Source organism: Protopterus annectens, chromosome 1.part1 (genome assembly GCF_019279795.1).
Source record: "Protopterus annectens isolate FY-2018-M chromosome 1.part1, PAN1.0, whole genome shotgun sequence".
In the NCBI taxonomy this organism is placed as follows: domain Eukaryota; kingdom Metazoa; phylum Chordata; order Ceratodontiformes; family Protopteridae; genus Protopterus; species Protopterus annectens.
In genome coordinates, this window is record NC_056726.1 from 1,900,378,134 (window position 1) to 1,900,450,222 (window position 72,089).

The window sequence follows — 72,089 nt, forward strand, 5'->3', positions numbered from 1 at the left end:
ATTACTGATGCCTGGCAACTATGCCCACAATGGCTAACTTAGCAGTACTCTATGTCATACATGCCATCTGTGTACCTCACACACATGAGGAGCAGGCATGACAGTGATGTTTGACACCAGCAAGGTGAATGTACTGTATCTGTGGCCTGATGTGATTGTATGTGTATGTTGTGCAACACATGTATGTATCTGGATACTTTATAAAAGAATGCTTTCATGTTGTGACACACTCAAGATTTTCAAGACGTGTTATGTCATGGTTTCATGTTATGCCTACACAAGCTGTGCACAGGCCTGTATGATGTTTAATGTTTCACATCTGCAATATCACCATTACACAAATGCCATAGTTGTATTGTGTCGAGAAAATGTACAACAAGGTGTACACACATGTACATCACTTCTACTGTGTGTATTGCTTCATGTCTCTGGTCATCCCCCATGGCCATGAGTACACATGTTCTGTCCAATGGTTGTGATGGCCATCTTATTTCACGTCAGTGTTATCCACACACCCACATACACCCATATATGTCATATGCTCCACTGAGGACAGGGTTATGCAGACAAAGGGTTGTATGTATGGGATGTGAGACATGTTTGCAGGATAGTTGAGCAGTGTTGCAGTCAGCCCACTACATGTCATGGACATGTCAGATAGCACATGACATTGTGTGACATTCTTAGCAAGAGTATAATCTACAAGGGTGTATCCTGCAGGCCGGTCATACTCCTGCTCCAACACATTTAGAGTGTGTGCACACATATGCTCTCTGTACAGTACTGTTCATATTCCCAACGTGTAATGCTGATATGTAGTACCTGTCCCTACAGTGGAACACACCTACACCATTGTAATCACTGTTGTATACACATCTGGCAATGACAGTTTGAAAGGTTTAGTGTAGGTGTTTCATATAGTCTTCAATTGTTTCACATGGGTAAACACTGTGATGCATTACAGGTCTGACCAGTGTCCATTAACAGGACCACCATACATTATGTGTGCATGTGTTATGGCAGATAGCATAAAATTAATATGTTCCATGCATTATCAAGCCTGGTAAATAATAACAATCTCACCTGACACAGGCTGCTGTCCCTGAAAAATGCCAGAGGTACCTAAACAGGAGTGTCACAGCAGTAAGATCATTATTCACACTTGTGTGATAGCTACAGGGTGCAATGTCCATGTTAGCAGATAAGCCAGTACAATACATTATACTACTGAGTATGCACATCTGTGCATACATAGAGTAGCAGACTATAGTATGTGGCATGTGTGCACACATGCCTTGCATATGATGTTATATTACATATTGTACAGTAACACATGTAACTATGTGAAATATAGTTGTGTTATATGTGCAGTAGTGACTTACCAGGCAACTCCAGGCTCGGTGGTTGAGAGACACCCACCTCCACAACACCAGCTAAAGCTTGTGGATGGAGGTCTGCAGGTGTCCCCATGTTGGTCAGTAGCTCCTCGGTACATGTGAGTGGGGGCTGGGTGAGTGGCCTCCCCTCCTATTGCACCTTGTTCCTTGGCGATTGCATTAGCATGTTGTTTTGCCCTTCTTAGGAGGTCAGTGCAGTGTCAGCGCACCTGCTGATAGGTGCAATTGTGACCACCAACATCATTTACCCTCCTGCAGAATACCTCCCACAGGGCATCCCACTGCTGTGCATCCTGTGGCACATGGCTGAAGAGTGTTGTGTGGTTGTCGAGGATGTATGGGACGAGGACCTCATCCTCCAAGCGGCTGTACACCGGCAGTCTGCTATGTGGCATACCTGGAAGACATAATGATGGAGACAGGTCACAGTAACTCTCAAAGAAGTACAGCAGTACAGCTGAACATACATGTGTATCACATTTATTAAGATTACAAATACATCTTTGCAGATCTACATGACACTAACACTACTGACATGTATAAGTCACACACATTTGACACTTACTGGTGATGTGATGTTATCGCCATATATGTGTGTGTCATGTGATGACATTGCTCATACACCATGTGGATGTTGACTTGACGTTGGCATGTCTGTTTGCCTGTACTGTTGTCTTTACCTATCAGCACATGCCTGGATGTGTTCACATTAATGCAATTGAACTTAATGTTGTGTATATGTCACATATATAGTCATACATAGCTGTTAGGGACATGACCTGTGACCCAGCAGACTTGCAAGCATGTATGTGTTTTGCCATATACATCTACATGGCATTGTACAGCTGTGTAGCATCCTGCCATGTATTGCCTGGGTTGCACATGTGTAACACATGGGACAATAGCTAGCCTGATGGTATTTGCAGGGTTGGATATCAACTATAGCATGGGTGGTCATAGTGATCTAGTAGGCTATATGCCCTGGGCCATTTATGAGCCTAGGCAGACAGGTTACCTAGCTGCAGGCAACAGACAGGTAAGTTTCAGTGGCCAGTTTAAGCAGTGCCACAGAACTGCTCCGCAGGGTTACTGATATATTTGGCATGCGGTCATCACACCATGTCACAGAGAGGGGCGATGTGCAGCTTAATGGACAGGGATGCATAGTATGGTGAGAGTATGGTAAGTGTATGGGACAGTGATCTGTCAGGCATGTTGTGATCCTTGTACTAGAAAGGTGGATGTCCATGAAGTATGTGTTTATTTGGGATTAGGATGTGTTAAGTGTAGCATGTCAAACACCTCTGGGTTGGACATGGCTTTATTCAGGGTAGGCTGTATGCTACATAGTGCATCTAGGGATTGGGAAGGGCAGTGTAGGCAATCTACACATGGGCAATAACCCTTAAAGAAAATATGTGATCTATTATGGGTCACATGGGTGTTACGTATGGCTGAGCAATTATCTCTATATTCCTGGATGGCACCCTGTCATGATTAGGGGTGCCACATACGACTACCTGTCTGATGTGCTGATGTAACTATCAAAGGAAAGAGTACTGTCCAGCTGCATCCCATACACACAGTTGCCATTATGTTGACCGCTGCCTAGGTGGTAGTTCATGGGTACAGGGTTTGTAACATAGGGGATGACAATGCAATACTTAGCTGTCAGATTGTGACCATACGTCACACACCACACATCTGACACACTAAAGCCCTTCTGTATGTTGAACACAGCACACATTGAGTTGACTATTGCTCCTAGTTCATAGTCATTTGCAAACATCAATAGGCTGATGCCTTCTGTGTTAGTCTGTGTGGTATAGATAACAAAGAGGGGGAGCACCAGGAATGAACCCTGTATTACTGTGGCTGGCACTGGTTTGATATGCATGTATTAGTCAGACACCTTCTGTAGTGTTGGTTCTGCCAGAAGACCAGTTGCCAACCATTCCTGTGACATAGGAATATACACCTAGTTTACTGAGTGTAGCTGGAACACAGTATGGGTGATGGTGTCCTATGACCTGGCAAGGTCATTATATGCAGTGCAAATCAACCCTACTGTCATCTACATCTGTACCGAACACATCAAATACATTGATCATGGTTCATGGCCTTACAGACCAGACTCAGCAGGGTAGTTGTGCACTATTTCCATTTATCAATGGTGTCTCCCCCTTTGTGGGGTGTGATAACTGTTGCTGTGCACCATTTGGTGTGTACACAGCCTGACATGGAGCTATGATTGAACACGATGTGTATGTGGATAGCTGAATGTACTTACATTTGTGTAGGATACACCCTGGGATGTTGACAGGTCCCATGAAAGCTGTATGTATGGCTTTAGAGAGTACAACTTGTACCTGCATAGTCGTTATTACAGGGGCCCTGCAGTGTACATGGATATATTACTAAGTGGAGCTATGGAGCTTTTCTCCCCAGGACTCCATTGAAAATGGGTTCACTTGGCCCAATGGACCATCCTGGCAAACAAACTTCAAATAAATAAATAATAAATAAATAAAGTGTACCTGTTGGGGGGGGGTGTGAGTGGGTTTAGGTTCTCCAAGACCCTATCTGGATGAACAGGTGCTATTTCTGTAGGTGCAGTACTTCCCATGCCATTGTGCTGTGCAGCACGGCAGGTCTTGTCATTGCCATTACGATTAATGACACAGCTATAGAATGCTCTGTGCTTGGCCTCATAATATGTGGCTGATTAGTTTCACAGTAGCTTTGTGTGGTTTTATATGGTATATCTGCATCTTACTGAGGCTGACCAGGGATCACCTACACTCATGTGTGTTCACTCATGCAACAGTTACTATCTCCCGTGGTACAGTTTAAAGCATGGTACCACCTGTTTGCCTTCTTGTTTGTGTTGCATTGAATCCTGGTTCTGTTTCAGTGGCACACCCACTGCACATATGTGACTGCTTAAGGTTCATTTGTTTAGGATTCAGCATTTGCACATGCATTGTCCATCCGCATGGGTGCCATGACAGCACCACTCTGCTCTTAGGAAAGATAACATTGGCATTGGAGACTAACTATGTGTAGCATACTGTTAGCCCTGTTTTTGTGACTACTGTGATCCAGGTCAGTGGGGTGAATGGAATACAACATGCATTGAGCATAGGTGTTGGTACATGAGGAGTCTTCCCAGTTCATAATGGAATAGTTGTGAGTAGCCATTGTTATGGTTCTGTCTCAGACCTTATCTTCCCCATTACAGCACATTATGACAGTTGATAAATCTGCGGCCTGGTGGGTGATCTGTCTCAAGGTGCAATTTGAATTCCACTTTGGCACAAAGGTAATTGCTCAGCATAATGCATCTGAAGTTATGCAAGTGCAACTAGCGTGGGGGTGTACATATCCTTCAGGAATATGGACACACCTGTGGCCCGTGTGTTCCAATAAAGGATAATGGGCAAGAGGTGATCATACCTCTCAACCTGGAAACATCAAAAATCTGGACAAGGCCCATGAAAAATAGGTACAAATCTGTATGCTGATTAACATACAATTTGCATACATAATTATGTAACCCCACCCACTCCAATGGAATTGTGGGATACCAACTTTCAAATGCAAACTGAAGAACAGACAACCAAAATACGGCACCAGAGTCCCCCTGCAGCCATTCCAATGTCCCATTACCTGGCTATTTTGCCCCATTTACCATAAACACTAATGTGTGCATACTGCTTTAGTAATACAATGATTTGGATTTTTTTTTTACATTTTACAGCCTAATGCACAAACACCAATAGAGATCTGCTAAACAAAGCAACACTGTCTCATAACGAAAACAGACTTGGCATTAAAACTTCTCTGCCCTTGAAACTCACATTCATTGAAACAACATTGAAACCCACACCACATTCAAAGAAAATGCATTTGGTCAGTGGTGGATAAAGATTACCTTTGGGCTGTATTCAAATCATTGGCCCCTTACATTTAGATCAGAGATAGTTTTCAGTATTCACAATGGTATAAATTGCATACATGAGGCATTTCACTTCTTTTTTTACTTCAGTGGCAGAGTCAATGCATCTTACTTAGGCGGACACAAAATGCCATACAAATGGAAGCAAAGTGGAAAATGTTCTGTCACTAGATTAGCTGTCAATGATGTAGAAAATATGCTGAAAGAAAACTGTGCATGCAAGCTTGTAAAAGGTGAGAAAAACCTGCAAGAGAAGATGGTGGGGTATGATGGATAAAAAAAAGTAAGTGACAGTTGGAGGCAGGCTGCAATACTTCTAAAGGAAAACTACTTGAGTTTGAAAGTGCAGTGGCGGGAGTCCTGCAGAGATCCTCATGCAAAACTATCTCTCTGTTATTGGCAAATATCTGTTTCCTTAGGTCATATTGTGGTGAAAGATTTATATCAACAGAAAAAAACCCACATTTCATTTTTACATGCTAGATCAGCATCTTTTACACACAAAAACTACAATTCAAATGTTTTTAAAGGTTATCACATCACATGCAAAAGGGTGTTAAAAAACTGAAAGCTGGACCATTTTTCAAAGCTTAATAGAATAGAATGTGCCCCCTAACAACAGAATACTATCAGTGGCTTCTCAAGACAAACTTAAGAGCTTTGCAAGCTTCACCTTAACATATGACATACACATGAAAGAAATGCAAAAATACGCAATGCTGCTTTGTTATAAACTTTCATAATGTTCACATTAAACATCAATATTACCTGGCACCTGAACTCACAGAGGAAAAAAGTGCAATATAAGCAAAGCACAGATTTGGCGGTTGTGTCACCTAAAGGCAGTGCGCTTTATAAACATAAAATCCTGCAACATACAATGTTGATTCTACAGTGAGAATGCATATCATCTACACTTTCCTGATAATATACACCTTACTCATGTTTCTCCAACATCTCAAAATCAGTGTGAATCAACAACTTTCCAGCAAGTGCAAACTGCAATCCCAACCATGTACTATCTGCAGCACCTCAAGCACCCTTGTGAAAGTGCACAAGTGCATCTCGCCTGGTAAACAACACGTCTGTCCCGTAAAGACGAAACTTAAGTTTGGAGAGTCAAGCCCTCTCCTGACCGGTACCACTCATTTCATTCTGGGTCTGGGAAGATTGCAAGGATCCTAGTGACTAAGTTATCACCAGCCACTCAGAAGTCCCTCGTCGATTATGTCATGCCACTACCAATGTCGCACTCCAGGTTAGAGTACAGTCTATAACAAATATCTCACACAGTCACTCCAACTGTGCTATAACCTGATGCCATAGGTCTTAAGCTTGCTTACCCAAAAGAAATGCTGCTTGATTAAGAAAGAGTTTCAATATCCGGGACACCACACCATACATGTAACTGAACAGCTCTAAATGACTAACTTGGCAAGATTTTGTCTGACCTTTGTAATATCCCCTGACTTTTAACAGATGTTTTTAAAGAAAAATGTGGCATTGTCTGCGTTTCAGCCAGAGCATTGCACAGCTAGATTTCTTACCTTCTAAATAAACCAGTGAGCCTTCTAATAAAATCCGAGCGATAATACATATCCTTTCCGCGAGCCTTCTAAATAACTCCTTGCCATTCCCGCTAGCAAAACATTCAAACTAGAGCCGGAAATATGTGCAAGAGCTCAATTCCTACAGGCTGGTAGCCCTGACTGAGCTGACGTCATCGCGCATGTGATGACGTCAGCTCACAAACCGCGAAAAATTTTAAAAAAGTGCGAAAAATAAAAACACAAAGAAAAAAATCGGAAATGAAGGGGTGCCACTCGGGAATCGTGGCACCCCATTATTTGGACCCCAAAACTTTATAAAACCCAAGTAATTTGGGACAGTTGGGAGGTATGGAGGTGATGTGTGTTATAACATGGTCTTGCAAGTGTGCTCTCTGGAGCATTGAAACATGTCTCAACCACTGCACAGATATGTTCTCCATGTTAGGGATTGACATATGTGTGTCTGTATAGTGTTTTTGACATGTATCATTGTGTAGCGAGACCCGCAGTTTATTGCTTGGCTGTCCCTGTAACAGCAGTGGACCTTAACTTGAACTGTGCATGAGCCCTAGGCGGTATCCAGATTCCCAGGGGTGACAGGTGCAGGCCCTGTCTGGCAAAGCATCATGGTCTGTCACCCATGTTATCCCAGGCAGACAGATACTGGATACCCTTTGACTTGCACCACTACACTAAACAATTGTGGAATACATACCTTTTGTCGCTGTACTGCAGTATCATTCTGGCCAATGGCAGAATGCTACCCAGGCCTTGGGACATACCTGCATGGACTACAAGACTTGACAGTTCCTACACATGTTTTCATGCAGTCCAGGTTACTGCATCACAGGTCCTGCACAACATGAAATATGCCAGAGCCATGTGTATAGTTCAAAAGGTGGTCTGAGTGTATGGGTATGTGGCTAATCATGGCAGACAGGCAGCTGACAGTATGTATGCCTTCGTATAGGTTGGTGTGTAACATAGTGCTAGCGTTTGCATTCACAAATGAGTACTGTTGGGCATGTTTCCAGTCATGTATTCTGAGGTGTGGCACAATTATGCAAACTATGTCATACAGTTTGTGTATTTTGGTTGCTGTCTCTTCCTGCTTGGGGGAGTCACTTGTTTGGCCAGATACTTAGAAGCATCTGTGAATGTGTGTGATTTCTGGTAGTGTGTGTGGGTGTCCTTACTGTGTTCTGGTAAGGGTATGTGTTGGTTTTGTTGATGAGCTGCATGTGTTAACCTACATCTCATGACTGTCCAGTCCAGTCATGGCTGTAGACTGGGCTACCTTCCAGCTTATCCCTGTAGCTGCATCCCAAACAATATGTGGGGCATGGTGTTAGGTGGGTTTGGCAGTGTACATAGCATAGAGATTCCATTCCCCCAGGATGGCCACATACACAAAGCTGACATTAATAGACACCAGTAGCTGACTAGTGGACATGCCTGTATGAGCATTCAGTACTACAAGTACCGAGTACTGTATTTAGTTTATGTATTGCTTATGAAGATGTCTTAGACAGTGATGCTCACATGTAAATATTTGTGTTATAGACGTGGCAACACTGGCTATTACAGAAACATTGTAGCTACCTTTAGCAGCAATCCTCCTCTGAGGAGCACATCACATCCTGTTAGTTGATTACAGATGATGCAAGTGTCTACAGGTCTGTTTCCTTCTCTGGGTATATACTCACATATCCACCAGGACCATGAGCTCTGTTGGGCACAGACATGCACTCTCCAAACAGAGTCATGTATCAATAGACTCTGATGCCACTATCAACATGATTTGGATATAATCAGATAGTGTGAGCCATCACAGATGAAGCGGCTATTACACATAGGCAGCTGTCTCCTACATATTACACTCCTACTGCAGATGTTACACTGGAGTTAAAGATGATATGCAACCTATTTCATTACCAGTGCTGTGCACTACCTTACATACAGTATGTGCAAGTGGCTGTTAGGTTTGCAGTGAGAGGTTGGGCTACACAAACCTGGTAGTTCAACCAGTGTGTCTCTACTCTCAAAATCCATTCTATGTAGGTGTGCACATAGCCATTTGGCCCAGCCCTGTAACAAGGGTCACTACACATTTGCATAACATGTACACATGCACAGCTGTTATTGCTTGCAAACAATACTAGAGAGGGCCAGCCCTGTAACAAGGGTCACTACACATTTGTATAACATGTACACATGCACAGCTTTTATTGCTTGCAAACGATACTAGAGAGGACCAGCCCTATAACTAGGGTCACTACACATTTGCATAACATGTACATATGCACAGCTGTTATTGATTGCAAATGATACTAGAGAGGACCAGCCTTGTAACAAGGGTCATTACACATTTGCATAACATGTACACATGCACAGCTGTTATTCCTTGCAAATGATACTAGAGAGGACCAGCCCTGTAACAAGGGTCACTACACATTTACATAACATGTACACATGCACAGCTTTTACTGCTTGCAAATGATACTAGAGAGGACCAGCCCTGTAACAAGGGTCACTGTACATTTGCATAATATGTACACATGCAATGCTGTTATTGCTTGCAAACAATACTAGAGAGGTGGATATTACATGTGTTATGTGCATGGATAGTTACCTGGCTCTTCCAATTATCTTTGCTATCATGCTGCTAAACTGTCAGATGACTACAAATGATATGTATCCTGTTATTGAGTATTGTAATTGCCAAAAGACATAACTACTGTTTGCATAACATAACAGAACTGCTATGTAGAATAGAATACAGATCTGCCTAAAATACTGTACATTAAACTGTTATTGGCACAATATCCCACAATGCACACCATATTTGCATGGTAAGCCCACCTTTAACATGTTCAACTTACTTATACACCCATACATATGTCGACTGTTACAATATATCGACATAATTATAGCACATACTTGTTGGACCAGTCCTGACACTGACAGTGGCTGATAGCGAATTGGTGGGTTCCAATTGCATATCATCCCTTGTGGTGTATGCAGAGTTTGCCATGTGACCTACAGCAGTACACACATAGAATACTACAAGCATTACTACTGCTCAACAATACATCACTACAAGATAGCTATTTCCACTATATGCATTGATTACACTGTAATTCTTACAGTACAGGTACTACATACACAGACATACTGCATGTTATTCATACCTTCTTAGTAATCGGAGGTGTTATTGACTAGTATAGTACTCGTTTTTGGTTCTTCTTTCAGTGTTTTGTACTGTCCTACAGGTAGATACAGATGGTTTGAATGTGTGACAAGGCAAACTTTTATAGTTACAGATGAGTAACATGGGCTATCCCGATAACCAATTGGTGTTCTTAAGTAGCTAATTACATGCACATCAGCTGTGCTGCTACTGCCTTAGCCAATACCATGGCTACAGTGGAGTATAATTGAGTACTTCACTTCGGCATTGTCCCTTTGCCTTACTTGTGAGGAAGACAGCATGGAAGTGTTGTTTGTAATCCACTGCAACAGCTGTATGTAGACGAATGGTAATATATTGTGTGTAATGCCTAGAGGATTTGGTCTAAATGTGAGTACTGCTGTTATATTTCTGAACATTGCTACTTGTGCAGGGTTTGTCTGTACCTAATACATCTGCATATGTTTCAGTCTGGCCAGGTTGTTTGACCAGCTCAAGGCTGCATAGCTATGCATATAATGTTAAGGGTTTACAGTGTGCTTACCAGACATATTTAGATTGGTGTTACTGTGTATCATACTGTGCTGATAATCAGTTCTCGGTAACACATCCTGGTGTATGAACCTTTCAACCCTCTAAAACGGGATTAGTTCATACAAACCCTGTTACATCAGCAGCTGTTCAATTGTATAATGGCAACTATTTCACATAGGACCATGTTAGGTGTCTGTGTCCAGGTATGTTAAGGTTTGAGCAGATGTTGTACAGTAGTTGTATATGTGTGTGTATATATATATATATATATATATATATATATATATATATATATTATTGCATACGTTTATCTGTACCTCCATAGATGTGTAGATGTTTTTAACCTATCTATATATCTCCATATATTTGTAGACCTGTATATATCAACATGTCTCTATGTGTGTGTGTCTCTCTCTCTCTCTCTCTCTCTCTATATATATATATATATATATATATATATATGAGCATACACCTTTAATTGGGTACATGGTGGGTTGTCCTATTTCAACACATTCCTCTCTTTTGTGTTTTAACCTGTCTACATACACAACTGGGATAGGTACATCCCAGGTAGCCTAGTGTTAGGTTACTCTGAGGATGGAGTACATGGTTGCAGGTTCTACTCCTGGAAGGATTAATTATTTTACCTCTCAGAGTAGGCACTGGTAGGGAAAGTGTGAATGACACACATTTACATGGTTATAAGCAGGTTTGCCCGTGGTCTGCGCGACGTTACGCAAAGGTTAAACCTGTGAAGCGCTTCTCCATTTACCGTGTTTCAGTGCCGCTTACAGTCGTGCAAACCCGTGGAAACCCACTTACAACTGCTTAAGAATGCTTTAATCCACCTGTATCCAACAGCCCTTATTCTGGCCCTCAAAATAACCTAAAAGGTCTTGAACCCAGGACCATAAACACCACAGTCACTGACTTCACCACTAAGGCATGTACAAATGTTATGGTGTTTAGAATATACATTGTACTACAAACATTCCTCACTACTGAAAACAAATGTGACAGTCAGTTAGTGCACATATGTCTGATACATGTTAATGTTCATATGTTTGTGAAATTAGGTGTTGCAATGTGACATGACAGGGTGTATTATGAATGAGAAAGTTTCTTGCTTTGTGTCCTTTTTTATATTGGCCCCATGCTCCATGTATACCCCTCCAGTTAATTTATTGGACATCCGACCCAGGCCCTTCTTGATGCATGATTGCATTACCCATCATTCCTCCTCCACCCCACTCTTCACATTATGGTGAATTAGGTTAATATTAATTGTTATAATACCAGAGCTGCATGTGTTTTGTGTACACTCCAATTCCTTTGGAGTGCTTCTGTGTCACGAAATGTGTTCATAGATGTTTATATTTATGGCTATTGATGTAACTGTATAATATATATATATATATATATATATATATATATATATATATATATATATATATATATATATATATATATATATATATATATATATATATATATATATATATATATATATATATATATATATATCTATATATATATATATATATATATATATATATATATATATATATATATATATATATATATATATATATATTTCGTATTAATTTGTAACAGTAATACATATGTAGATTGGAATGTGTTAATTCGCAAACTACAGTACATTAAAATGTACAGCATATATGTACACAAAGTGACTGTCCCATTTGTGATCATTACAGTGAAATGCATATGGTATAAGGTGTAGTCTCAAGACCATGAAACATGTATACACCTCGGATGGCATAGTGGTAAGTCCCATGACTATAGTGTGCATGGTCTTGGGTTCAATACCTGCAATGCTTTATAAATGTTTTTTACTCCAGAATAAGGCTCATTTAAGCAGTTGTAAGCATGTTTAAAAGTGTTTGTGTGACATTATAGCAGCAGTTAAACACAGTTAAACAAACTTTGTAACGTATAACCTGTGCACGCAAACACGGCTACATCTGCTAACTACTCTGGATATATACATGTCAGTGAAGTAACATCTCACTATGTGCTGACATAACATTGCATTCTCTTTTGACTATACTCTCTAGCACACATGGGTTTATATGGGTGTTTCGAATGTTTATTATACAGACGATTACTACCTATATATGCAAGCTGTGGTTAAGGTATACTTTTGAACATGGTAAACATCCCTGCCTTTATTGGGATTGGAACCTCGAATGCACAGATACTATGCAGATGCTGTAACCATTACACTTTGACATTAATGTTGCTTCTGTCTATTTCCTATTTAGATGATTTCTATGTGTAAGCTAGGCTAAGCAAAGGGCAGAGGCCCACAAACATACTGAGCTTCTAGTAGTCTTGAAATAACAACATATAACAAATGTACTGTGAGACAATACATTACATTCCTAACTACATTAGGCATATCCCCTCACTGACACACTTCAAGGGAAACCTTGTGTGAATGGCTAACAGAATATACACCCCTGGGATCATGTGTCCCAGAACCATACAGCCAGGGGTGGGGGACACTGTCCAATTTGATAGCTTCAAGACCTGTTGGGGGAATTGAATGGTGTTGAATTGTCACATTAACATGCCCTCTTTAGATCAATAAGTGCCCCTATCACCCTCCACAACACCAGTCTTCAACAGCTTCCAGCAACTCTGCCTGGAATTGCTTCATTGGCTATGCTTGACATAGGCTCAGTTACTTCATCAATGGTGTGGGGAAAGCCAATACCCTGTAGCTATGCTTCTAATTGCCCTTGGGCAGATAAGTAGTAGGTGATCTGTGAACTTCTAAAGTGCAGGCCATCACAGCCATAATATGTGAATAAACAGACCTTCAGATCACAATATACAGTGAGAAATCACCATGTAGTCAGCAAACAGTTAAGTACAGCAAGAACATACAGAACACTGATACTTAGTCACTCCAAAAGCCTATCTTGGAAGCTAGAAGACTTGTATAAGTTTAAGGCTTTCTATTGCTTACCAGTAGGTTACTTACAGGAGAGATGAAAAACAAGCACAGATGGGGAACATGCATGCAATGATACAATACCAGACTATGTGTCAGCCCTAGGCTTTGGATTACTGGCCAAGGCTATTGGTGCCCTCATGGTGCGTTATTTAGAAGAGTCTCAAAGGTGAATACCAGCTCCATAAACAGCACAATAGCAGATTCAATGAGGGTTATGCTACTCAACACCAGGGCTTGTGATCACAACATGCTTTCACTCACAGCACTCCTCAGGATGGACAACATCAACACCTGTGCAGTAACTGAGATCTGTCTTAAGGTTCCTGAGAACACACCAGCACTACCAAACTACAATCCATACCACACATTTCAACCACAGAACATAGACTGACAGACATGGAGAGGCTATATCGATATTCATCAGGGATACCTACACCTCCAGGTTAGTGAGGCAGCATGATACCTCTGAGGTCATCCATGTGCAGCTAACATCAACCACAACTGCAATGTAAACTATGGCCTGCTACGACTCACCCTCCATGACCCAGGACCACCACTCCACCTACCTGGAGACAGTGGAGAACATGACAGTCCTAATACATACCCTGGCATTGGTTGATGTCAACTATCATACCATTAACTGAGAAACTTACTTCGGTACTCACTTCCAGGCCCAGCGCTTCCTGGAATTTATCACCTCATATGGCCTGTATCAGGGGGTAACCTCCCTAACGTGGGGTGGAAACTACTAGAAGTGGTCCTCACCAACATGGGCAACAGGTGCACCACAGCAGAGGTTAACCAGTCACTGGTTAGATCTGACCACGAACTATACACTGTTTCCACACCCAAGCATCTCCCCCACCCATGGATACCACAGTGTATAACTTTCCTACAGCTAAATTTACACTACTAGTGACAGGGGTGAGGGGGTTCACAGCCCCCACACTAAGGGGAAACACTGCTCAAGATACAGCCAGATTTACAAATGCAGTCTATAAGCACCTACATGGATGTATGGATCGTGCCATCATCGGTAAACCAAGAATCACTCCTCCTAAACAAGGACACTGGTCTGGTGGACCTCTGCAATAAACAGACTATACTACAGAAGTAGGACAGTGTTCCAGACAAACAGCAAATCCAACGAAGGGCAGGCATCCATGACTACTATTAGTATGATACATAGGTCCTTCATGACATCATCCAAGGCAAACATCATCAGGAGAATATGCAAGGATTCGAAAGATAACCACAAAGCCTTCTTTGGCTATGTCAAGGATCTACGTGGTGACACACAGATTTGCACTGTGCCAGTGAAACATAGCACAAAATATGCTGACCCTGCTGATATCGCCAACATCCTTGCGGATACATTCAGTGCATACTTCACCCCCTAAAGAGCCCACAACACTACCAGAAAGGTAAAGAATCCCACACATCAGAGACACACAGGTGGAAATGGCCCTCTCTAACAGCAGAACACAGCTTCAATGGAGGCAAATGTTGTCCCAGACTGCATCTTGCAAACTGTACAAGAAAACTTGCCCCCCACCTAATTAAGCTTTCCTACCTCAGTCTCTCCACAGGCTGCATGCCCATACAATGGCTCATGGCAACCATTATTCCACTCCATCAAGGTAGAATCACAAGTGACCATGGTAACTACCACCCCATAAGCCTGACTAGCCTGGTCTGCAATGGTATGGTTTGCATCCTCATGGCACTCATTAACAAAGACATTGGTAACCTCCGAACATGTGACCCAACCCAGGTCAGCTTGGTTGAGTGCAGTTCATGCCTACTGACCCTGTTTGACATCTTACATACAGTCACCAAGACATTAGATGACGGGAGGAGGTGGTTCACACATACTACCTGGACCTCGCCAAAGCTTTTGACACCATGCCTCACTCAGGTTTTATTGATAAACACACCAGCCTGTACATACACCCAACTATCACAGGTTGGGTTGCCAACAGGCTTACACACAGAACCCACATTATATGACTAGCAGTCTCCAGGTCCAACTTTTGACCAGTCATGACTGGTGTCCCACAGGACTCAGTCCTGGAGCCCTACTGTTTGGCATATACGTCTCAGAGGTACAGGCAAACACAGGTGGACTATGGCAGACCATGTTTGGCAATGACTGTGAACTGGGAGCCATGATTGATAGTCCAGCTGACATAGACATCCTTCAAGGGGCCTCACAGAGAATGTCACAGAGTGTCAACGTCACGGCCTCCAGCCAAGTGCCACTAACTGCATGGTCATTCCATTGTGGAATTGGCACCCACATATTAACACATAAGTGGCACTCACTTTAATATGGACGAGATAATGGGGTATCTGGGGACTAAGGAAGATAGTGATCTCCCCTTTGACAATCATATCTCCACAGTAGTTAGGACATCCTTCTATGTAGGTCATCTGATTACTAAAGGATTCCCATCTAGACATACTGGGGTTGTAGTGACCCTTTACTCATCACTCATCAGTCTCATCATGGGGTATAATAACCCATGTGGAATGTACCTCAGAAGACACTTCCAACAGCTGGGAGGTCCACAAATGTACCTTGTCAAGGCGAATACTGGCCACCAACATATGGCCTATGCAGCCAGACTGAATAAATTCCTGCTTTACTCAGTGGCATCTCATTTACCCAGAGATGATCTCCACTGGCCAACACAGCCATGTCGAACTCAGGCTTGATGGATATGCTCCACTTATGGGAATCCATGTCAGAGTGAGCCACACACTGTAGTGAGCTGAACCTTGCCACAACAATAACTGGAAGATGCTGGAGGGACAGATTCCTGTCACAGACACTCCCCATACTTTGGAACAACATCCCTAACTACATTCTACAGAGCCCCTCACTAACATTCTTCAAGAGAAACCTTGAAGAGTGGATGGGGAATAGTAGATGCACCCAAGGGATCATGCCATTGCTCTGCTCCACAGAGGGACAGTTAATGAATCAATGGGATGTCAAAAGCTGACACATTTTGGCTGGGCTTATGAATGGCCTCTGGCAGTTGGCCAAGTACCTACCTATGAATCGATATATACAGTATCTGCATATGCTGATAGCTTACTGTTCAGGTGTTGACTTATCTTGTGCCAATGGCAGTTGTGTGTGCAATAGCTGAGGGCTGCCTATGTTGGATGCACAAAGTAGACTGCCTATACATAACAATTTACAGGTAGTCTTGTGTGTGTGCCATCCATTTTGACTGTGTGTACAGGTGGAGAAAGGTGTCAGTCCCTAGGTGCCTACACTGTGAGTGTGTGTGCTATAAGTTCCCTCTTTGCCAAGGAATGAGCATACTGGGCATGCCTCCGTCTGCCTACTGTGGCTGGCTCAGGGTGTTCGTGGTCTGAGTACCTCTGTGCCTGGGTGCCCTTGGCAATGGTGGTGGACTGTGAGGGCCTTCACCATTCTGTCCCTGCTGCAGCTGTTTCCGCAGGACCATATTGTTTAGCATCGCACACACTATGAAGATGTGGGCACATGTGCAAGGAGAGTGCTGCAAGGCTCCACCAGATATGTCCAAGCAATGGAACCATGATTTCAGCATCCCAAACACACACTCTGTGATGATTCTGGTTTGTACATTTGCCTCGTTATGGAGTTCCTACATAGGTGTGTGGGCATTTCTGATCTGAGTCATCATCCACTGTTCCAGTGCATAGCCAGCATCCCCCACCAGGTGGCCATTTGGGATGTCCCCCCTGGCAAATAACCAATACAGCTGTGAGGCATGCCAGATGTGGGAGTCATGATAGCTTCCAGGGCTGCCAGCACACACACTGGCAGTTGATGGAGGGGTGTCCCTTGTGGTTTATGTAGAGCTTACCCTGCTCACCGGGTGTTGACTTGATGTGTATGTGTGTGCAGTCTATTGCACCCAGTACCTCTGGGTATTCTGCCACACAGTGGAAGAGATGCATATTGCTGGCCAACTCCTCCTGCATTCGGGGGAGGTATATGTGCTCACTGGCATGTGGTAACATGGCATCCAGGAACTGGTGTAGTACCCTGGATGCTGATGCCTGTGAGATCCCCATGATATCCCCAGTTGGTCTTTGAAAGGTACCTGTAGCTAGTATTCTCAGGCTTACACATACCTTCATATCCACTGGGATGGTTTCACCTCTGTTTGTTCTGGCTCTAAGGCATGGCTGGCACAGCTCCACAAGTTGCTGTAGGATGCCCCTGTCCACCCTGTAATGCTCTACTCTCTCCAGATCATGTAGCCCATGGTAGGTTACCCTGGGTCTGAACACTCTTCTCCTCCTCTGGTGCCTGAGGTGGTCGTGTGCATCATCCTCCACACCACCTTCAGTCTCCAACACATGCTGGTGGATCAAAGCTATGGCAGCCCCTAACATGTACATAATAAAAGTTCCCCATCTGTATACACCACTGGTGCAGAGTGTATGGGAATACACAAATGTGTGTGAGGTGCTTTCACAATTTATAGAATTGTGCTATGGATGCTGCTGATGTCAGTGGGCGTGTACGAGCTATTCCAGCTGCAGCATGTCTTAATTATGGGTTTTGCAATAAGTACTGCAAGTGTGGAGCCTTTACTGTGGAGATCTACTTGCCTGCCTTGATTAATCTGTTGCCCATTAGTTCACTTTTAGACCTGGATCCCCACCCATTATCAGGCATGCATCCACCTGCCGTCTTTCTTGTTTTCTACTTTCCCTAACCAGTCATGGCAAAATGTGCCTTGTAGCTGACATACTGCATATCGGCTTTGTTCTGCTTTGACACTTTACTGTTTTCTTTGCAGTACAGCTCCTCCCCTTTCCTGTTCTGCAGGTAGCTGCTTGCAGCCTTGTTAGCTGTTGTCAATGGCCCACTATAGGTTCCTAGGTGTTAATTAGTCATTTGTACTCCAATTTCACTGCTGTGCCACTCATACCCATTTACCGGGTGTGCGCACATTTTCATCTCTGTTCACATGCATACTCGGTTACCTTGTGTACTCTCAGCTAAGCATAGCTATGGCCAATTCGACACACTCCTATCCTGTAGCTTTGCCTAGCTAGGGGCAAACCAATTTAGCAATGCTCCAATGTGCTTGCATCAATGGTGACACACTCCTCTCTTGATGTCATCTTTATCTCAAGGGCACACCTCAGTGTTATAATGCTATGCTATGAGGTGCATCCTTACACCAACGGGGAATCTGAGATTCACTATTACTCCTCTCATTTGCATAGCATTGCCTACTAATTCCTAGCTACTGTTCATAACACTGTCACTGCCCCTTAGCAACCCTTGTGCCATAAGTATGGTGTAGCATGCCTGCCATTGACTATTATGGGGAAATCGTGATATGTGTTTCATTGTGGTTTTATTCTATATTTTTATATATACCCTGCGATCCCCTTTGCGCACCGCTGCCCATGCGCTTCCACATCGCGATAGTGCGACTATATATATTAAATGTTAATTTTATATTTTGTACATTTTTTTATGCCAATGGCTATATATTTAGCCATTGGCATATATTAACAATATAATACATGTGTTTGGTTGGCTGTCATGGCTCTGATTTTATGTTTTCAAAAATGTAAACCATTTTCTACGGTTTACATTTCTGCATGCTTACACTACGCCTGCACCACTTCCTGAATCACTACATACCTTCATTTGCATGCTACACTGATGCATATGGGGTAATTAGCATGCAAGGCTCGGGAGTTGTGCGGGCATAGTGTACGCAGGTAGTGCACGTGGAAACAGCTTGTACCTGAATCGCTTGGTGGCCATATTTGGTGTTAGAACGCCAACACTATCCCTGCACCTGGCGCAAGCTTCATGATTCCCAGGGATAGACTATAGTTGTCCATACATAAACACAATTAGGCTTGACTGTTAACAATCTGGCTTCATCAAAGGGAGATCCTTCCTATCAAATTTAGTTCTTCAAGAGAGACTTGGGCCATATACAGTGGTCATGCCGTTCACACAATATATCTTGGTCTGGCTAAGGAGTTTGACATTATGGCTTACATGGTCATAGTAAGAAAGCAAAATGCTCTTAAAATAGATACCTGTGTGGTAAGACAGACAACAAATTAGCTAAAATATAGAACCCATATAGTTTGCATGGGAAGTGCTTCATCTGACATAATTGAGGTAACCAGTAGAGTCCCCCAAAACTTTGTAGTGGGACCTGTACTTTTCAGCATTAACCTCTCCTATGTCCAGCCCGGGAACCAGGAATTCTGGTTAACTAAGTCTGCAGATAACTAACTGAGTTTCATTCACAAGACCCCCTCTGACACATGCATTCTTCAGGAGGAGCTTACCCTGAAAAATACCTGGTGCACTAAAATGGGGTCATATTAAAAACAAAAAAGTGTAGCATCACTGCATATGACAAACTCTAAATATAGTACATGCAGTATCCCACTGCAAAATGAAAATGTTGTCGGGGACTTTGAAATCTGGGTTGACAGTACTATTTTCTCAAATCATCATGTAGCAATTGTAGTTTAAAAGTCCTTCTTCTTAACAGAACTGATAATGAAAAGTATAGCATACTGATCTAAAGAAATCATTGCTCCTTATATTCAGCATTGATCAGACCAATCACTAAGCAGAACACCCCCTTTTGGATGCTCCACACTAGACATATCAAACAGCTAGATAAGATTAAAAGCACTTAATCATGAGGACTGCAGGCTTAAAGAAGCTGAGCTAACAGGAAAGGCTAGAAGTGCAAGCCCATGACTCAGTCTATTATAGACATACCTCTCAACATTTTAATGCAAGAAATCTGTACAAAGTCAAAAGCATAGTGAGATAAAGGTCCAAAACCAGGGACAGATTTTAAATATTGTGCTTACAAACTTAGAAAGTTGATAGAGTAGCAGGTTTTGCATTAGCTCGCTTTTCTGAAGGCTGTAACACCTGAAACTCTTGCCAGTATTGACATCAACCCACAATTTATACACTTTGTATAAGAAGTTGGGGTATCACATTAACAGTGACCATCACCTAAAACCATGTTCACACCAGTGGAACTCAAAATGTCTGTCATTATTCAGTGACTTCAATTTTCAGTGATTTGCCAGACCACAAACTGCATATGGAACAGACCAATAATCAAAATGCAGACAGGTACGAGGTATGCTTATAACATCTTGCGGGGTTACCTATGCATTACCTGCATCATAATTATAGAGCCTGTTGGATATGCTCTGCTGAGTCTCCACAAGTGTAATGGCTTCACAAACACCAGACCCAGGGACCTAAATCTTCAGATAAACAGAATGCAGCAGTTTCCATATCTATGAAATAACCTTTTCCTCCAGGTTAACTGGTATGAGTCAACATCATCCTTCAAACAATGGTTGGATATGTATCAAGCACTTAACCCCTCCCCCCAACAGTACAGCCTGAGGATGGGTTGTGGCCAAGTGTTAATGGTTGTGACACTAAATCACCTTTTAACTGCTATGAATACTATAAATGTAATGCAATAAGTCTTCCTATTTTTTTTTTGCATTTAGCAGAATATTGGACAAAAAACAAAGAGTGTACACTAAGGAATGGTTCATTACGCCTTTTCAGGGATATTAATTAGAACTATACTAATAAAGAATGCTTACCAGATGGTGAATTAAGTCTAGCAAAGCTAGTGCAATATTTATGAGAATAATGTTATCTAATGATGTTCTGAATAGATGGGTAAGAGTTACATATAAAATGAAGGCGTATGCTACTCATAGGGTTAGAGTTATGCTTGGTTTTGTTTGTCTTTTCCTGGTTAGGGGTCGCCACAGCAGAACTACAGTCTGCTAATGATTGGCAGTCGATTTTTATGGTGCCGAGTTGCCAACCCGACGCCCAACCTTCAGCAAAGGCAAGCCCATTCGCGCATGTCTTTCGGAGGCCACTCGACCGCGGGGAGGACTTGCAGACTCCACATAGAAGGCAGTCCAGCTGAGAATCGAACATGAGAACCTCTTGCTGTAAGGCAACAATGCTACTGATGTACCACCGCATCTTAGAGAGCTATGCTTGGTGATAAGAGGTAATAAAGAACAAGGAGAGCATCCGGTTGTGGAAAGTGCTGAGGGAGGTGGGATATAAAACAGTTCAATATTAATTTTAAGTTTTCCTCCAATAAAGCACTTGTAAATAAGCTAACTGCATTCATTGTTTGAGATAAATTAGCTGTCACTAAATGGCACAGATACCACTAAGAAGAACCAGTCATCTCTGTGAATAGATGACCTTTAGCTGCAAAGTAGTTAGTAAGACAGGGACAAGTAAAATATCTTCAGATTTTACACTGGATTCTCTGATTAATGGTGCCAGTGTTCAGAATGTTGTTTGAATTCACTTTAAACATAGAAATAATGTAGGAATATGGATCTGGGCTGGTTTCATTATTTCTAGATAGGAATGTTACATCTGAAGGTTACATAATCTTGTGTAATTTGCCTTCATGACAAATGGGTTGTAAGCAGACATTTCTGTTCAACAAAACTGGCAAATAAATCAGAAGTTGTAGAGGGTTGGCTAATCAGGCAAGAATTGTTAGAAATGGACATGGTAGGAGGGAACAACTTGAGGATAGGAAATATGATGAAGCTGAGGTAAGATAAGGTTGGAAGGGGAAAAGCAGTGGACAAATAGTCATGGGTGGAAGATATCAGATAAGAAAGGGAGAAAGGTGCAACATATAGGTGGAGAAAACAATAAAATAAGTAGTAGACAGGAATTGTGAAGAAAGGAGGAGAATGAACACAGTGGAGACTGTCAGGAGATGAGAAACAAAGATGTTAACCAAGACAGATGGACTTAGGTAGATAGGTAGATGTGACAGGAAAAGGAAGGGTATGAGTGACAGAGGTGGCCAGGAAGGAAGGAGAGAGGAAGGGGAGAAAGAGAAGTACAGGTCATTTAGTCAGATATAGACAAGATGACCATTCTGGGAAAAAAGCTCAGAAGATTGAGTAAAACGTACATTTCAGGGAACATGCAGGCCTAGTATGTAGAAAACAGGGAAGAGTAGGCCCTATTTAATTACATATATTAACCAGGGTAGAGCTCTGATCCACCTGGATCTTTTTTAGCCTCAGCCCAGAAGCACTGTCTGGTCAAGTGCCTTGCTCAAACCCATACAGTAGACAAATGGACTAAAACTCTAGACTAGATGAAGCATCTCATTAACATCATGCAGTCTTAATCTTCTGTTCTAACTGGTACACTTAACCAGGCAAAAGTGGTGATTGTGATTGGGGAATCAGTTATTAAATTTACTAGGAAATGAATGAGGGGGCTTGGTTAATGCCTACATAGCCCCTGACGTATATCTCACTAGGACAGGCCAAATAATGACAACCAAGCTGACTGTGAATGGAGGGAGATATTCACATGTAGTTGTTCCTGTGAGGACCAATGTATTGGCACAATGGACCTCAGGAGAAGCAACACGAAGAAGTAAGGAGGTAACAGCAGTGTAAATAGTTTGGTGCATTGTAACACATTTTAAAGTACAACTTATATAAATAAATAAATAAATAATAGGATATTTTAAATTATTTGATGGTATAGAAAGTGGTATAGGGATTAAGAGACCATGTTACTGGTCATGTGGAAAATATACTGAGAAGATGAGGAGTTGTTCATTAGGTAATGTGTTTCATCTCAATTACCAATGGGCAGTTTAGCTAAAAGGTGGACTGAAAAGACAAGATAAATATGTCTTTAAATTCAGATGGAAGACAGAATGAGAAGGATTATTAAAAAAAATCACCAAAAAGAAAAGATGATGAAAAGGAACATTGCTGGAGGGGACAATAGGAAAGCAGAAGGTAGCAGCAGAGTAAAGGGACATGACAAAAATGATGGCTTCTGTGAATACTACTGCATGAGGAGCTGTGAATTTTGACAAACTCTCACTTAATAGGATGTAGTTTGCTTTAGAATAGTACCTAAGTGATGCAGGTTTTGTTAGGCTTGCTGGGTTGATTTTTTATTTTAGATGAAACAGTTTTGTGGTCCAACCTCACCACTGAGGACATGGCACAGGGGAGTGTGCAGTCCTCTCCCATGTAGGTGAAGATGAGGTCCAGTATGTTTTATCCACGAGTTTGAGTTTGTGTTTGCTCCAGGGTGCTCATACTGATGAAAGATAGAGGCAGTTTACATTTCCCAGTCTATAGAGAGTTAGTTGAAGTCCCCCATGAATAGGATATTTGGCTAGATAATGAACATCTTTAGTAGGTCTAGATAAGAGTTGTGAGCTTCCTGTGTAATAGAGGGTAACCTGTAGCTGGCCAGGACATGGTATGGAACCTTGTCTATGGAGACGTGGACATGGGTGAACTCCAGGGCATCATGCTGTTTAACCAAGCTGCAGTTGAATTTGTTGCTAATATAAATTCAGACAACTCCACCTTTAGCCTGTATCTTTGCTGTTGTTGGCCTAAATGTGTGGAGGAACTATAGATTTGCAGTGTTGGAGTACTTTCTGTGTCTTTAATTAGGTCTTGGTAACAGCATAGATATCATGGAAGTCCAACAAGGCCACATTCTCCAGAGTGAGGATAGTTTGTTGGGTGTGTAGTTTCTTGTTTAGGCTCCTAGCATTGAGCAGTAGCACTTAAGGTTGCTTTGAGGTTTGTCACTTTGACATTGCCAAAAAAGGCTCTAAGGGCCAGATAAAGTTTTAGCAAATATCCAAAAGCCCATTGGGAAGAGGTGCAGACCATCCTTAGCAAATGAATGTGGTCTGGTAGCCATGTCCACCCATGCTGACAGATATTGGATCCCCCTGGAGTGACAGCAGAAATGAAGACAATTATTACAATCAGTCAATGGTGTTGCTGTTTGACAACTTAGGAGGTCTTTGAGGTTTTAGAAAGTTTCTTTTAAGTTCCTCAACATAAGAAGGTCTATGTGTATGTTGAGTGCTATTTGTAAGTGTTGTAGTGTGTCTGCCCCAGACAGCCTTGCCTCCAAGCAAGTTATGTATATACATCCCTTGTATACTGCTTTAAGGATTAAAAGTTTTTCTGAATCTATGAGACAATTGCTACACTGTCTTATTATGCCCATATCTACCAAGTTGGCCACATAGACATTAGGAAATCACATATCCAGGTTGTCGACACCTGTATTAGGTTTGGCCTATTATGGTTTAGGGACTTGGTTTTAATGGGTTCACCTGAGTGGTATCTGAGGTTAAAGTTAGATGTTAGATAGTGCTATGATCTGGTATTAGTGCTACTTGACTAACTATAAGCTTAGCTTTGCACAAAGCCTTTCTGTGTTACTGGTTAAAGTCCTAAATATTAGCTTTATAGGTAAATTTTACAAACTAAGCATTTGCTGCTGTTCAGGGCACTGCTAACCACCACTGCACAGTGAGCAGCACTGCACAAACTTGACTAAATTATAGCAGACAGAAAAAAACTGAAAACTAACCCATGTGCCCCTGGCCAATAAACAACTATACTTTGAGGTTTCTAGAGTGCTTTCCATCTCAGAGCGACCAGATAAACACCATCTGCCACAATATCAGTGATCCTGAAATTTCTTAATGTAAAAGTGAGCAAATGTAGCTCTCAACTGCAGGTTAATAACAAACAACTGCATCCCTAAAAAGCCCTCTAGCTGATGAAACAATCTCACTTTAAGCCTCCCTGTTTGCTTCCCAACTCAAGCAGACCAGGCTACCTTTCTATTGCCACTAGAATTGCAGTCTCTGTTTTCTTAAAGTAAAAATACAGTTTAGTTAGTCAAAACTGAAAAGGTGCCAATTACCTACAGGCTGTAATTGTCACTTTATGCCTACTGTGTTTTTCCCAGCTCAGACCACCTTTCTACTGCTACTGCAATCACTGGTCCACTCTTATTAATGTCGTAAAACACTTTATTTAGCCAAAAGTGAAAAGGTATCAGGAACTAATCAAATAACTATCAAAAACAAGTAATTCTTGCTTTAAGCTTTCCTGTGAGTTTTCCAGCTCAGATGAACCAGGCTACCTTCCTACTTACACTAGAATTATAATCCCATTCTTCTTAATGTAAAACACATTTTAGTTCTTCAAAAGTGCAAAAGTATCAGAAACAAATCAAACAACTAGCTACAATAATTAATTCTCACTTAAGTCTCCATGTGTATATTCCAACTCAGACAAACAAGGCTGCCTTTCTGGTGCCCCTAGAATTGCAGTCCACATCTTCTTAATATAAAAATGTGCTTAACCAAACTTGAATATGTGCCAGAAACATATCCAAAAGCTAGCTACAGAAAACTACAATGTGAATCAAAGGCAGACAAGCTGTAAATCAAAGGCAGACAAACCAGTAATGAGGAGCATTTACAAACAAGCTTTAAGGCAATTTCAGAGTGCACTAGCACTCAAAGGGCAGGGTCTTTCCAGTTTCATATGTCAGTACTCAATAAGATGATCACAGAAGATACGACTGGAAGGAGCTTCTAGGGTCAAGTACACAGAATATGAGACTGGAAGGAGCTTCCACAGCAAGATATACAGTAGGGGTGGTAGCTCAAAAGCTTCCAAGTTTAAAAGCACAACAGGAAAGAGTTTCTTAAATTCCCTTTCAAGTGGCCAGATGCAGCTAATTGGCACTTTCAATCTGGACTGTGAATCTTTGTCCAAATCCATTCTATATCTCTGCCTATAAAAAAAAGGTTTGGTCAGTTTGTGATCTGAACTGCATTGACAGATGCTTGTCTTTGTGGCTTAGATTGTCCAAAGCAACTATACTTCCTCATTGTCTTAACTTTGGAGCAATAAGAGAGAGAGAGAGAGACTCCTTGGATCATAAAACAGACCAATAGCATAAGCATTTTGATTCTAAGATTCTCTAGGACTGTTTTGAGCATCATGAAGTAATAGTATGAGACTAGCTTCTCAACAGAGGAATTTCAAAATGTTACTTGTTTCTGATGTTAAGTGATTCCTGCATCTCTATGCAAGAAGAAAATAACTTTTATTGGAATTTCATGAATAGCCAAGTTATCCATAATCATGCACAAAATAAATGTTCATATCAATAAGCAGTTATGTAGAGAAAAATATTTGTCTATGTGTGAGATAAAATATGTCTGAAATAAACCAAGATAACATTTTAATGGTATATTTCCCCTATGTAGATTTGAACCAACAACATGCCAAAATATGGGCATGCTGGTTTGTTTTCATACAGGCCAAGGTACCATGCAGCAAATATTGCTTATTAACAAACAAGTATTACTTGTATTCACTCATATTCCTGCAGATAACAAATGAATACAAAAACATCTGTCACTCACCATAGGTTCATAGGTTGGTACTAGGCTATCAGCCCTAGGGCCTATACAAGCCTAGCCATAACAATTCCCTGGCTATTTCTTCCCACACTATTTACTTTCCTGGATCCCTGTCTAGCAGGGCAACTGACGTGATCCCCGGGGTGAATTTCCTTTCTCCCATCCAATCATCAAGGTTCCTTTTGAAGAGGACCAAAGAGGTGCTCTGCTTGACATGTATGGGCAGTCTATTCCAGAGAATGGGGAGTCTCTGGGTCAGGAACCTATCCCTCCAGCATGTTTTGTTTATTGTGATGACAAGGTTTAGATCTCTGAAGAGTGTGGCTCTGAGGGATTGGGATTTCTTTACGTGAGGAATGTCCAACAGCACTGGGTTTGACATGGCCTTGTATGTTAAGCAGAGATTGCCTCTGAGTAGATGATATGTGACAGAGTATAGCTGGAGTTTTTTAAGGTGGTCAGCATAGGGCATCTGCTTTAGACCTATGATTCTTTTAGTGAGCTATTTCTGCGGCCTTTCCAGTTGTTGCAGATGTCTTGAGAGGTACATACCAAATGGGGCATTGTATTCTAAAATGGGTCTAATGAAGGATGAGTACAGTTGGGCAATGACTTCCTTTTTTCTTGATGAAAAGCTCTTAGTGATGAGGTGTGCCACTTAGAAGGATTTCCTGACTGTTGTGGCGATGTGGTTATTGAAGGTGAGACCACTGTCCACCTGTGTCCCTAAGTCTCTTATCACACTTTTGGTGTTTAGTGTACTGCAACCTATGTGATAATTCACGGGTACTTATTTTTTCCCAAAGGGGATAACTATACATTTCTTGGCATTGAGCTTGAGCCCATGGCTCTGGCACCAAGCATCTGTTTCTGTAAGGCCCTTTTGCAGAGTATCCACATAATTTGGGGATTCAATAATGGCTCACAGTTTGCAGTCATCTGCAAACTTTGTTAGCCTGAGTCCATTAGTGTTTGCCTGTACTTCAGAGAAGTAGATGCCAAATAAGAGAGGTCCCAGGACTGAACCCTGAGGTACTCCAGTTGTCACTTGTCTGGAGCCGGATTTGGAGTCAGCTACTTTTACAGTGTGGGTTCTGTCAGTAAGCCAGTTGGCAACCCATCGAGTGATGTAGGGATTAATGCTCAGCTTAGTAAGTTTATCTATGATTCCAGAGTGGGGGATGGTGTCAAAGGACTTGGCGAGGTCCAGATAAGCTGTATGGACTGCCTTACCCTCGTCCACGGCTCTGGAGACTGATTCGAAGAAGTCAGTCAGGTTCAGGAGACAAGATCAGCCCTTCACGAACCCAAACTGGGTGGGGTCCAGTATTTTAAGGTTGCTGATGTCTTTGTTTATAAGTTCCATGATAATACATTCCATGGCCTTGCAGATCAGACTCATCAGACTGATGGGGTGGTAGTTCCCGGGATCCAAGGTGGATCCCCCATTGTGGAATGGGATAACTGTAGCTGTGCGCCATTCAGTGGGCACAAAGCCTGAGTTGAGGGTATGATTAAACATGACACTTAGGTGAGGTGCCAGTTCATTTTGTAGTTCATGTAGTACACAGCTCAGGATGTCATCTGGTCCCATGGATGCTGTATTCTTATCTTTGGAGAGTGCATTTTTACCTGTGTGGCCATTATTACTGGAATTTGGCAATCTTCCAATACTGAGATGGGCCATTTAGGGGGTGAGGGGGGGTAAAGTTGGCACTCAATCGATCTGCCAGGATACTGGCAATATCCTTGGGATCAGTATATTTAATGCCATTCTGTTGTAGCTCAGAGCAGATCTGAGCATTGCCATTTAGATTCTTGACATAGTTATAGAATGCCTTGTGGTTGTCTTTGGAATCTTTGGCAATTTTATTTTCGTAACTAACCTTGGAGGATTTTATGAGGGATCTCTGCTTCTTACTGAGGCTGGTAAGGGAGTTTTTTGCATCCTGGGATTTTCCTCTTTTCTGCAACAGTTTCTTCCTTTTGCTGTAAAGTTTGTTTATGGCAGGGGACCACCAGATTGGCTTCCTTTTTTTTGGAGGAGAGCATCTTGGTTTTATTTGGGATGGCACAATTCCTGCATGAGTGGATGTGCTCGTACAGTGCCTTAGTGTAGGACTCAGCAGTCAAACTTTCAGTTCCCATCTGCATGGGTGTCATGAAGTTTGTAACTTCTGACTTGAGTAGCATGAAGTTGGCTTTGGAGAAGTTTTTTATGGAGGTTTCCTTACTGGGTGGTGCCAGCCATTATAATCTAAAGAGATAACAGCTATCAACATATAACTGAAACTTATGTGCAATCAGTCAGACAGGCATTCCTCTTGGCTTAAACAAATGGGACTGTAGTAAGAATGTTCACTGTATTAGGAGGAATGAAATAAAGAAGTTATTTGAGTTCCTATTCAAACATATACAGATAGAGTAGGCGATACTGTCGTTCTATAACATATAACTATGAAATGTGTAGTCAGAAGGAACCTAGGTGCCACAGGCATCACTGATACATGACTATAGGGAATGTGTGAAATGATGTTGTTATATATTGGAAATCAGATGTACACTTACAAAGTTCAGAATTATGTATATTATGAAAAGTAGTAAATAAATTAACAACATGGGAATAAAACCAATGCTTACATGAAGAGCAGTCACTAAGTCTTCTTAATTATCCAGATAAGTCAATTGCCAAAACAGCTACTTAATAAAGGCCATGGATATGATATATTTGCGACACAGCTATATCTCCAAATTATGTAGGAATGGATTGTGACACTTACTATAGGGATCCATTGGCTGTCAACACACCACAGTGACCATCCAGCAAAGCTTCTCTGCATCCTTCCAATGCAGGTCATCACAGAGGTGGTGAAACTGCACTTCGCTCAGTAGATCCCTGTATGTTGGCAGTGCTCTCTCACAATCCGGTTCCAAATGTCTATCATCATGAAGTTCTTTGGCTTGGCTGTCACCCAATACTCCACTCTAGCATAGATTTTCAGTATCTGTGTGGTCTCCTCAGTCCAATTGCAGTCTCCTGGAAGTAATCATCTTGATACTCTAATGGAAAATATTGTATAAATGGAAAAATGCAAACTGAGGTCTAACTCATTTTATAGGTTGCAATGGTCTGATCTGTGAAGGCATCAAAATCAATATTTAAAAGTGGCAATATGTCATGTTATCAAATCATTGGAAGATAACAGGCATGTGCTATACATGGTACCATTTATCAATACCTGTTGGGTTCTTGCATGGATCACATGCGTGCATACCTCTCAACTGTACAGCTTTTCTCAGAATATCCAGATTTTTGGCTCATATTTTTGGTCCATTTTTCATAAAATGGTGGTATTCTGGCAATTTGTGGCAAATCATTAAATACTGAAGTTAGAAAATAATGACAGACATTTAAGTTTCAGACTTCATACCCTTCAGAAAATTCATGCTAATGCAAAGCCTGTTATTCTATCAGTGTTCTAAGTTTGTAAGAGCAATGTTTTAAAATTGTTCCCATTTTTGGGCCCTTGCTCCAATTTTATTCATGGCTTTGTCCAGATTTCTTGCTCTAAGAGGTTGAGGCACGCCTGCCCGTTATGCCGAGCTATTGGTTAATGTACTGAATTTTGTAAAGTTACACAGATGTGCACAACTGGGATTCAATTCCAAAACCTAGAATTTTAATGAACCTCATTAATTATGTATAGTGCAAATAGTACTTAAACATGGGTGTACATTAGGTGCTCTTACTTTCAGCGATACCTGAGCCATAGGTAAGGTAGCCAATAAGGTAAAGTGCCACCTGCTAGCATTTCTGTTTTGGGAAATATTACCTCTGTTAACATTGCTCATTCTCAAATGTACCTGTTTAGTTATTTTTATTGAAAAACTGTCCTTTAAGACACATGCTTGTAACTGACTGGAGTGCTGTTTGATTTATCTTTATGAATACAGATGTTGCCATCTTCATTAAGGAAGTGCATTAATTTACAATATGCAGTTGTATAGATAGATTTACAAAGTAAAAGTAAACAGTACATGAAGACGGATTTATGGATTATGGTCAATACACTCTGTGGCATACATATGGAAACCTACAGATCCCGACATTATTTGCAAATAGAATGTCCTTTTGCTGTTTTCTTCATTGATGGTTCTTTTTTCTTTATAAACTTTATTTGATCTTATAACAAAAAAAGAAATATAAATTAACAATGCATAGCAAGAAAACAAGGATAATACTATATACAGTCATCCATAACACATGTTTATATGAATTATAAAAAAAATAATATTTTTCTATCAAGTCATGTAGTGTTTGCCGAGATACATGTTTGGGTGTTATATCTGATGTATTATAAAAAGTATGTAATTCTTTATTACACACATTTTTGCTAAACATTTAAAGTCTCTAAATGAAAGAGTGCTTTCACTTATCCATTTCATTGTATTCACTTTTCTAGCGATGGCCAGAATTGACCAAAGGAAAGGCACTTGTGTTTTTGTAGTCATATCATGAATTGGAACATTGAATAAGATTAAAAAATCAGTAATATTACAATTATCAGACAACAAAGCTTTGACAAAATTTCTGAAATCTTTCCAAAATTGTAATACTACTCTGCATTCAATAATCATGTGTATCCAATTGGCATTTAGAGTCTTACCACATCTCTAACATTTTACTTCATCTTTTTTTATTCATCAATGCAATTTTGTGTGGTCTAAAATTGTGGTAATGAGGCTGAGGTCTCTGGAGCGTGTGGTGTGGAGGGACTGGAATTTCTTTAGATGTAGCATTTCTAACAGAGCTGGGTCCAAAAGCTTCTATCCAGATACTCCCATGTAAAATCTTTCCAGTAACGTAACATGGTGATGTTATTAGCAGATTTTAAATATATTTTTTAGTATCTATTGAAAATATTTCGTTATTAACTTTTGTTGAGTAATCCCAATAGAACAAATAAAAAGGTAAGAAATCAGCCCTTAAAATCTTATATATTATTGACAGATATGATTTGCTTTTTGTCTCAACAGTATTAATGCAGAAAAAATCTATTATCTTTGGCAAGAGATTTGTATTTACATTTAGCACCATTTTTTATTTTAAGATTAATAAATTCTCTCAACACTTGTATAGTTAACCAATTATCTATTAACATTTTATTTGGCTAAAAGATAATTAACTGTATGTATTTTGTTGTAGACTAAAAACTGGTACCAGAATTGTAAATTATTTTCATTAAGGTTTAACATTTTACTCAAATTAAAAGATTCCAAACAATCAGCCATATAGGCTATAGGGAACATGAGGAATAATAACTGTTTAACCAAATAATTACTATCCATCACTTTCCTAAATATAGTTAAAATATGGTTAATACAATTAGTAAATGAGGGATAATTTCTGATATTCAAGTAAAAGTCCCTTAGAACCCAATATATTTTATTAATTCCCAAAGAAGAATTTACATATGTCTCATATTCATTATTTGATATTATAGTTACTTCATGTACGCTTTTGCAATTTGAAGTATAAGAGGCATTTAACCAGTGACTCACTATATTAATAATAGTTGACTTTACATATAATTCAATATTAGGAAATCCAGTCCCATTATCCTCCCAGCTTCTCACATGCCAATATAAAGCTATTCTAGGATTTTGAGGATAACAAAGGAACCTCACTAAATTGAATTTAACTGCTTAAAGAATTTCTTAGATGGAATCCAAATCAAGGATTGTACAGAAAATAGAATTGTTGGCACTTCATTATTGGTTATTGATGCAAGTTTTATAACTGCTCAATATAAAAAGGATCTCTACCCTCTGTGGCCTGCTTATGGATACTAAGGTTTTCTGACATTTTCCATAAGTTGTTCAATTGATAATTTATGTTGGAATTTAATGGAAGATGCATGTAAACTCCTGTGACATGATGCTGTTGTCTTTGGACCTCCATCCTACTAATGCGTAGTGTAAGTGATTTGGATCCCACAGAAAGCCTCTACAGTTATCACAAGTTATGTTTATTTTACAACTGTTATGTATGCAGGCATTGTTGTTACTTTTTATATGTCACAGTTAATGTGTTTCATAGACTTTTACATTGGACAGGGATGCATACTGTTTAAGGTGACAAAAGCTGTCCACATCATAATCGGCATAATTGGGCCCCCACAGGAATATGATCATGTGCATATTATTGTCTTTCAAATGGTAAATAGACCTAGGGGTGTCAATTTCTACCACAGGGAAATGACATCATAGTAGGTGCTCTATGATATCATGGACAGAGACTCCTTGGACATGCAGGGAATACAGTATGGAGGACTGAATTGCGGGTTGACATAACCAACATAATTAGTGCAGTTGGAGGTCACAACACATCTTGTATGGCCTGTTGATGACAGTGCTCTGACATGATTGTCCATGCAGCCAACAGGTTATGATGGTATGAGAGATCGAGGGATGCCGCCAGTGGTAGACCACCATTTACACCCCCTGATGAGAACACAATATTTCTTGACTCCCTGCATACTACAAGTGGGGACTGATGCACCCAGCGATGGGATAAAATAAAGAGTTGCAGGGTTACCATGTGTGTCTTACTTGGCATGACATGGATGACTATAAAGTAAATCACTGCATATTGCTGTCGCATGCATATTCATGTATTGTCACTTTGGATTTACAGCAGCAAGATTGACTCATGCACACAGGTCCACACAGGGTGATGACTATGAACAAAATGTAATGACATGTACTCATGCAACTGCAGTATAGACAAAACAGTGCAGACAATATGTGTAATGCTGCCTGCATTAATATGATTAGGTCCATCTACTTCTGGACATCACCAGGGAATGGCAGGTGAGTGTCTACATACTGTATGGATACTATGGTGACCACTACCTGTCATTGCCTCAGCTAGTGTGTTACTGTGACCACTACCTGTTATTGCTTCAGCCTTATGTCATGGTAGTACTGTTCACTGTCATATTGACATTAACCTAATATTGTACACTACAGTACATCCAGTAGGGGCCCAAGCCATGCATATGCAAGTACAGTACAGACAGACCATGTATGTTACCACAACATGCTGATAATTTGCATCAATCTGTAGCACACATGTGATACATGACATCAATGTCATTGTTATTCAACACAGGGACAGTTAACCAACAGGTGCAACATCTGTCACGTGAGTATCTAAAGCCCCTGTTACTGTGTTGTATATGTCATGCTGTTAGTCTTCTGTTGCCTGCATAAATGACTGCATTGTCTTTCTCTTTACTTTCCCATAGCAGGATCCAGAGTATAACACGCAAATCCACAAAGGTCTGTCAGTGCTATGCTATTACCTACCTGTCATACATGTCATTGCTGTTACTCCTGTTGCTGTCCTCCATTAATACTGTGCCTTTCTACCCATTCATAGAACAGACTGCATCATCATCAGGTGCACAAACAAGTGTCATGTCTATGTAACGTACTGTTTGCTTTAACACTGTTCAAATGATTCATGCTGGCAGTGAAGTAATTAATAATGCTATTTTCCCTCCAACAGTTAAAGTTCATCCCACTTCTACTGCACTGTCGTCCCAGGAAGAGTTGTCAGGTATGTGTTATGTTTGTATTCATCACATGTGTCATGTATGTTAACTATGTAACCTAACAGCCAAATCCCTGTTATGTTGATTCTGTGATACATACACAGACAGGACCTAATGGTATGTCAGCATTATCTGTGACATTGCAGTGAGATATATGTGGCATATGTCATTAATGATATTCAGCATGTAATGTAAGCACATTGCTCTAATCTATATCATCTGTCTCTTTCTTTAGTGTGTCAGCTGTCTGTATCCTCCATTAGCCCGTCCAATGATCATAATGTGAAATTTGATGTGTCTGAGTATGGTAGCATGGCCCCCTGGCACATAGGACAGTGACTTGGTAATATAGTCCAGCTAAGATGGTGACAATCATGTGGTTGTAGCCTCAGATGTGGAAAGAAACATGTCCAGCCATTCCGGCAATGAGGGGACGGCTGATGTTGGACAGGATGAGGCCACTACAGTAGAAATAGGCATGCAGCTGGTACACATGGACAGGTGTCAGAGGATGTCTGCCTACTCCTGCAGGCAAATGAACATTCCCAGCAACATCATGGATCTGACATCTGTGGACTTGCCTGTGCCACAGATCATGATTCATACAAGCTGGCTATGCTGCATGAAGGACAGGAGTGCAGACATGGTGAGGTAATGGTGTTGTTACCTGCTTAGAATGTAACTATGTTATCTGTGGCACAGTCAGTAGAATCCCTGGCCTGTAAAGTACTACAACAGTGCCATAATACAACCAGGGTTCAATGTGCCCTGACTGTACTTAACTGATTGCCACAAGGGAAAGGCAGGCCTCCTCTCAGCAGAATCAACCTTGACCATCGATCATTAATGTCTATGCTTCAACATGCACATACTTCTGTAGCTGGCCCATTTGCTGTGGAGCTGGCAGTCACAAACAGACAGTCAAGTCACAGTCATACTCCTTCACCTCCACGTATTGGTGTCATCCCATCAGTCTCCTCTGTCGAGCATCCTGGCCAAGTGTTTCCATACGTGGTAGGGGCAGACCAGATTGCAGTGTGAGCTGTCAGTGTGGAGGCACTACACTGCATTAGAGTAACACAGACAGTTGATCCACTCTGTCTGGTAATGTCAGTCTGAACCCATGGCAATGATAATTGCTGTGTAGAACACTGACAATGTCATCTATCTGTGTTTGTTGACAAGTCTGATGCCAAATGAAGCCAACAGTTTTAATAAACATAGTTGACTCCATTTATTACATTACTTTATTCATTCATACTTTACAGTGAGATATTTGGCTTGTGAAATTAACAGTTCTGCATTATATCCTGCACTGTTTATCTGTTTGCAACTTTTTATAGAGGAGAGATGGGAATGTGTTGCACTGATGTGTGTCCCTTATTGTGTGCCATACACTGATACAAAAATCTGAGTCTGTATGCATACCTTTGTCTGTTGTGCCCTGAGTAGATGATCTCTATTGTGATAGATTTGTATATGTTCATAACATTATATGTTATGATTATTGTGGTATGTCTGATGCTCAGTGTGTACATCTAGTGGACAATTGCAATTAGATGCAATCCATGCTGCTGTGATGGAGCAACACCTGAATACCAATGTTTAATCTGTGTAGCTTGTCATGACTCAAAGCTGAGGGTCAAACACTGCTATATACACTGGGCCTGTACTTGTGGTCACACCCTATATTGCTTATGCCTGTGCCTTCTGCCCTTATGTCCTTCTTATCTGATACCTGTGGGATCTCATCTTCAGACATCTGGAGGTTTTGGGGTAGTTCATCCACACCTCCAGCTGGATGTACTCTAGTTAGCATGTTGTGCAGCATGTCACACACCTTTATCATCTGTGCTGCCTTCTCAAGTGTGTATTGCAGTGCACCTCCCAGATGTGCCCAGACATCTGAACCTAGCATTCAGTACACTGAATACACCCTCTATGGTGTTTCTGCTTGTTGCATGCTCTCTATTGTAGGCTTTATTTGCTTTGCAGGGTTGGATGTTTCACTAGCCACAGCCTGAGTGGATAGTCACAGTCACCTGTTGTGGGGAGTAAATCCACATTTTGTTAGCATGGACATTGTTGGTAAGGATATCCTTAGCTTACATCCTAGCTGTGCTCCTGTACTTACTGGGTAACAGTAGCAGTCTCTCAGGTATTTCACCTTGCTGAATGCAGCCCTCAGTCCACTTTCTCTCCATATGGCAGCATCATGGACTGTTCCAGGATATGTTTCCCTGAGGTTTGTTATGCTGCCATCCACTACACATAAAACCTGGAAGTTCAGGGATGGGCAGCCCTTTATGTTTATGTATCAGTCTGCTTCAGGATGTACTGATGTCTTGATAAGGATGTGAGTGCAATGTATTGCAGAGAGTACATGGGGAAAGTGTGTAATGCTGTGAAACTGGTGCATAACAGTTCTCCCCTCAATAGGGTGGATGGAAAGTAGTTTTCCACATTGCTGCACATTGCGGCCAGGAATTTTGCCAGGATATGACTGGCATCTGTGTTTGACACTCCAAAAGCATTCCCTGTGTGTCTCCAGAATGTCCCAGATGCACTTTCTTCCAGGCTGAGACACACTTTGATTTCAAGGGGGGTGAGTTTTCCTCACAGTGTACACACTGCATACACTAGCTTGTGATTATTTGCTGTCCAACAACTGGTTTAGTTGCAGCCTTGCTTTGCCTTCTAGGACACACAGCCACATCCTAATTTATGGATTGTATCAGCTCATTATGTGCAAGTTGCTTTTTTCTTTTTTGTATTGTTAAGTAATATGGCAGAATCCATAGTAGTAGCTTCCATTCAGAAAGACAGTTGGAATTGCAGTTTGTCACATTTAAGTTGCATTGGGCATGCCTGAGGTGTTTTGGACTCAGACAGGTGTGTGCAGAATCTGTAATTATTCTATATTGAATAGTTAAGTACTCAGAGTATTTTCAACATGTTTTCTGAAATCACATCCACAGCTGGTGTACAGAAGTCTTCCTTAGGTGTGTTGTGCTGTCTGCAAATAGCTTCTGTGAACTTTACAGAATGTGGCCCATTGTCTTCAACTTTCAGCACAATATCTAACAGATAAAAACACTTGCTTGCATGTAAGATTATCAGTGAATGATTAAAAAAATAGTACCTGAATATAAATTCTGTATAACATTTCTAAATTCAGTTGTGTTTCCATCCCAAACTAAAAATAAATCATCAATATACCATATAACATATAATTTTGCTTAGAAGCTCAAAATTATAAAGGTATATTCTTCCCATCTACCAAGGACCAAATTAGCATTAACAGAAGCTAAAACAGTCCTTGTAGGAACTATAGCCAACTGTTGATATTAATCACCAACAAACATAAAAAATACATTTTTGAATGCAGTTTCAGGAAATCAGTGTTTGTTAGATTGGTGCATTCTACCAGATTGTAATAAATTCAAAACCAAAGTGTTATGCTATGCAGGATTATAATGAAATAAGTTAATTGCTGTAAACACACAACCCAGCAAATCAATGTTTCCATGGTATTTTTTTAATGTATACATAAAATGCCATCCCTTTCAAATAGGACTTATTCCATTGCAGAACATTTTTGAGTTTGCCATCTGTGAACATCGTCAAATGTTCTGTTATAGAACCCCCTGCTGACACTATGTGGTAGATATTTTTATTTATTTATTTTTTATTATTATTTTTATCTAGTTTACAAATCCTGAACACATTACTAACTCTGGGATCTGAAAATGTTAGGAATTTAAATATGTAATATACAATATTATCTTCAAGCAGTAAATCCTGCAAAACCATGTCAATTGTTCTATAAGCAGTGTGGATCTCATTAAGAATACTATTTCACTATTTAATTTCTTCTTGCAATAGACACTACATAGGTTTATAGGTAAGTTCTTAGCTAAGTACTAGGCAATTAGTCTGCAGTCTATTTCAAACCTAACCACTATTAACATAGTCACAATGTTCCACGAAAAACAGTCTACCCCTCTTTGTCAGCTTTCATAAGCTGTACAATTGCATCTAGAGTTGGTTTGTTGAAAGCAAGTTTTTTTTTCTTTACTTAAATGATAAAATGAAACATGGATGTCTTTCTCCTAAGTGCCCTGATATTGTTAATACAAACATCTTCAAACTTGGGTAATGTACTGTTAGATGTCAGATTAAATGTACTTCTTGGTTCATGTGGGAACAATGTGTGTTTTCATTATGTTTTTGTTAGTTATTAGTTTTTACTCACCCTCTCAACACTGTGCATTTATTTATTTTTTTCTTTTCAAAGCAATTTTTATTGATTTTAATTGTAACATTATACAATCACATAAAATCATGAGAGATAAAAAAAGTGAATCTAAAATTTTAACATATATATGTCGCATATGTATATATATATATATATATATATATATATATATATATATATATATATATATATATATATATATATATATATATATACAGAAATTAACAAATTTATAAAAACTGAAGGATATACAAAGACATCCAGTGAAATCATTAGAATGCACTATTATTTTCTGTTTATATCATACATCACAGATAAGAAAGGAATAAATAAAATGCAGTTATTATAAAAGTTAATACTTTTTCAACAAGTTTTGCAGATTGACCCACAAATGATGATCATATGTTTTCCTAGTTGTTCTAGAAATTATGTTTTTTAATTGTAAATTACATTTAGATTTCTGAACTCAGAAAATGTAGGAGGAGATCCAGACATCCAATTCTTTGTTATGGATTTCCTAGCTACTGCTAGTATTGCCCAAAGTAAGGAGTACTTTATTTTTCTAACACATAGTGGAACAGGTGTATTAAATATAACCAAGGATTTGCTTAAAATAAAATTGTCAGTGAAAAGTACCTGTAATAAATCATTTACATTTCCCCAAAAGATGCTTAAAGTTGGACAATCATAAAACATATAAACCCAATCAATTTATGTCTGTATTTGACTTACATTTATTTTGTTTTTTGATAATTTTGTCCATTAATTGAGGAGTGTAAAATGACCTGTTCATGAATCTCCAGGTATATAGTTTCCATCTCAAAGAAAAAGTTGTTTTTCCTGCTGATTGTAATATATTTGCCTTGTCTTGATTAGCCGGAGAATTATTATCAATTAAACTATAATAGTTCCAGTAGTTTTGTGGGCAACTAAATGTTTTTCTCTTAAGATTCTATAAATGAAAGAAAGTTTGCCTGAATAAGTATGATTATGTAATAGGGGTTGATTGAAGAAATTGTAATAAAATCCTAGGATCATGTTTGGTGGATGAAGAGATCATTTGTAGTTTATTATCTAGAGATAATATGAGTGTTTGAATGTCTAGCCACATTGATTTGTCCAATTGATATTCCTGTATTATGTGATCAACAGATTTAGCCTTATGTTCAGAAGTCAATTGGAACCAGAACTTGAGCTCATTATGTTTAAAAATGGTGATTTTGTTTGAATCTGAGGTTAAAATAATTTATTGTGTAAATGCTATGGGGAATAATAAAAAAAAAACATTCGTTATATTAAGATGTTTATATATAAAATTTCTAAAGTTAATTTTGATATAATGAATATAACTAGCAGTATGACTAGATTTATATAGGTGGTAAAATAATCTTTTAAAATACATAGTGTAGGATGGCTTATTATTTCTAACTTGTCTGTTGAGAGCCTCATTATTAATTGCATAGCTGATAATTCCCAAAGTAGCTTCCATTTGGCTGAATATGAAGTGTCTAAAAGTTGTATAATTGTTCTGATTATGGAGGAAGATGAGTAAAGATTTAAATCTGGAAATGCAATCCCACCATTATTCCAACTATTAAGATGTTGATTAAATGCTATTCTTGTTTTTTTTTTTTGAGACCAGAAAAAATTTAGTAATGAAGTATTTAACTTATTAATACACTTTTTTGAAGGAAGTTGAATAGATTGTATAATATACAACATTTTTGGTAGAATTATCATTTTTATAAGGGTTAATCTTTCCCCTGTGGTGAATAATATCATATTCCATTTAAAAAGTAAATTTTGGATATTTTCAAAACACTTGCTATAGTTTAGTTGTACTATTGATTTAACATCTTTAGCAATAATAATTCCAAGATATGTAATTTGGTCCATATTTGGAGTTTGTTGAACATAGTAATTAGATTTGTTGCTTCTTCTTGAGTATATGGGTAGAATTTTAGTTTTACTATCATTGAAAAATAACCCTGAAATATTTTGAAAAGTTTTGATTGAATCAAATAAGGATAATATAGAAGAGTCATTTCCTTTTGTGGTGATAAGTACATCATCAGCAAATAATTGGATTTTAGCTGTTATACCTTTATCTACTTCCAAATCTTCTATATTACTGTTATTTTTTACATTATTTGCCCATGGTTCCATTATCAGCGTGAGCAATAATGGGGAAAGGGGGCAACCTTGTTTGGTACCTTTTATGACAGGAATTTTATTGGAGATGTATGAGCTGATTTTAATATAAGCAAACGTTCCTTCATATAAATGTATTAATAAAGTTATATGAGAAGTTTAAACACTCTAGAAGTGTGAACAGGTAATCTCAATTAATTGAATCAAAAGCTGCATTTATGTCAAGACTAATTAATGTCAAGTTCTTTTTTTTTCCTTTGTGAAAAATCAATAAGGGCTAGTGTTCGCTTTATATTATCAAAGGTGCTTCTATTGGTCACAAAGCCTGTTTGATCATCATCTATTAATTGAGATAGAAACGTCTTTAGTCATTCAATGAATATATTCATAAACATCTGATAATCATCATTTAATAGGGATATGGGTCTGTATGAGGAATAATTTTTAGGGTTTTTGTTAGATTTTAGAATGGGTGATATGAAGGTATATTTCCATGAAGGAGGTAGTATGGTATCATTTTGGGCTGCATTATATACATTATGTCAAAGGGAGATAGCTATTTTGGGCATAATCTTATACATTTTGGAAATGATGCCATCATTTCCTGGTGCTTTGTTAGATTTAAGCTTATTAATTCAATTTTGTACCTCTGTTAAAGTGATTTGTTTATCAATAAAGTTTATTTGTTGTTTATTTAGTTTATTATATACGTTTTTATTAATAAAATCCTTTATTTTATCCTTTGATTCTATTTGTTGTATGTTTGATTGATTTCATGAAAATGAATTCTGAATTTTTCTATTATATCTTGTATACTGTGTACTTCCTTTTTCTTCCTTTTAGAGTATATAGCTTTAATGTAATTATGTTTGTTTAGTCTTTTGGTTTTGTTTTTGAGGTTGGTTAAGTGTTTAGAATTTAAAGAGTGGGCAAGAAATTTATATTTTTCGAGAGTGATCATCGTTTTATGATGAAGAATAGTCCTATATTCTTCATTTAGATTATTTATCTCATCTCTTATATTTTTGGAAGTAAGATAATATTTATTGTTGAGATGCAATGTATCTAGTTTATCCTGTATTGTTCTGATATATTTTTCCCAAACTTTCTTTTTATTGTAATACCATTTATTAATTTGCCCATATAAATGAGCTTTAAGGGCATCCCAGACATATATGTTGTGTGTATTGGAAGTTGAATTTACAGTTATAAAGTTTAATATTTCTTCTTTTAGGAATGATTGGAATTCTTTAAGTTGTATAAGGTATGCCAGAATTCTTTTTATTTGAACATTGGGAATATTGTTAATATTGAGTTTGAATGTAATAGAGTTATGATCTGAAATTGGGCAGGATATAATTTTACTATTAGCTAGATCATTTATTATCTGTGTAGAGAATAATATTCTATCTATTCTGGAGAATGTTTTGTGTCTGTTAGAATAAAATGTATATTGTAATGAGTTATGCTCTACAAAGTCATGAATGTCTTTAAGTAGGCATGTGTCCATGCGTGTTATTAACTGCTTAGCTTGTGATGTAATTTTGCTTTTCCCTAGAGTAGTTGTATCTTTTAAATATAAAATGCAATTAAAACCACCTGCCATTATAAGTTTCCTTTAGAATGGGATATTATTTGATTTAAAAGTTGTCTAACAGTATTGGTACCAATACCTAGGAACCAATAATTGTTTATTAGAGTGCATAATTTTTTGTTTATTTCAACTATGGCCAAACATAACAGTCCTCTGTTGTCTTAATATGTTTTAATTATTTTAGGTATAGGGGAAGATTTATTCCATAGGATGGCTACACCTCTTTTCTTTTTTATATGTTCTGAACTTGTAATAATTATGTATTTGTTTGTATCTAGAAACTTAATATTATCTTTCCTTAAGTGCGTTTCTTGTAAGAAGATTACGTTTGGTTTATGTAATGCTTGATATTTGAACATACTACTTATTTTATAGGGGTTATTAAAACCATTTATGTTAATTGATAAGCCTCAACGTAGTCATTTTACATAATAATGTGTATAGGATTGATTAATAGCATATCAGTATCATGTATGTAGTTAGTGGATCTCACTCCAAAAAACAACTTTTTAACCTGTGAATAATAAACCTTAAATCATTGTGAGAAATATGTATTTCATAAACTTTATATCTAATATTTCTCTGCATATAAGGTACACTGGATGTCAAAAAGAACTTTTTTGTAAAGATGATGACATGTTTCATATTAAAAAAACACAATACAGCTCCCCGCCTGGAGTTATAAACTCCTCGTCTCAATGACATCAGCCACTGAGAACAAATCCTTAAGCAGTAGCAGCAAAACACAGCCTCCACTAATAGTATATATTATGTAATTAAAATTTGAAATAGAGCTAAAAAGTATTAGAAATTAAACATATAAGGTTATATTTTAAGTATCTCATCAAGTATAAAAAGATAGCTATGAAGAAAAACATACTATATATAGATTGTATATGTCCAAGGATAGAATAAACTAATAGAACTGCCTTAATTAACTTGTAACATTTAAAACAATAAATAAGACTGAGTAAATTGATCTATAACCTTATATCTAGTTTTAAATAGTAGCTATTATTTATCTATATAACAATTTATATTAGTTGCTGAACATCAGGTAAGATTATATATGACCAAGATGATATTATCATAACAACTGTCATGTTCATATAAATAATGCAATCAACCTTAGTGTATCCATATATTATAATAAAATCCATCCCTTAGAAGTATAAGTGTAAACGTGAACAAATAACAAAAAAGGTATAAAAGGTACTGATAAATGAGTGTAATTATAAAAATGCAATCGATAACCTTATGCAAGAAATGATTTGCCTGATGAAATATCAGTGAGAGTTGATCATGGTTCTAGGTTAAAAAAGTTTAAGATGTTATTAAAACCAATTGATATTAACTTTATATTTAAATTTCACTATCCACTTACGAATAAGCTTGCTGATGAATTAATGTTAAGCCCTTACAACACAAGAGAACAGCATTATTATTGCATTTTAACTCAAGAAAATACAGTAACTGTACTATATTAGGCAGAGATTGTTCTTACAATATGAATCTATAGATCAAGAGTGTAAAAACAGGTATTCAAAGCTGCTATTTAACAAATCAGCAGATGACTACTATGATTAATCTCACTACAAGATGTATTAAATGCATAGTTTAAAACTGACATAGATTAAATTATACCATAAAAACATGAAATGACAAAGTAACATAAATAATATATGGAAAGTTACATTGCTGTGAGTGTTGTTGGTGAATATAGATGTACTTGCAGTTATATCTTCACCTTATGCACTTTCTTTTTTTCTCCTTATTGTTCTCTTTTTCCCTACAAGCTTTCTTGCCTCAGAAGATCATAATTTATGTATTCCATAATGAGGTATTCAAGAAACTGTCATGTAGCCTCCAAACCAAGTAAAAAATTAAAACATATTGAGTATAGCATTAATTTAAGTTAATAAAGTTACTTCATGGCGATTTTCAAGCTCAGTAATTCCTGGAGATGCATGTCTCTTAGCGCTGACATCATCAGTAGGTGTCGCATTGCCGAAAATACGAAGCAAAGAAGTTAATGGCATTATCAGGTTGAATGGATGATTATGAAGCAGTGGAAGCTCATAGATAGCCGGCACAAGGTGAGTAACATGCAGAAGTTGTCTCTAGTTATTAAATTGGTGGGAAATCTGGGGGGGGACAAAAGCAAACAGTTATTTTTAAGTATAGAGTGCAGCATTCAGAGACAGCTAGATTTCAAAGGCCATATTACAGCTGTTAGAGCAAAAAAGGAAGTAACATGAGTCTTTTCCAATACTGTATTCAGAGGTAACAAATGAAGCAGGGAATCATAGTACCACAGCAGGTCAAGAACATCACAAGCACATTTCAATACATTTCACCAAATGAAAGATGCCCTTTTCCATCATAATAAAAAAAACACACACTTTTGCCAGCTTGTCATGTCTACCAAGAACAAAGTGACGATATAGGTTAAAACAAATAACAGCATGACTGTATAAGTTAAAATAAAATATATATAAAAAAAAATAATAAAAGGTACTGCAGCATATGAAACTGACTGACATAAACAACAAAGCTATCTCTGCAGTCATTGCTGACATGTAAAATGATGTGTGAGAAAAGTTAATATATTAATTTAATAAACATGTCTATTAACTATCTTTAGAACAAAGCCTGAAGCACAAAAGAAACATATAATGTATGGTGACTGTATATGGAAGAGAAGGGTAAACAATATTAACACTATAAACGCTTTACTTAAAGTGTGTATATAACTTGTATGAATATGCATCATAAATGATGAAGAGAAAATCTTACCTTGAAGGCATATTACAACAAAAATAGATTAGTTAATAATATAAAGTCCATATGACAAGTGAAACATATGTGTACATTATAAACTTGTTTCATTTATTTTTTTGTCTTGTTTGTTTTTCAGAAGTTTTCCAAGTGGAATTAGAAGCCATTATTTTAAGAGAAGGACTTGCCCATTCCATTTCTTCTATTTTCGCCAGCAGTTTATGAGCTTTAATAAATGCCAGTGCAGAATGTAAGTCTTCAAATATCTTGGTCATTCAGGAAGGAAAATCCTCAATCTTGCAGGGAACAAAAGGTGAGTTTTAATCTGTATGTTCTTTAATTCTTTTACTAAAGGTAAAAATGTCTTTCTCTTGGCAATTACCATTGTTGAATAGTGATTGTCAAAATGAATTATAGAATCATTGTATTTCAAAGGAGACTTAGACCAGGCAGTCTTTAAAACTAACTCTTTATCAGATGAAGAGAGAAACTTTACTATGACTAACCTTGGTTGTTTTTTATTAATGTTGCTGGTAACTGTTAATGACCGGTGAGCCCTTTCTATTCCGAAGGACTGTGGTGCGTAGAGAGATTGAATGTTCTGTAGCAGAACCTCTATGCCAGCTTGAGGCCCGAGTGGCACAACTACTGGGTCAGCCTGCCCCACCTACACAGCCCTCAGCACAGCCACCCTCTGGGCCTTGAAGGTGCAGTGATGACTGCCCATGGGTGGGGACCTCAGTCCCAATGTTTCCATCCGGGGGCTCATGGTCTTGCAATTTCCAAACATCCCTCCCCATCAAAGGTGTTCACCCACCATGTGTCATATACCGCCCATGTATGTGTCTTGTTTGTCTTGTCTGTTTACCTCCCCAACCTACCTCCCCAAATATGCCTACTTCCCCTACCCCACATTCCACTCTCACCTGAAAAAAAAGGGCAATCTGCTCCCAAAAAAAAATTACACCCCACACATAGCTTCCAATTTTGCACACATGTCCACTGGACACAAGAAATGTTATTTAATTGGCATTTACAACATACTTTGTTGTCCTCACCCCTCACTCCCTCACTAACCCCCTCGTTAGTCAGGTCTGACCATAAGCTAATCACCCTTAACATCCACATCCCACCCCCACCCCCCAGTAAAGAAACCACCATAAAAAACTTCTCTAAAGCCAACTTCATGCTACTCAAGTCAGAAGTGACAAACTTCATGACACCCATGCAGACGGGAACTGAAAGTTCAACTGCTGAATCCTACACTCACGGCACTGTATGAGCACATCCACTCATGCATGAATCGTGCCATCCCAAATAGAACCAAAATGCTCTCATCCAAAAAAAGGAAGCCAATCTGGTGGTCCCCTGCCATAAACAAACTTTATAACAAAAGGAAGAAACTTTTGCAGAAAAGAGGAAAATCCCAGGATGCAAAAAACTCCCTTACTAGCCTCAGTAAGAAACTGAGATGCCTCATAACATCCTCCAAAGCTAGTTACGAAAATAAAATTGCCAAAGATTCCAAAGACAACCACAAAGCATTCTATAATTATGTCAAGAATCTAAATGGCAATGCTCAGATCTGCTCTGAGCTAAAACAGAATGGCATTAAATATACTGATCCGAAGGATATTGCCAATATCCTGGCAGATCGATTCAGTGACAACTTCACCCCACTCTCACCCCCTAAATGGCCCATCTCAATACCAGAAGATTGCCAAATTCCAGTAATAACGGCCACACAGGTACAAAACGCACTCTCTAAAGCCAAGAATACAGCATCCATGGGACCAGATGACATCCCGGGCTGTGTACTACATGAACTACAATATGAACTGGCACCTCACCTAAGTGTCATGTTTAATCATAGCCTCACCTCAGGTTTCGTGCCCACTGAGTGGCGCAGAGCTATAGTTATCCCAATCCACAAGGGAGGATCCACCTTGGATCCCGGAAACTACCATCCCATCAGTCTGACAAGCCTTATCTGCAAGGCCATGGAGCGTATTATCATGGAACGTATAAACAAAGACATTGGCAACCTTCAAACACTGGACCCCACCCAGTTTGGGTTTGTGAAGGGCCGATCTTGTCTCCTGAACCTGATTGACTTCTTTGAATCAGTCTCCAGAGCCATGGACAAGGGTAAGGTGGTCCACACAGCCTATCTAGACCTTGCCAAGGCCTTTGACACCATCCCCCACTCTGGAATCATAGATAAACTTACTAAGTTGGGCATTAATCCCTATGTCACCCAATGGGTTGCTAAATGGCTTACTGATAGAACCCACATGGTAAAAGTAGCCGACTCCAAATCCAGCTCCAGACAAGTGACAAGTGGAGTACCTCAGGGTTCAGTCCTGGGGCCGCTCTTGTTTGGCATCTACTTCTCTGAAGTACAGGTCAACACTAAGGGACTCTGGCTAACAAAGTTTGCAGATGACTGCAAACTGGGAGCCATTATTGAATCCCCAAATTATGTGGATACTCTACAAAAGGGCCTTACAGAAACAGATGCTTGGTGCCAGAGCCATGGGCTCAAGCTCAATGCCAAGAAATGTATTGTTATCCCTTTGGGAAAAACATGTATCCATGAATTACCATATAGGTGGCAGTACACTAAACACAGAAAGTGTGATAAGAGACTTAGGGACACAGGTGGACAATGGTCTCACCTTCGATAACCACATCGCCACAACAGTCAGGAAATCCTTCTATGCGGCACACCTCATCACGAAGGGCTTTTCATCCAGAAAAAAGGAGGTCATTGTCCCACTGTACTCATCCCTTATTAGACCCATTATAGAATACAATGCACCATTTGGTATGTACCTCTCAAGACATCTGCAACAACTGGAAAGGCCTCAGAAATACCTCACTAAAAGAATCACAGGCCTAAAGCAGATGCCCTATGCTGACCACCTTAAAAAACTGCAGCTATACTCTGTCATATCGCCTACTCAGAGGCGATCTCTGCTTAACATACAAGGCCATGTCAAACCCAGAGCTGTTGGACATGCTACACTTAAAGAAATCCCAATCCCTCAGAGCTACATGCTCCAGGGATCTAAACCTTGTCATCACAATAAACAAAACATGTTGAAGGGATAGGTTCCTGACCCAGAGACTCCCCAGACTCTGGAATAGATTGCCCATACATGTCAAGCAGAGTGCCTCTTTGGACCTCTTCAAGAGGAACCTTGACGATTGGATGGGAGAAAGGAAATTCACCCCAGGGATCACGTCAGTTGCCCTGCTAGACAGGCGTCCAGGAAAGTAAATAATGTGGGAAGAAATATTCAGGGAATTGTTATGGCTAGGCTTGTATAGGCCCTAGGGCTGATAGCCTAGTACTAACCTATGAACCTATGAACCTATGAACTCAGGGGTTTAAGGGTTCATATCTACCTCCAAATGTATTGCATATGCACAGCTGTTGCTGTTGAAGAAATGGGCAGCTATGGACCTTCCCTACAACAGTCCTGCACATCCTGAGCTATTTTCCATACTGCCTTTCCCTCTTTGTGCCCCTTTTTCACCACTTTCCTATCTCCCCATTTTTCTTTTCTTTCAAAGAAATGATCGCGGGGGTTAGCCGGAGTAAGCACTATTAAGCAGTAGTTAGCAGGTTTGCACAAGTTTGCGTTTGGCTAAGCAATGTGCAAGCCCGTGCAAACCCGCTTACAACTGCTTAAAATTGCCTTAGTCACTCTGTATGTGAGGGCCCTTATTCTGCTCAGGAGCAAAATAAAACACCTCTGTAAGTCTCAAACCCCAGACCTTGCACACACTACACAACATGAAGTACCACTAAGTCACAGTAAATATACATCAAGTTGGTGCTTAAATAAATATATCATGCATCAGAATAAGTGAATGTAAAGGAAAAATAAGAATACCATACCATACCACACAACTTGTTCTGTGGATGTTGACCATCAGTTGTTGTGGGGTTACATTACATAACTGTGATAAGAGAAACAGCCATTCTAGCAGGAAATAATGTTACACCATCACTTTACAACCCCACACAGTATCACAGCAGGACAACCACTGGCATATCTGTTTAGAGCAGAGGCCATAGCTCCCAACTGTCCCTAATTTTCAGGGATGTCCCTGATTTTGAAACAAATTTTAGCTCTGTCCCTCTGAATCCCTCCGAAAACTATTGACTTTGGCCAGAAAGGTGGTGAACTACACTTAATGAATAATGACAATAATTAAAAGTTAAACACTTCTTTTACTTCAGAAAAGGTGTATTAATTCATATGCTCTGATTCTCTCAATGTCTCAACTTAATGGCACTAATATTTTAAAGGTGTTCCTGATTGTCCCTGACTTTTTCTTGACTTTTCCTTGAGTCTGTTCAAATATGTACCTGAGTGGTTGAGAGGTCTGGCAGAGGCAGAAACACAGAGGCATAAATATATACCTGAGTGGTTGAGAGGTCTGGCAGAGGCAGAAACACAGAGGCATATCAGCCTTTCTGCTGTTACACACAGTGCAAATAGCTTTGGAAGGAGTTTTGGAAGCATACCCTTATGTAGGAATACAACACTAAAATACAAATGGATGTAGCCATGTACTGGTAGCAACCAACTGTAAGAATGTCATGGTTCTAGTGCTGAAAAGACCTGTGTAGTGCACAGACAAAAAATAACAAGCTATTCTCTGGCTACCATGTGGATAGGTCCATAGTTGGGAGTTACACAGACAAACTACTTGCCTTGATAAACTAGCATGTACACAGCAACCCTGTAAGTCCAGCAAGATAAAATCCACACAATAGTACTTATGCTGTCTGTACTTCTGTAACCCTAGCCAAATGAAGAATATACCTGTGTGTACAGGGTCTACCAAGGATGTAGGTAAGCATATTCACAGTACTGAAATTTGTCCAGTTTTTTCTGAGTAGCTTGTGCTAATGTTAATGCTTAAAAAACACAAACTGTTTATAACTGAGTAAATGAATATTCACAGTATAGCAGTTCACAAACAATTCTTGTGCCAAAGGAATACATCTCAATAACGAGCTTTGTATGGCAGTTAATTGTAACAGTTGAAAAGAAAGTACATCTTTCCATGTATCTTGGGGTAGCATTTTGAAGGGTGAGTACATTTCTACACTGACAAGGGGGTACTGGAAGCAGCAACATTAGGTCTGAGTACAAAATGTAAATCTCTGGCTACACCCCTGGCTTCTGATATAAGAACTATACCAACCTTCTGTCTTAAAAAATGATGTCCACAGCAAACAGGGATGATCGCCATCTTGGAAAGCTGAAATGGCCATGCCTACATGAGTCAGCAATTTATAGTACTGGGTTGCTATGACAGTGATTACTGCAATTTCTACACATCAGGCTGCATGCAATTAGCAAATGGTGGCCACTAATTGGTGCAGAGGCCATCACATGCTCATGTGCAAATTCCTACAAAAGCAGGCTGCAATCTCTGCCAACAAACTCAATCACTCTATTGCAGAGACTGACAGAGAGAGAGAGAGAGAGAGAGAGAGAGACAGAGAAAAGGAAAAAGAAATTATTACCAAATCATACAAAGGAAAGGTATGTGACACACATGTATTTACTAGCATGTAGTAGATGTTATTGAAGAATAGTCTACATAATGTGAACCATTCATATGTGGCAGCAGTACTTCTTTATGCACAGATGTTCTGCTTAACTACTGCTATGGACAATACTGTATGTACCTGTGGGCAGTGGGACATACCTGTGAAATGTGTAGCTCAGCATTAAATGTCAAAAATCTGATCCATGTTATCTGTGTTCTGTACAGTAGTGTGGCCAATGGCTGTTGGGGGGATCAGCGCTGACATGATATAAAAATTGGGTGTGACAGAACAACACATGCATGATAGTCATATTAAAGTGTAGCTTAGCATTGGCAACTGCTGTTACAGTCTAGTATGCTTATCTAGCATCTGTTGCCATATATACCCCCCCCCTAATGTTAGTGTGTGCTCATATGGGACACCTGTTTATGTTGCAGCAAGGCCCAACAGTTCAGCTGTGAGGTCCAGGGACTTACAACAGTGTGGACCTTGTGTGTGTATGCCACACACATACGGAGAAATATATATGTGTCATATATATTCACATCTGTATATGTGCATAGAGCAGGGGACATATTGCAACTGTTTGTGAATGGGGGAGATATATATGTTGGCGAAGGTTAGTATGCGCATATTTGTATGTAGGTTTTAGCGTGTGACAAACAAAACAGCATACAGTGCTGGTATATGACATGTGGTGGTTAAACACTGTGGGTGGTTTGTTCAGTTTGCAATGTTGAAGCCAGTAAGGCCTGCTAAAGCTACCTGGGTTGTGAAAACCTTCAATGCATTTTTCCCCAGACTGTGCAATTTTATTACATTACTGTACACCTTACATCCTTTGTATAATTGATATTCTCACTATGAAAGGTGAAATGTATATGTGCCGACTTATATATGTATATGTAGACCAATGGATGTGTATATGTATATATACACACACACATATATATATATATATATATATATATATATATATATATATATATATATATTTATATATATATAGTTATATATACTCATACACACCTGCATCTACTTGTTGCAATAGATTCTCTGTACTGTTGACTGACTGTGATGGTTAATATGTTTGTGAATACATCAAAGATATGTATCTGTGGGATAGCTTAGTGGGAAACCGTTTATGTCATGGTATTATGGGTCCTTGCTTTGATCCTAGCAAAAGCTGTGTATTCTGTTGCTAGGCAGAACAAGTGCTATTGCATACAGTGTGATTAAGTCCCTTGGTTTTATCTAGGGTGTGTCATTGGAGGATAAAGCACTACATCTATGGTTATTGATTGGTACCAATGTTGAATGCAAATCCTGGGTGTACTGTAGTACTACTTGAAGCTCTGGGCCTGTACAGCAAAGTATGGTGTATGTACACATTGCTTGCATCCACTGTTTTGTGTGGTCCCTGTATTCATCACAGATTACATTTCTCAAGATTAAGGTTGTGTAAGTACTGACACACAGTACTGTATAGTACACACTGAAAGCTTATCTGGGTTGTCATACCTTTGTGTCCTATAATTATGTCTGATGTGTGTGTGGGTATGTCTGTAACATGTCCTTTGACATATGTGTGGTAAAACATATAACTGCGTATCTAGCAACATTCATAGTGTACTACAGGAGTATGCGACCTATATTCCCAATTGTGCACATATTTTGGCCACGGGTTTGCCATTAACAAATTGTGTGGTATAATAGTAATACATTTACTGGACCTTACACTGATTGTGATGAATGCTATATTTCTTTACACTTCAGCTTGATGTATATCTGTTGTGGCTAGGTGGTGCATCATGTTGCATACAGTGTGCCAGGTTTTCTTGTATAGTCTTATATAGTGATTTTATTTTGTTGCTGTGCAGAACATGGTTCATTAAATAGAGAGTGAGCAAGGCACTTTCAAGCAGTTGTGGGGTGAGCAGTGATAAGTGGCAGTTACAGTGTTTCACTCTCGGTTAGCTTATAGGTTGCTATATATGGCAGTTCAGTGATATCTGTACTGTATAATGTTAAATGTGCCATATGACTTGCTCAGACATATTTTTGCATTTATGTCTTCCAGGGATCATGGCCCATCGCAGGAACCCCAGTTACAGTAGTGCTGAAGATGATATCATTATTAGCAGTATGATACAGCACTACTGTCTCATGTTCTCACGAACCAGCCAGGACCAGCAGGAGCGTACTGCAATGTGGCAAGATGTCCACATGGTCAATGAGGTAGGCCTGCATAACCGGACATATGAGCAGGTACGCCACCACTGCAGTGATCCTCTCAGACATGTCCGTCAGCATGCTGCTGATGTGCGTAGACAACAGCTTGCAGCAGAAGGTGGTGTTAATATCCATCCCCTCCTCATCAGAGTGGAGGAGCTGCTCTTGAGCCTGGTGGCACCTGCCCAACAATAACAGCAGCAGACATACACCATGATGGAGATTGGAGTCACCCAGCAAGCACACATGGAGCATGCAGGTAACATGGCATATATGTAGACTACTGTTATCTGTATTGGTAGATCATGCATATGTGAGATGTGGAGTGCGTCGTTCAAAGATGTGGAGCCTGTTGTTGTGCAATACTGATCATTTGGAACATAATCTGCAGCCCTGTGAATGTAAACTGTTGTTGTACTGCAAGATTGCAAACACACAGTAGCAATGCCACAGTTGTGGCCACTGACAAACTGTCTCATCTCTATGTAGGTCCCTCTAGGGTGACATCAAGGCAGCGGAAAGATGCTGGTGTGCGTGTTCTACATTTATTATTGTAAATAAAAAGTGCATGTCATAGTTAAGGTGTAGGCCATGTACACATGTAACACACCTACCCATAATGCATGCTGTGCATGTTTGGTGTAAGAGCACGAACATCTCACTAATGTGATTAGCTGCCTCAAACACATGCAATACCCAGACCATTTCAAACAAATGTGGCTAAACTGTAGTGACCATTGGATAGGCACTGTTGATGCTCAACATGCACATAACATACACATCTACGTCATACACAGATCATTTTAACATGCTACACATAAAGCATTCCCAAACCCTCTGTAAAGGCACACTCCAGTATCCAAAATCTCATCCACACATTACACATAATATAACTGAGGGGTAGAGGTCTATCATGGGGAATTTAAACACTTTGCAACACACTACACATTCATGTCAGGGAATGCTCCTTATTGGCCTCCTTACAAACTCATGTAACAACTGGTTGTGAAATGGTGAATTTAGCCAGGAAGTACAGGTCTGGCACAGCATGATTAGTGCTGGTTTGGGAAACATTTGTAGCCTTGAGTGACCACCTGATGCTTCATGATGATGGCCTATGGTACTATACCCCATCCAGTTATTGTAACCACAGTATTACACATAGATTTCATTGCTATACACCTTAATGTTGTATGTGTGCACACATATGCACCTCTAAACAGCATGCATGCCAATCACCATTTACACAACTGACACATATATGTCTTGTGATGCTATTGAGTGACTAGGTCATATGACACACATTGGGTATGTCTAGTGTTTAAATATGCAGTTGTGTTTTAGCATGCCATGTCATGGATGAGACTGGAATGTCCACAATATGATCTACACTCACCATAAGTACTGTACATTGGGTATGTGGCCAAATGGTATTCCTTCAATTATCCATGCACCGCTGATGATGTTGTGTGAATACTCATCATGCATGTGCTAAAAATGTGTCCAAAAGTATTTGCTAAAGACACAGAGGCTGTAATCAGCATTGGATACCTATCTGACACACAGATACACATCCAGCAATGGTATGTACACCTGTGAGTTATGGCGTGCAGTACATTACAGGGTTATGAATACCTGCACAACAATGTTGTGTCCATGTATGCATTGTGTTCCAGGGGGAGGGCCATCACATAATAACAAAACACATGCATCAAAGCCATGTATACTGTTAGTAACAAGGACTGACTACACTTGCACTGCATGCTGTTGAGCAAAACATGTCCTGCATGCTGACATGTGTGATATGACTGTTTTGCTTGTGATACTGTACCCCACCATCACCTGCTATTGTGTATGTTCTGTGATTGCTGGTGTTGTGTGTGTCTGCTTTATGGAGGAGTGTATTTTTGTGTTTGTGCATGTGTGCATGTGCATGTGCGCATGTGTGCATGTGTGCATGTGCGCATGTGTGCATGTGGTCTGAAGTCATGTTCAGGTCTTAAAGTGTGTTTCCTGTTTTCCTGTCACAGGTGCCGAGGTGGGGCTGGTTCAGTACAGCAGAGAACCTGATTTCACTGAGACAGACAGTGACAATGAGGATAGGTGGGTTGAGGCTCAGGCAGGTTTGTCAGGGTCTGTTGTTGGGACACCAATTGACAGTACACAAGTCTCCACCCATCCATGCACACAGTCATACTGCCTGTACATCCGTCATCACCATTGCCCTTAGCTGAGGGACAGTGTACAGTTGACACTGGCCAGGACAGTGTGGTATCTATGTCACATGTATCAGGACACAGCAGCCATAGCCAGATGTCAGGAATGGTACCACATAGGCAGATGCCCAGGGGTTCTCGTCAGAGCACTGCTGGTCATCATACCCCTGGCAGACATGCCACAACTCTTTCTACCACACATATGTTCCAGACTGTCATGGAGGCACAGACATGAATGGAGCAGTACACCAGACAGGGGCTAAGGGCACAGAGGGCTCATTACACCTTTGTAAATGACAGTATCCATGACCTAGTAGGTGCCATACATAACTACACTGAGGTCATTGATAGACGTTAAGGTGAGATATTGGATGTCCTCCACAATGTCATATCCATGTGTCAGGACAGTACGGGATGGTTGAGATGTTGGAGTGGACATATGCCAGCAACATCAGTAGCTGGAGGTCACCGTGGACATCCAGCAAGTCACAGCCACTCCCATAGTGCCAGTACCAGCCCCAGCAATGTTGGGGAGGCTGTCCATAGACCGTCCTAGCAGACCACGTGCACGTGGCTCTGGCCAGTCCCAGCAGGGACCTGGATCCAGTGGACATATGTCAACCTCTTCGGATAGTACCCAATCTGGATTAGTACCTGATACTGTCTGTAGCACCCCTGCCAGGCACAGGTTCCGTATCCATGGCCACAGATGGTGATCTGTAAAGCCTGCCAGGTACATTCTGTAGCTGTCTCACAAATCCCCGTATATGGCAGCCACATGGTGGAACTGTGTGCATGCAGACACACACACATAAACCAGAAACCTAAGGCAAACACATACCCACACACATTACATCAAAATTGGCCCTTAACAATATTCATGGCCCTCACACACACACTCACACACACATGTCGATTGTATGGCTCAGTGTAGGCCTCTTGCAAACCAACAACACACCCTGTGCATATGATGAAACCTGTGCCACCTCCTGTCATCTGTAACATTGATGCAGGAACAGGCTAACATGGTGCTGATGCACAGGGTGACTTTAATAAAGTATAGCAATGGTTGGATGTGTAGCATGTTGTCAGCAGTAAAGTGTAATGATATCCTTGAAGGTGTAGCTGAGTAGGCATGATGCATTAAAGTTGTAATTAGCAATGTTGTACTGTTTTCACCAGTGTTTATTCCAATTGTGTTTTGTTTGTCCATGTGCCACTTGGCTGATGTGTGTAGTTGTGTCAGCATGCATTATACAGTGGACAGTAAGTGTGGGGTGTGTGCAACACAGGTTTTCAGTTGTCCATTTGTGAACATGGTGGAGGTGCACTGTCTGCATGTACATGCATATTGGACACATGGGCAGGGTGACATGCCCTGTATTGGCCAGTGTTAACACTCCATAGTTTCTATTGGTGGCCAGTATGCTATGTACTACACACATTTTGGAACTTGAGTACGCATGTGTGTGTATGACACGGGTTGACACTGTGCTGTGGGTGATGCTGTTGTTGCTATCTGTCATTGGTTTGCATTACTAAGGTTAACACTGTCCCAGCTACATAATCCTTTCGTAATGCACACTGTTCAACTACAGGGTTGCATGGACCGTGCTATCACAAGCACAAAAAATTCTCACTTATACAGTAAAATTGCATTAGTCTCATGGACCCCTGCCATAAACTAAATATATAATAGAAGGTGTGAAGTTGTACCAAAAAAGAGTTACACACCAAGAAGGGATAACCTCTCTGGTCAGTATCATTGGGAAAATACAATCCCTCAATAAACATACATGGCAAGCTTTAAAATACAAAATGACAAGGATTCCAAAGACTACACTAAAGCTTTCTTTAGTGTTGTGTATAATCTACAGGGGAAATCTCAGATCGGGTCACAGTTAATGTAAATGGTCACAAAGTACACTTATCTGACTGACATTACCAATTTCTTGTCACACAGTTTGAATGCGGATTTCACCACCCTGTTGTTACACAAGGGCCACATTTCCAGACCTGAAGAATGTAAAACCTGATGATTCACAGACACTCTAGTTAAAACATCTCTTTACCAAAGTCCAAACCACAGTGGCAATGGTACTGGACAGTGTCCCTGGCTGTGTCATACACAAGCTGACATATGAAGTCACCACTCACCTAAACACTCTGTCCAGATGTAGCCTCTATACAGGTTACATACTTTTGGAATGATGCACGGTAATGGTGTTCACAGTCCACAAGGGTTGAGCTACAACGTCTTCTTCTCCTTTCGGATGCTCCCATTAGGGGTCACCACAGTAGATCATCTGTTTCCATTTCTTCCTGCCCTCTGCATCTTGCGCTGTCACAACATCCACCTGCATGTCCTCTCTCACCACAGCCATAAACCTCATCTTAGGCATTCCTCTTTTCTTGTTACCTGGCAGCTTCATCCTTAGCATTTATTTCACAATATACTCTGCATCCCTCCTCAGCACATGTACAAACCAACTTAATCCTGCCTATCTGGCTTGGTCTGCTAACCTTCAAACCTGGGCTGACCCTCTAATATACTTATTCCTAAACCTGTCCACCCTCGTCACACCCAGTGCAAATGTTAACATAAATTGATTAAGGGTAGAACTACAACAGATCCTGGAAACTCTCACCCTATAAGCTAGACAAATGTTATCGGGAAGGCTATGGAGCACAGCATTATGGAACTCATTAACAGAGACATTATGAACCTGCAAACACTGCACCATACACACTTAGGTTCTCTAAAGCCCAGATCATGGCTCATACACCTAGTAGACTTCAAGCCAGTTAACAAGGCTATAGGTGAGGGAGGGGAGGTCCACACAGCCAAGCTATAGCTCACCAGCAATTCATACCCATCCCACATTCTGGTATTATACATAACCTCAACAGACTGTCCAAAAAAGATTGTTAGATGATGGATTGACAACTGACACACAGATGTAGGACACACAGTAACATTTGCAGCCTCCATGTACAATTCTATGCCAGTAACAAGTGGTATTCACCTGCACTCAGTCCTGGGACCATTCCTGTTTGGCATATAGCTTTCTTAGGTACAAGCAAACACAGTAGGGATATGTCTGGCCACGTTTGATGAAAATGCATACTGTGGGCTATACTTTATTCTCCAGATTACACACACATCCTCCAAAAGGGTATCATAGAGACAGATACCTGGTGTCAAACTCATGCTGTAAAGCTATAAACCAAAGAAAGCATATTTATCCACTTTTAGAAAACAAAGTATCCCCAGACTACAACATAGGTAGTAGCTCCCAAAATGTGGAACAGGTACTAATGCATACATAGAGCCATGTGTTTAATCATCTCTCCTTTGATAATCACATTACCGAAGGGTTTTGGAAATCCCTCTGTGGAGCACATAAGCAATAAAGGGTTTGCATGCAGATCCACAGAGGTTGTTGCACACCTATAATGATTAGTCATCTTTGCCAGACTTTGCTTGCTTTGGAACAGGATTCGAATATACCTCAAGCATAAACCCTCACTCACACTCTTCAATTGAAACCGTGATGAGTGGATGTGAAACAGAAGCTGTAGCCCAGGGATCACTGCAGTGGCTAGGCTTGTCACTAGCATACAGAAATGACCTAAGGTCTGGAAAGTACCAGCACACTCTGGCAAAGAAAGCAGATGTGTTCATGAAGAAAGCAGAGTACCCACCTATGAAATAATTGAGGTCACATGTATGTATATGGCTTTGCCCCACAACTACCTTACATGTGTAATGCACATACAGTTGTTATTGTGATATGTCATACACTAAAAAAATCAAAACCCACTCCACATTGACCAATGGTGTCACACACATGCAGTCAGCAAGTGCAAGATTCAAATTCCTTCCTAAGTACATTATGATACTACAGCAGTACACATTAACACAATGTGCTATACACATTACTGGGATTTCTCTTTTCCACAGGTATATTTGTAGGATGGTGACATCATCAGACTTGACAAAGATGAGTATACCACTTTTAAGGGGTGTGAGTATTCTCCAAAAAGGTTGCTCCTCCCCCAGGGAGACACGCACACATTTGACAAGTGCAGTATTCAAACCCCTACCTAATTATATTTTGATATTAAAGCAGGACGCATTTACACAACACACTAGACACATTAGTGGGATTTTTTTTCCCACAGGTATATTTGTAGGATGGTGACATCATCAGACTTGACAAAGATGAGTATACCACTTTTAAGGGGTGTGAGTATTCTCCAAGAATGTTGCTCCTTCCCAGGAAGATACACACAGTTGGCAAATGCAGGATTCAAACCCCTTCCTAATTACATTATGATACTATAGCAGTATGCATTTACATGACATGCTATACACATTAATGGAGTTGTTTTTTCCACAGGTGTATTTGTAGGATGGTGACATCATCAGACTTGGCAAAGATGAGTATACCACTTTTAAGGGGTGTGAGTATTCTCCAAAAAGTTTGCTCTTCCTCAAGGGGAGACATACATTTAGCAAATTCAGGATTCAAACCCCAACCTAACTACATTATGATATTGCAGCAGTACACATTTACACAACACACTACACACATTACTGGAGTTTCTCCTTTCCACAGGTATATTTGTAGGATGGTGACATCCTCAGACTTGACAAAGATGAGTATACCACTTTTAAGGGGTGTGAGTATTGAATAAAAGGGTTACTCCTCCCCAGGAAAACACACAAACACACACAGTTGATAAGTGCAGGATTCAAATCCCTACCTAACTACATTATGATACTACAGCAGTACGCATTTACACAACGCGCTATACACATTACTGGGACTTCTCTTTTCCGCAGGTATATTTGTAGGATGGTGACATCATCAGCCTTGATGACAAAGATGAGTATACCACTTTTAAGGGGTGTGAGTATTCTCTAAAAAGGGTGCTCTTCCCCAGGAAGACACACACACACAGTTGGCAAGTGCAGGATTCAAACCCTGAACTAACTACATTATGATACTACAGCAGTACAAATTTACATGCCATGTTATACACATTACTGGGACTTCTCTTTTACACAGGTATATTTATAGGATGGTGACATCATCAGACTTGACAAAGATGAGTCTACCACTTTTAAGGGGTGTGAGTATTCTCCAAAAAGGTTGCTTTTTCCCAGGCAGATACACACACATTTGGCAAGTGCAAGATTCAAACTCCTTCCTAACTACATTATGATACTACAGCAGTACACATTTACATGACACACTATACTTGTTAATGGGATTTTTTGTTTCCACAAGCATATTTGTAGGATGGTGACATCATCAGACTAGACAGAGATGAGCATACCACTTTTAAGGGGTGTGAGTAGTCATCAGAAAGGTTGCTCTCTCCCTAGGGAGAGACAGACAGACAGACACACACACACACACACACACACACACACACACACACACACACACACACACACACACACACACACACACACACACACAGTTGGCAAGTGCGGGGTTCTTAATCCAAACTAAGTACGTCTTTAACTTCAGCAAGCAATATGAAGTTACAGGGTGCAATACAGACATTACTTGCTGACAGTTTGCCCAAAATTTTTTTTTTCACATTTGCTAACCTCAGCAGCACATCATACTTGGTGTATTTTGAGTGTATTGTATGCATAGGCCATGACCATATCATATATGGGTTGATGCACCACATGCTGGCACACACAGGGTCAAACCGGTGGCTAAGCTCTGTCAACCCAATACTGGACAATACAGTCAGGAGGAGTAGGGTCATACAACCACAACACCAACAGTCTCACATAGACCTACAATATAAGCACAAGCAAAACACACACATAAATACACATTACCATACTCGGAGAATACAAATATCAATCTGAAAAAGAGAGAGTTTCCTCCTAAGCAGACAAGCAAGCAACATGCACCTCCAAGCACATGCCAGAAAACACATAATACCCCAAAGCAGTGTGTCTCACAACAGGCCCTAAGGCAAAACAACATACCCAACACACTAGTAATAGGTGACTTCATAGTCAGGCACACAGATGTTCCACTCACTCAGCTGGACAAGGGGAAGGTTACTGTCAGTTGTATGTCAGGTGCTATTATCCGCCACATAACACAAGCACTTACATCACTCCAGAACAGGTACATATATGACATGTTCTTTGTACATGTCAGTGTGAATGATCTGAGACATACCTCCCAGGCCAACATGACAAAAGATATATAGTAGCTCTATGATCATGTAGCCCAGGCTGGTATGACCCTGACCTTAAGTAGCATCTTACCTTCACCTACATGATACTGCAATATAACAGAAATATGATAAACTTCAACAATTGGCTGAGCTTCTGGTGTCATTCAAAGGGGATCCAGTCTCTGCCTGTGAAGACATGATAGACAAGCCTCGTTGCTTTGCTACAGATGGTTTGCACCTGTCGCCCCTATGCTTCTGAATACTGGCCAAGGCTCTTGCTGTCCCCATATTACCTTTTTTAGGCAAGGCTCAAAGGTTCAAAGGTTCAAAGGTTCATAGGTTCATAGGTAGGTACTAGGCTATCGGCCCTGGGGCCTATACAAGCCCAGCCAAAAAGGTACCCTGGCTTTTGCCACCCAAGAAATTTATTTTCCTGTGCCACTGTCAAGCAGAGACACAGAAGTGATCCCCGGGGTGAATTTCCCATTTCCCATCCAATCATCAAGATTTTTCTTGAAGAGTGCTAATGAGTAGCTTTGTTTGATATAGATAGGTAGTTTATTCCGGAGTATGGGAAGTCTCTGGGACAGGAATCTATCCCTCCGGCATGTTCTGTTTATTGTGGTGACAAGGTTTAGGTCCCTAGAGTGTGTAGGTTCATAGGTAGGTACTAGGCCATCTGCCCAAGGGCATTTATAAGCCTAGCCAGAATGTGTTGGCTTTCGCCTCCCTTTTAAATTAGTTTCCTGGGCCTCTGTCTAGCAGGGCCATTGAAGTGATACCAGGGGTAAATTTACGATTTCCCATCCATTCATCAAGATTCCTATTGATGAGAGTCAGCGAGGGGCTCTGCCTAACATAAACTGGGATTCTATTACAGAGAGAGAGGGAAGTCTCTGGGACAGGAATCTATCCCTCCAGCACGTCCTGTTTATTGCTGTGCTGAGGTTTAATTCAATGGAGCGTGGGGCTCTAAGAGATTTGGTTTTCTTAAGATGGAGCATGTCCATTAATTCCGGGTTGGACATGGCCTTATACGTCAGGCATAGATCACCTCTGAGCATAAGCAACTGAGTAGAGCTGGAGTTTCTTTAGTCGAGCTGCATAGGGCATCTATTTGAGGCCCATGATCCTCTTGGTGAGGTACTTCTGTGGTCTTTCCAGCCGTTGCATGTGCAGATTAAGGTACATACCAAATTGGGCATTGTACTCTATTATGGGCCTAATGAGTGATGAGTAGAGGGGCACAATGATCTCTCTTGATCTAGAGGTGAACCCTTTTGTGATTAGGTAGGCTACATAGAATGATTTTCTAACCACTTTGGCAATGTGATTATCAAAGGAGAGGTTACTATCTACCTGTGTCCCCAGGTCCCTAATTACATTTTCCGTACCTAGTGGATTACCACCTATGTGGTAATTCGTGGGCACTTTGTTTTTTCCAAAGGGGATGACTATGTATTTTTTGGCATTCAGCTTGAGGCCATGGTTTTGACACCAGGTATCTGTCTCTGTAAGACCCTTCTGGAGGATTTCTGTGTCAGCCGGAGAGTCGACTATGGACGCCAGTTTGCAGTCATCTGTGAACTTGGTCAGCCATAGTCCTCCCGTGCTTACCTGTACCTCAGAGAAGTATGTACCAAACAGGAGGGGTCCCAGAACCGAGAACTGTGGGACGCCACTTGTGACTGGTTTAGAGTCGGACATGGTACCCGCAACTCTGACCATGTGTGTTCTATCCATGACCAGTTGGCCACCCATCTTGTGACATAGGGGTTAATGTTCAAGCGGGTAAGCTTGTCTATGATGCCAGAGTGGGGAATGGTGTTGAAGGCCTTAGCGAGGTCCAGGTAGGCTATGTAGACTACCTTCCCTTCATCTATGGCCTTGGTAACTGTTTCAAAGAAGTCAACTAGGTTTAGGATGCAGGATCTGCCTTTAACAAAGCCAAATTGGGTAGGGTCCAGTGTCCAGAGGTTCCCAATGTCTCTGTTTATGAGTTCCATGATAATTCGCTCCATAGCTTTGCAGACCAGGCTGGTCAGGTTTATAGGGCGATAGTTTCCAGGTTCTGTTGTGGCACCACCTTTGTGGAGTGGGATGACTGTTGCTGTACGCCATTCATTGGGTACATAGCCTGTGGTAAGGGTGAGTCTGAACAGTGAATTTAGGTGAGGGTTTAGTTCCTTTTGGAGCTTGTGTAAGATGCAGCCTGGGACACCATCCAGTCCCATTGATGCTGTGTTCTTAGCTTTGGAGAGGGCTGTTTTTACCTGCATGTCCGTGAAGTCTGGGGCTCTTCATTCTTCTGGGATGGACACGGGTCCTTTTGGGGGTGAAGTTTGCACTGAACTTGTCCACCAGGATGTTGGCAATGTCAGTTGGTTCAGTGTATTTCTTGCCATTTTGCAGTAGCTCAGAGCATATCTGAGAGTTGCCACCTACATTGTTGATATAGCTAAAGAAGGCTTTGTGGTTATCTTTAGATTCCTTGGCAATTTTTCTTTCGAAACTGGCCTTGGATGATTTTATGAGCAATCATAGTTTCTTGCTAATATTGATCAGTGATGCCTTTCCTTTTTGGAATTTTGCTCTATCATGTAGTAGTTTCCTCCTTCTGTTGTATAGCTTATTTATGGCCGGAGACCACCAGACTGGTTTCTTCTTTTTGGAGGCGTGAATCTTGGTTTTACTTGGGATGGCTTGATCCATGCATCCCTGTAGATACTCATAGAATGCACTTGTAAAGGATTCTGTGAATTGGATAGCATTATCCTTTAGCAAGTGGGCTTTAAAACTTTCCACTTCAGTCTTTAGAAGTGTGAAGTTTGTTTTTGAAAAGTTTTTCACAGTGGTTTCCTTGACTGGGGGTGGGGTCAGGATGTGGATGTCCAGTGTGATTAGTTTATGATCTGATCTTACCAGCGAGGGGTTTACCTCTGGTGTGGAACACTGATCCCCCATGTTGGTGATGATCAGGTCCAGTATGTTGTCACCTCTAGTGGGCATGGTGACCAGCTGTTCCAAGGCTTTTGAGTTTATAAACTCTAGGAAGCATTGGGCAAAGGAGTTTGTACTTGAGTAATTCTCCCAGTCAATATTTGGGTAGTTGAAATCTCCTAATATCATGGTGTTTGGTAGGACCTTTATATTTTCCAGTGTTCTCAGGAATACTGAGTGAGGGTCCTGAGACAAGGTAGGTGAGCTGTAGCAGGCTATGATTTGATAAGCAGCTTTGCCCACTGTTAGTTGCACTTGGATGGTCTCCGAGGCCTTGTGCTGTGCCACTAAACTGGAGGTGTGGGTATCCTTTATGAAAATGGATACACCCACTCCTTTTGTATTTCGGTCTGGGTTTTGGGGCCAAAGCTCAGAGGGATTGGAATTTCTTTAAGTGGAGCATGTCCAACAGCTCTGTGTTTGACATAGCTTTGTATGTTAGGCAGAGATCACCTCTGAGTAGGCGATATGTGACACAGTAAAGCTGGAGTGTTTTGAGACAGTCTGTAGGGCATGTATTTGAGGCCGGTAATCCTCTTTGTGAGGCATTTCTGCTCCCTTTCCAGTTGTTGTAGATGTTTTGTGAAGTACATACCAAAAGGGACGTTGTACTCTATAATGGATCTAATGAGTCATGAGTAGATGGGAACAATGACCTCTTTTTTTCTGCATGTGAAACCTTTTGTGATAAGGTGTGCCACGTAGAAGGATTTCCTGACTACTGTGGCGCTGTGGTTATCAAAGGAGAGACTACTGTCCACTTGTGTCCCAAGGTCTCTTATCACACTTTCGGTGTTAAGTATACTACCGCCTATGTTGTAGTTCATGGGTACAGAGTTTTTACCGAAGGGGATGACAATGCAATTTTTGGCACTGAGCTTGAGGCCATGGCTTTGACACCAGGCATCTGTCTCAATGAAGCCCTTTTGTAGGATGTCCACATCATTAGTAGTTTAATTATGGCTCCTAGTTTGAAGTCATCTGGGAAATTCATTAGCCAAAGACCTTCTATGTTAGCTTGTACTTCAGGGAAGTAGATACCAAACAGGACAGGACACAGGACTGAACCCTGTGGTACTCCACTTGTCACTGGTCTGAAGTCAGATTTGGAGTCTGCTACTTTCACAGTGTGGGTTTTGTCAGTGAGCCAGTTGGCAACCCATCTTGTGACATAGGGATTTATACCTAGTTTAGTGAGTTTATCTATAATTCTAGAGTGGGGGATAGTGTCAAAAGCCTTGGCAAGATCTAGATAGGCTGTGTGAACCACCTTACCCTTGTCTACAGCTTTGGTGACTGCTTCAAAGAAGTCTGTCAGGTTTAGGAGACATGATCTGCCTTTTACAAACCTGAACTGGTTGTGGTCCAGAGTTTGGAGATTACCAATGTCTTTGTTTATAAGTTCCATGATGATACATTCCATGGCCTTGCAGGCCAGGCTCATCAGGCTAATGGGGCACTAGTTCCCAGGGTCCATGGTGGCTCCCCCCTTGTGTAGTGGGATAACCGTTGATGTGCGCCATTCAGCAGGCACAAAGCCTGAGGTGAGGCTATGATTGAACATGGTACTTAGGTATGGTGCCAGTTTGTTCTGTAGTTCGTGTAGAACACAGCCTGGAATGTTGTCTGGTCCCATGGATGCTGTGTTCCTGGCTTTGGAGAGTGTGGTTTTTACCTGTGCAATAATGATGACAGCAACTTTGCATTCTTCCGGTATAGAGATGGGCTCTTTCATGGGTGAGAGGGGGGTAAAGTTAGCACTGATCCTATCTGCCAGGATGTTGGCAATATCAGTTGGGTCTGTATATTTAGTGACATTGTGCTGTAACTCAGAGCAGATCTGAATGTTGCCATTGAGATTCTTGACATAGCTATAGAATGCTTTGTGGTTGTCTTTAGAATCATTGGCGATTTTGTTTTCGTAACTAGCTTTGGAGGATTTTATCAGGGATCACAGCTTCTTACTGAGGCTAACCAGGGAGCTCCTCCACTCATGGGATTTTACCCTCTTTTGCAACAGTTTCTTCCTTCTGTTGTACAGTTTGTTTATGGCAGGGGACCACCAGATTGGCTTCCTTTTCTTGGAGGATAGCGTCTTGGTTCTGTTTGGGATAGCATGATCCATGCACTCATGTAGTGCTTATAAAGTGCAATTGTGTGAGATTCAGTAGTCATAACTGTATTGTTCATCTGCATGGGTGTCCTGAAGTTCAACACTTCTGTCTTAAGAAGCATGAAGTTGGCTTTGGAGAAATTTTTTAACATGGTTGCCTTAATGGGGGGTGGGGGCAGAATGTGGATATGTAGGGTAATTAGCTTATGGTCAGATCAGACCAATGAGGTGTTGACTTCAGGTGTGGAACACCGGTCACTCAGGACAAACCAAACCCCGTAACCAACACAAATAACCACAAAGTGAGGTAAATGCGACTCATTGCCAGAAGTCTCAGCCTCCAAATGCACACACTTGAAGCACTTCTCAGTATGGAGAATATTGATATCTGTGTATTAACAGAAACCTAGTTCAAGGCTCCAGAGAGCACACCAGCACTACCAGGATACTACTCATTCCATACCTTCCAGTATCAGAACCTGGATCATAGCACATAGGATGGGGATGTATCCATACTCATCAAGGACACCTACACCTCTCTCTACATCCTCTATGCAGGATATGTACCCATAGAATGTTGCACAGCAATGTTCTTCTCACTCCACAGGGGTGGGGACACAAAAGACCCTTGGCATTCACGCTCTATGAGCCTGACGAGTCTGATCTGCAAGGCAATGGAACCAATCATAATAGAAGTCAACAATAAAGACATTGGGAACCTTCACACAGTTGACCACACCCAGTTTGGCTTCATCAAATGCAGATCACGCCTCCTGAACTGGGTGGATTTCTTTGAGACAGTTACCCAGGCTACAGATGATTGAAATGAGCTGCACACAGCATACCTATACCTTGCTAAGGCCTTTGACACCATTCCCCAGTCAGGTATCATAGATGAACTCACCAACCTGGGCATGAATCCATACATCACAAGATGGATTGTAAACTGGCTCACAGATAGATCCCACAAATTAAGAGTTGCTGGCTACATGTCAGACTCTACACAGGTAACAACTGGTGTCCCCCAGGGTTCAGTCCTGGGGTCCCTCCTGTTTGGTATAGACTTCTCTAAAGTACATGCCAACACAGGAGGGTTGTGGTTGATTAATTTTGCTGGGAACTGTAAAGTGTTTGCCATAATAGATTCCCCTGATGACACAAATATTCTCCAGAAGAGACTCTATGAGACAGATGTGTGGTGTCAGAAGCATGGCCTCAAGCTCAATGTGAAACAATGCATAGTAATCCCCTTTGGTGAAATCAATGTACTAACAAACTACCACATAGGTGTTACCCCCTAAAAACTGACAAGGTAATAAGGGATCTGGGGACACAAGTAGATAGTCATCTTTCCTTTGACAACAATGTTGCCAAAGTGATTAGGAAATCCTATGTGGCCCACCTAATCAACAAAGGGTTTGCATCAGGATCAAAGGAGGTAGTGGTGGCCCTCTACTCTTAAGTCATCAGACCCATCATTGAGTACAATGCACCATTTTGGATGTACTCGACTAAGCATATCCAGCAGCTGGAGAGACCACAGAGGTACCTCACCAAGAGGATTACTGGCCTCAAACAGTTGTGTTATGCAACACAACTGGTAAAACTAAATCTGTTCTCCGTTGCATACCGCCTACTCAGAGGCACACTCTGCCTAACATACAGAGCCATGTCAAACACATAACTGTTGAACATGCTCCATCTACGGATAACAGAATTGAGTTGCACTACACACTCCAGGGATATGAACCTCATCACAACAATGAATACAACATGCTGGTGGGATAGAGTACCATCCCAGACACTTGCCTTACTGTGGAACAGAGTCCCAATGTACAGCAGACAGAGGCCCTCGCTGACACTTTTCACTAGGAACCTTGATGACTGGATGAGAAACAGACAATTCACATCAGGCATCACATCAGCAGCCCCATTAGAAAGGGACTTAGGGTACTAACTATTAGAACTAGGGCTTAGGAGACTACCCGATGGGGTGGTGAAAGCTGCACAACTTGCCTAGGCTAATATATGCCTTCGTGAAGATAGTCTACTACATACCTATGAACCTATGTGACAGGTACTTGTCTACAGATAGTAGATGTGTCCTCCATTGTACAGTCGTGTTGTACAGCAGGCACATGGACCACATACACTGTAATGCTTACAGATACTGGTGGCTGTTATGTACAGTGGGTGAGATGTGCACCTCATGTCTTTTGTGCCATTGGGATGTGTGCTGGGTGGGACAGTCCTGGATGGCTCCCTGTCATGGTCACCCTCTTACACACATCTCTGCTGATCCATCTTTGGCTTATTATACTATGTTCCCCCTACATATATATAGGTACATAGGTAAGTAATAGGCTATCTGCCTGAAGGCATATATTAGTATGGCCAGAGTGTGCAGCTATCACCACACATGGGGTTAGTTCCCTAGTTTTCTGTGTAGTAGAACTGATGCAGTGATCCATGGTGTGACAGTTCAGTTTCACATAGACTCATCAAGGCTCCTCTGGAAGAATGTCAGTGAAGGACTCAGCTTAATGTAGGTTGGGAGCCAGTTCCAAAGCAAGGGAAGTCTCTGAGTTAGTAATGTATCCTTCAAACATGTTCTATTTATTGTTGTGATGATGATATCCCTAGAGCATGTGGCACAGTGAGCTTGGGTTTACTTCAGATAGAGCATGTACATCAGTTCTGCTTTAGACATGGACTTGTCTGTTGGGCAGAGATCGCCTGAGTAGACAGTATGCAACAGAGTACAGATTGAGTTAACTTCAGTCTTGTTACATGGGGCAACTGTTTGGGGCCAGTAATCCTCTTGTTGAGGTACTTCAGTGGTTTTTCCAACTGCTGAAGGTGACCAGTCAGATTCATCTCAAGTGTGCCGTGATACTCTCTGATGGTTCTGATGACTGATGAGTAGAGGGAACCTCCTTTGATCTACATGCATGGACCTTGGCAATTTGTGGGAACACATAGCATGATTTTCTAACCACTTTGTGAATGTGTTTCTGGAAGTAGAGATGACTATCCACAAGTGTCTATAGATCCCTTATTATTACCTCCATATTTAGGGTGTTGGCACCTATGTGGTATTTGTATGACTGTAGCTCGAGGCCATAATTTTGACACCACATCTATCTGACTGAGACCCTTTTTAAGGATGTCTGTGTTGTCCCAAACATCGATTATGACAACCTTTTTGCAGTAATCCACAAACTTTGCTAACCATAGCCCTCGTGTGTTTGACTGTATTTCTGAAAAGTATACACCAGGCAGGAGGGGTCCCAGGACTGAGCCATGGGGGGCAGGAGTTGTTACCAGCTTACAGTCCAACAGGGAGACCACAATTCTTACCTTGTGGGATCTATCTGTGCCCCAGTTGGCAATCCATCAGATGACATACGTGTTTATGCATAGGTTGTTGATTTTGTGGATATGACATGTGTGTGGCATGTTGGAAAAGGGCTTTTCAAGGTCTATGTAGGCCATGTGCAGCTCATTTCATTGATGTATGTCCTGGGTGACTGCCTTGAAAACTGTCTAGCAGGTTTAAGAACCATGATCTGCCCCTGACCAAAGCAAAATGGGTAGGGTTGGGTGTTTGGAGGCTCCCAATAGCTCTGTTTATGAGTTCCATAATGATGGACTCCATGGCCTTGCAGATCAGGCTTATTAGGCTTATAAGGCAATAGTTCCCATGGTCTGTTGTGTACCAACACTTGTGGAGTGTACAAAACGTTGCTGTAACCCATTCAACAGTTTCATATCCTGTACAGAGGGTGAGTCTCAACAGACTGTTCCGGTGCAGGGTCTGTTTGTTTTGGAGTTCACATATGACACAGCCAGGGAAACCATGTCATCCAATAGACACCATGTTTTTAAGTTTGGATAGAGCTATTTAACCATTTTATATGTGATTTCTGGGTTTTCACAATCTCCAGGTATGGTAATGGGCCCTTTTGTCAGTGAGAGGGGGGTAAATATGTATGAACCTGACTGACAAGATGTTGGCAATGTCAGTCATGTACATGTATTCATTTACACTTTGCACTGATTCAGAACATATATGAGTTTACATTGGTTTATAGGTTCATAGGTTCATAGGTTTATACTAGGCTATCTGCCCTAAGGCATTTATAAGCCTAGCCCAAATTTTTGTGGCTTACGCCACCCCTTATATGAAAAAATACTGTGCCCATTAGTTTGTTGTGTCTCTGTCCAGCAGTGACACAGATATGATTCAGGTAAACCTGATCTCCCATCCACAGGTCTAGATTTCTCTTGAACAGAGTCAGCGAGGTGCTCTGCCTCACATGGACCGGGATTTTATTCCACAGCATAGGGAGTCTCTGAGTGATAAATCTATCCCTCCAGCACGTCCTATTTATAGCCGTGCTAAGGTTTAAGTCACTTGCTCTAGTGGTTTTGGTGGATTTGGATTTTTGAGGTGGAGCATGTCCATTAATTCGGGTTGGACATGGCCTTGTATGTCAGGCACATGTCACCTCTGAGCAGGCGGTATGCGACTGAATAGAGCTGGAGTTTCTTCAATCTGGCAGCATATGACAGATTTTGGAGTCCCTTTATCCTTTTGGTGAGGAACTTTTGGGGTCTCTCCAATTGCTGCAGATGTCGGGTGAGATACATCCCGAATGGGGCATTGTACTCGATCATTGGTCTGATAAGTGAAGAGTACAGGGAACAATGCCCTCACTAGATCTGGTTGTGAATCCCTTCATGTTCAGGTGGGCAATGTAGAAGGTCTTTCTAACCACTTTAGCAATGTGAGTGTCAAAAGAAGGCTACTGTCAACCTGGGTCCCCAGATCCTGATAACCTCTTCTGTGTAGTGGATTGCCACCTATATGGTAGCTTGGGGTTACCTTGTTTTTCGAAGGTATGACTATACATTTTTGGCGTTTAACCTCAGGCCTTGACTCTGGCACCTGCTATCTATTTACGTGAGTCCCTTCTGAAGGATATCCATGTCCGATGCACTTTCCACTATGGCCCAGTTTGCAGTCGTCTGCAAACTTTGTCAGCCAAAGTCCTCCCATGTTGGCCTGTACTTCTGAAGTAGATGCCAAACAATAGGGGCCAAGGACCGAGCCCTGTGGGACACCACTTGTGACGGCTTGGAGTCTGACACAGCGCCAGCAACTCTAACCCTGTGGGTTCTGTCCTTAAGCCAGTTTGCAACCCATCTTGTGACATATGGGTTTACATTTAAGCTGGTTTTTCTACAATACCCGAGTGGGGTATTGTGTCGAAAGCCTTTGCAAGGTCAAGGTAGGCTGTATGGACTGCCTTTCCCTCATCAATGGCCTTGGTGACTGTTTCGAAGAAGTCGACCAAGTTCAAAAGGCATGATCTTCCCTTGACAAAG